The 72089-nt window shown below is 25.6% G+C and overlaps 3 protein-coding genes across 3 annotated transcripts; all 3 read left to right on the top strand.

The window, feature by feature from the left end:
• Nucleotides 1-26728: 26728 nt before the first annotated feature.
• LOC114126995 (uncharacterized) lies at nt 26729-33546 on the top strand. The gene is made up of 6 exons (XM_050200645.1): nt 26729-27020; nt 28038-28131; nt 30017-30117; nt 32812-32947; nt 33050-33156; nt 33236-33546. Exons 1-6 carry the CDS (start codon nt 26895-26897, stop codon nt 33338-33340), a joined length of 669 nt encoding a protein of 222 aa, XP_050056602.1. The 5' UTR covers nt 26729-26894; the 3' UTR covers nt 33341-33546.
• A 7406-nt stretch (nt 33547-40952) lies between these two features.
• On the top strand, nt 40953-46916 carry LOC114126997 (uncharacterized). Its single transcript, XM_027991070.2, has 6 exons — nt 40953-41317; nt 43239-43374; nt 43654-43757; nt 46222-46354; nt 46464-46546; nt 46632-46916. Exons 1-6 carry the CDS (start codon nt 41243-41245, stop codon nt 46761-46763), a joined length of 663 nt encoding a protein of 220 aa, XP_027846871.2. The 5' UTR covers nt 40953-41242; the 3' UTR covers nt 46764-46916.
• Nucleotides 46917-67168: 20252 nt separating this feature from the next.
• Nucleotides 67169-68336, top strand: LOC114129757 (E3 ubiquitin-protein ligase sina-like). The gene has a single exon (XM_050200644.1). It carries the CDS (start codon nt 67203-67205, stop codon nt 67977-67979), a length of 777 nt encoding a protein of 258 aa, XP_050056601.1. The 5' UTR covers nt 67169-67202; the 3' UTR covers nt 67980-68336.
• Nucleotides 68337-72089: the final 3753 nt, after the last annotated feature.

Raw genomic sequence — 72089 nt, 5'->3', positions numbered from 1 at the left:
AATGTTCATTTTAGCTTTTATAATTTTAATTTTAATTTTCACATTTTATTATTATTTTAATAATTTAATTTGTCAGATGTGTGTAGTTACAACGATGTAACATTAAACACCAGAATGTTCAAAAAACTAATATTTACTTATCATATAATTAATAATACCTTTGATAATTCATAAATTATTAGATTGAAAAATGAACAAAATAAGGGAACTGCAGTTTATTTAATATTTGTATTATAAATAAGTACTTAGGACCCTAGTAGGTAGTAGGTACAATGGTACATGTTTTTATTTAGGGCAGTGGGGATCATACTTCTAAGTGTAGAATAAGGATTGGCAATGTAATTTGATGATGATAAAATTTTATTTTATTGCTGGTTTTTTTGTAGATGCTAATAACGAGTACCTATATAAAATTGAATAGTTACAGTCTTTAAAGGTTGCAATTTTTCGCATCATTATTAATTATTAATTATTTTTTTTTTGATACCTACTATATAGTTCTAAAATAAAAATTGTAGGTATAAATAATGTTTTTGAAAACACGAGTTACATCACTCAAGACACAAAACCGCTATGGTGCTCGTAACTGGTAACTATTAACTAGCAGGTAGCCCTGGTTACACGGGCTAGTATAAATAATACTAAAATTGCTAACTATTAACAGCTGAAATGTGTTAAATAATTAGTTATCTACATTTAATTTTGTATGTAAATAGCATCAAAAGAACTATCGATTAAGACAATAAAAAAAATTGCCTGATTAAAAAAATTAATACTCGTGTTTTCAATTTTCATGTATAAATAAATAGTTCAATCGTACTTTTCTAAAGAAATGATAATATTTACCTACGTACATATATATTTTTTGTATCGTACAGGACGAAATACTATTTGTACAGTTCTGATTATATGTTAAGTTTATGCTAATAATTGTACTTTTAAGTTAATTATTTTTAACGTATTTATATAGTAACAAAATCCCATAGTTGACAACCAATGTACAATTAAAAAAATAGTACCTATAAACATATGATTTGCCACATTTTGCTATACACAACTATAATTTGTTTTATAATTTATTGACCACTTATTAGTGAAATATATAAGTATTTATTTTATTGTTTAAAATTTGTATTTGATTAGTTATAAAATTTAAAATTTAACAATAGAATCTGCTTTAAATATAAAAAGCAAATTTTGTAGTATATAATAAATAAACCATTTTTTTTGGACACCGCGATTATAAATTAATTTTGAAGAATAAATTTTTAATTGGATACACTTAAAAATTTTTAATCTCTAGTTAAATGATATTTGTTCAAGCAGGACTTAAATTTTAAAGTTTAAATAGTTGAATACCTATCTAATATCCATACTGTGTAAATGAAAATTTGTATACACTTATTTAATTCTTGATATTTGAATAATGTAATATTATTTTGAAATTGTTATCGTTGTTCTTACAATCAAAAATATTTTGTTTCTAAAATTAAATATTTAAATTTTTTACGTTAAAAATCTCTCGTTTATTATTTAAATAAAAACGTTTGGATAAACATATCATTAATGTTGGTAAACTGTAATATTTTACTTTTTAAAAATATTCATTATCATTGCATAATAGATATATAAATGTGAATATTTATAGTATACATTTATATGATATATTAATGAAACTAGAAAATATGTTAGTCTTAAAAACGAATGAGAAAGGTTGAAATTTATTATTTCACGTTCGATTAAGAATATACACATTTTGTTTCAATTAAATACTTGAAGCAAATAGAAGAAAAATAAAGAAAAATATATCTCATAAAATCGAGCACACCTTATTATGGTGTATTATTAATAATTAATGCAGGTAATATTAAAACTAAAATTGTTTTTGTTTGTATTTTTTAATTAATTATTTGTCTAAATGAAAAAATAATGAAGTTTGATTACCCGAGGTACCCATTAGTTTTTAATTACTCCAAAAATATCGAATACATTGGTTATTATTTTTTTTTAAATCAGGATATAAAATGCTTTAATTAAATTTTTTTTTTAATTGAAGAAAAGTTGACCATTTAATAAAAACAATTTTTTTAAGATAATATAAATTATAATATAATTAAAATGTAATATAATATAATAATAATTATTTACATGAAGGAAGTAATTTTTGTAAAATTTAAAGAGTAGCTTAATTATTTTAAAACATTATTATAAATACATATAATATTATATTATATAGTATTTTTAAATTAAAATCAATAACTTAGGTAAGGTAAAAATAAAAATGAGAAAATTTACGATTTTAATTAGTAGTCATATATTTTATATTTTATACCTATATTTCAGATTCTGCCGAACATATTGATTTTATAATGATGTGTTATGTGTTTTATTTTATTTTGTATCTGAAGAGTGAAAACTCCTTTTATAGTAGAATCAATTTTTTTTCAAGCATTAAAATAAAAATGTAGACAAATCCTTAAAAATCACGAATATTTTCTAATTATTTTTTTGGGAAAAATTTGTATGGTTTCAATTTTTATAACGTAAGCTTGAAAATTAAATAAAATACTTCCCATATAATGTTTTGCAAAAATTAATTCAATTTAACGTTCAACTATTAACATAAAAATACATTTCTGTAATATCATAATAAATAAATAATAAATAATAAAATAAACTTAGAAATAATAAATGTAGACAGTAAATTTAAATTTAGCATATCAACCATATTGACTTTTTTTTTAAATTTTTGACGATATGCACTTGACGCCTATACACTAGACAACAGAGCGTTACCTGTTTTTTTTTTTTTAATTATAAGATAATTCATCTTGAATCGTAATTGAATTGTAATGTCGCATTTTACTTTTTAGTTAATATTTTAATTTTTTTTCTATAACTAAGTATTTACGTATTTAAAATACCATTAAAAACAACTTGCTTATCTTTATTAAACAGCTTAAATTGTAATAACCTTCGTTCCATAATAATTATTGCTTATTAATTTATGTCATATTTAATTAACTTATTATTGAATATGAAAATATTTTAGATATTTGTCATACTTATTAATCAATTTTACTTAAGATAAGTTTGTGGAACTTATAAGCTTTAAATTTTACAATTTATTTTTTTAACACAATTAAGAAAATTGAATTGAAAATTGTTTACAGACAACCTACTTAATCTATCAAAATCAATGTTTTCTTTACTCAAAATTAACCATCTCTTAAAAACAAATATTTTACATCCGTCATCACAGCTTCTTAAAAATATAATAAAAAAACAGTTTAGTCGAAACAATCATCAACGGCAACACTTTCTAGATAGGTACCTTAAAATTTCAAATTCTACGCTACGAAATTTTGAGTATTCCCAATAATTTATTGTGTGAACACATTTTTATTATTGGATCGTAACGACGAAAACAATCTTTTGATGATAAAATATTTTTAAAGTGTGCACCATTGTACAATATAGTAGTGTATACGGTATACTAATAAATCTATTTACTGATACACCATCGCGGCGCTTTCCACTGGTAATGATATTAGCAAAGCCATCGGATGGGCTGTCGATTGTAATTCAATGGTAGTGTTTTATAATGTTAACTGGACATAAATCGACATGAAGACGACGAGACGTGAGAGTTAGTGGTCGAACGCGATGAAATACGACCGTGTTCGATATTATTTGTTTTTTTCTTACACCATAATTCTAATAACCCTTCACCGATAAATGTATAAAAGATTTCGTTAGTGGATATATTGTTATATATTCTATCTATGAAAAACTACTGCACATACAGTTGTACGACCGTTGTCGTTTATTTTCACCACCGTCGATACCAACAGGATATTGTACCGGGAAAAACAGTGTATTGCTGGACGAGAAGTAAATTTTCGTGTAGTGGAAGGGAAGGTGTAGTGAATCAATCGAAGTTACAATATAGTTATATGTCCTATACAAAATACAAATGCATGCATCTAGCCGTGCCGCAGGAAGTCAACGTTTACGATGATTCGATTTGCGAGCCGAACAACGTAATTAAGGAACGGACGACCCGGAGGTCGGTCGGTATATTATATACAACGAGATAATATGGATATAGGTGTGATTCGAGTTCGAAGGAGATCGGTCGGGGTAATAAGTCGGGTTCGCAACCTTCTCGTCCCATTAGTGCTGTAAACACGGTCGTTAATTAATGACGTAGCTTCTCCTCTGCCCCGTGTCAACTCGTTCACACCCCCACACGTATCATCAACTCCCTTCATAATAATATAGCCTTGTTGTATATAGTTGTTGTGGCTAATTAAATTTTGAAACGTTTTGCACGCACGCAAACATCTGAAACTCCATTGTGGTACCTATATCAACCATACATCTACCCATATCTTACTCATACATATATATTATATACACTTGCCTGAAACCATAGTCCATAGTAAGGTGTACCATCTATAGTCTATACTCATGGTGTGACCAATGGTAAAAAATTCACGACATTATAATATAGGTACCTAAGACCTATGTACGTGTGTATATGTTGTTAGGGCGTAACCATGTTATATGAATATTTTAATCTTTGTATACGCTTTGGTGCATCAAAATGTTTTTTTTTTTTTTTAAACGAGAAATTAATAATTAAGGATAATTAAATTAAAGTCTAAAAACGTTGCTTTTAAGTGAAGATTTGTTTTAATTTGTGTTCTTAATATTGTGGCACTCCGCGCTAATTTGAAGTGAAACAAAACAGTTGAAAAATTGTTGTGATTTTTCTAGTCCACTAAATAATTTTATAAACAAAAGATAATATGGACCTCTATATAGAACCACGTAATTGCAATTCTATCTGAAAGACGAACTTAATATCTTGCACGTTGATAAGGTTTTACAGTTCTATATTATCGACAGGAATTCATTGTTATATAACAAAATACACATATTTTTATTCAACAGCCATTTTTATTAATAATAACGAAGAGCAAATAATCGAATATGACGTTTAAATGGTGAAACATATTTTTTAAGCTTAACAATATCGAGTATTTCGTCAATGTAATATGTCTTGTAATATATTCGATACTGATTTATTCTTATAACATTTTCTTTAAATGTAAATACATAATCTTTGCATTTCAGTAATATTCAAGTATAAAATATATCGTTTTAATAGACATTAGATATTCAGACTTGATTTTATCATAGCTTATTAGAGTACAGGGGTTTTTCTCTTACAGAATTTATGAATATAAAATTATTTGTAACGATATATTTTATGTGCATAGACATGCATTTCATCACAATGTGTAAAACAAGATTAATATATTATAGCTTTTAAGTAGGTAGTCGTGACATGGAATGGGCAGGAACATATTTTAAACCTTAGGGACCGAAACGAATATGCTTTATAATATGAAAATACTTACGTAATTGAAAATATTTATTCATATAATAAAAATATCTATATTTCTTATTAAAAAGCTTATCTATAGTCATTTGTTCATTTATAGTTACCTATTTTCTTTTAAAATATTGCTTATGTCTATATTTTATATAGATCATAAAAATAAATTAATAAAATAAACTTAATTCCATATCTATTTCAATATTTTTGATACTTATTGATAATAAAAAAAAAATCAATTTGTATATTTTGCAATTTTTGTGATTATTTAATGACTAATTGTTTTACTGTTTCGTAGGCATAAAAATATACGAGGTAACTAGTTTAAGGGTTACTTTATTTAATTTAAATTAACACTTTTTTATCGTAATATATCCAATGTATACACAGTATACACAGAGTTTTACTCATCTGATATACCCACGAGAATACTTAAACCCAGTATTATTTATGTCATCCATTTAATGAAGAATTTTAATTTTTAATTCTGTCAAAACATCATACTAATTAAGGTAATACACAAGAACTATACAAAACTAAAAAGCTTAGTATTTCTTAATAGATAGATACTTTTTCTATAACATTTTTACACCAAATTAAAACTTTTCATCATAAAAAGAAGCAAATATTATATCATAATCAATATATTCTATGTATTAAAGTCTTAAACGTTGTTATTTTCAAAGTCATATTTTCATTACACTAGTTTCACCAAAAAAAATTTCACTTAACATACCTACTATAGTCACTTATACCTAACTTTAAAGTTTGTAGGTTTATACAATATGTATTATGTATTATATTTTTGTATCAGATATCATAATATTACTATAATATATCGATGACTTTTTTCCATCAACTTCTCTTCTATTTCATTTACTTTCGTATGTAGATAACTATAAATATTTGGCTCTTTGCTCAAATCGAATATTATAAGGTCACGGATATTATTTTTCCTTTTATACGGCTCCACTCGATTTGGATAAAATGTTGATGTCTTTGGACCTTCAGCCATGCATGAATATCGAAAAAGAAACCTATTGATGAATATTATGACACATGAGATACATGTCGCGTACTTATAATATTTTAAATATAATATATCTGCAGTTTTAAGTTCATATTATTCCTCTCTTAAAAAATTTTCATGTTCTAAGTAAAATTATTTTTTTTAAGAATACAATAATATATGTATATATATATATAAATATACATATTAAATATTTACATAATATTATAATATCCTTTAATGTACAGTGGAGTTTTTTTTAATATATTTATAGTAAACACTAAACAATACTGTGAAATTTTATAATTCAAAGAATATTGATATGATATAATATGAGATATTATTTTTTTTATTTCGTACATGCATAGTTAGTAAATTATATTAATACTTAAAGTTAACTCTAATTATTTATACCGGTCAACGGGTGTTTTTAGTTTTTACAAATTAAAATTGGGTATAAATAAATTTTTCGTTTTTATAATAATTATTAAATATAATCTAATTTTTAATCCATATCTATCTATGATAATACGCGGTTACTTATAAACATTTTAATCGATTTACCAGCTGAACTTAATGCATTTTATACAAATAATTATATTAGAGTTGAGTGTTTTGTAAATTTGTAAGTATGAACAAGCCGGATAATGTTCATGAATTATTTGCTTAATATTTCAAAAGGATGCCAGCTGTTTTTTTTTTCATTTTGTAACTGAAGTTAAATATTTTCGTTTAGTATTTTAATATGTATGCTTACAAGCGATAAGACATTTTTCCAAATGCCTGGAGGCATTTTCATTTCTCAAGTTAAACAAAAGCCAAAACTGGAAATATATCATTTCATAGCAATAGTTACTTTCCTCAGTATTTAAAGACCGTTTACATTTCAGTACAAAGTAGGTATGCGCATTTTTTAAACAATTTAAAACCATTCAGGTTTAAGAACTATATATCTGCTGTTAAAAGACTAAATTAAATTATATAAATGATGAACCTTCTTATTGTTAACTAAAATCTAGAACTCTTGACGCAAAAAAAAAAAAAAATTAAAAGTAAAAATGAGAAATTTCATTGAAATGTTATTTGTACTTAATTTGTTAAAAATAATTTTTAATTAAAATTCAGGAACTTGGTAAATCGTAATATATAAAATAAATAAATTCCATAATAACCTAAATTCATACAAAAGAAAATCGTTGTATTATGTTTAAAGTAATTTATCCAATTTTGTCAAAATTTGAACCCTATTAAGGGACAATAAAAAGAAATTGGGATTTTATATTTTTAATTTGTTGCAAAAAAATTTATGACAATATTTCTGTTACATTTTCAAGCTGATTTTCGAAATTTTATCATAACATAAATAAAAAAAAAAAAATTGAAAATTGAAACATTTCAAGTTCCCATAAATAATTTACTAACAAGTATAAATATATAAATATTTTTTAAATATTTCTGTACCTATTTAAAAGTCAATCATAATTTATAAGGTAATAATGGAAAATTTCTAAGAATAATATTTTATGAATTACATCAAAAAAATTAAAATTTAAAGTTTATTTTATTTTAAATACGTAATAAAAATATAAATACAAATTATAACCAATACATTTATTTTTATTTATCACTTCATTTAAATTTTGAAATTCAATTATTTTACTCTATGTGACTATGTACTGTTACTTATAGTTGCAATTGTTATAAATTATAACTTATAGTGCTTCATATACTGTACGAACATTTTCTCGTGCATGATTAGCTTTATACTTATACTTATTTAACTAGTGACAGTCAATCATAAATCATGGATACATTTCATTAAAAAATTAATTTACAACCAAATTATAGAAAAATCTGTTCAATTTTTTTTCTTTATGATTAATCAGTCTTTGATCTTTGATTCAGGTCCTGGACGTTCTGGCGCTTCAAAAGTATTATTTCACTTATGATTTTGAAAGTAAACAATAAAGTTATATCAATTGAAATTAATAAATAATATGTACAATGAAAGGTAGTAAATGACTTATCGGATGAAAAATAAATCAGTTAGGTATGTTTTTTTACTAATTAAAATCTAAAATAATAATAGGTATACATATTCTAATTTATGGAGTATTTTGCATTTGTATACCTACTAATATTAATTGTTTATTTCAATATTTGTATTGCTTGCTTATTATATCATTTAAAAAACTAAAAGTTACAGCAGACGCAATAACACTTTTATTAAAATAATTTTTTACACTTATTATAAAATAAATTTCTCCATCATTTTCTATACCCGTAGGTAATTATTTCTCTGTTTGAGAATGTTTTGTAAGAATAAAAAAAAAACAGTGTGAATAAATAATGAAAAAAAGAAGGCTTTTGTGAATACTGGATAGTAATCTCATTCGTTTTTTTGGTCATTTAAATATATATTGCTTTAGAAGATTTGAAATGCTTTTGGTTTAGTGATTTTGTTCGTTTTCTGTTGTACAGTTTACGAACGTCATTGGAAATCGACTGGTTTTTTTTTTTTTTTTAATCCAAATCGGAAACAAATAATAAAATAAAAACCCAAAGTTAATAAATTCAGTAGAATTTATGTGGAAGTCTAACTTTGTACTAATACATAAATAAATGATATTACATAAATAATAAATGACTTCTAATATGTATAATAGTTATGTATACCTACATTTTATTAAAAAAAAAAAAAATTATAATAATAATAATAAATGCATATTATAAATGATTTTGACATAGTTGAGATAGCTAGATAGCACCTACATTTATGAAAAAATTTCATATAGGCGTCTATATTATAAATAATATATTGTATGTTTAAATTATTCTTTAATAGATATGTAATATCAAAATAAAATAATTAGAATGAAATTCATATTATAAAATATTATTTATAATATTAAATTTTAAACGAGTGCTTGATTGTTATGATTTCCACTTCCACCAATCAACATTTTTAATGGCTTAAGTTTGTCTAAACATTAAATGCATATTAATAATTAAACTGATTAAATAATAATAAAAAAATTTTAAAACTATTCTTATGAAGTTATAAACATTCATTTTATTTTGTACCTAAGTTGAAATTTTCAGAAAAATATTCTATACTAACCGACCAACGTATGGATGAAAACATAAAGAGTGAAATAAATAATAAAATAATTACACGTAATTACAATATTTCCAAAAAAAACCCAACAAGTAATTTTCGAACTTAAAACGTATTCGCTGTTAAAATATTTACTATACATATATGATTATCATTTTCCGATGTAAATTGAAAGTACACGAAAATGAACTGTGATGGCGACATTATGATATTATTATAACAGCTCTAAGGTGTCATATAATAGAATTTGTAATAGTGGCTCTGGAATTCAGATTAAACTTAACTTAACCCTTAGCATCCCTAAAATTTGCACATTTTCGCAAATTGATTCGTAAACATATTATAATGTCTATATGTAAAACACGGATTACTGATTCTCATATTTAATTAAAGAGATGGACAATTTTTTACATGCCTATTTATCCGAACGTAATATTATATATATAATAACGAGTATTTAAGCAAAATGTCCCGGAGTTGATTGATGAGCGGACACGTATGTATTATAGTAGCTATAACGTTTACACGAAAATAATCTATCATTTTATTTGACATTTCCGATGAGGAGCTTAAACGCCCGTCGTTTTTAATACTGTTTAATGGTTGGATTATCAAAATTAGTAAACGGTGTCTAACCGAGTAAATGATAAGGCAGCGCGATCAGCTCGAAGTGCTTTTCTGAACTTTTTGCTAATCTTGTCATTAACAAAACGGTTATCATAATATAATATATGTATATAATGTATATATCCTTAAAGTCGGTACTAAAACTAGTGATAACTGATAAAGGTATTTTCTTAATTATTGTGAACATTGTATGTACATTGTAAATTTTACAAAATATGCTCTTTGTATCAAAATAATTTTATATACGTAAATTGCACGAATGCATAATTTATATATTACTTATAAAATTATCTTAAAATATAATATTATTTTGGTTAAGTATTTAATACTTACGTATTCATAAAGAAATTAATATATAATAATTAAATGTATTATAATTATTTTGGCGAAACGTGCAAGTACTGCAAATACTTAGGTATTAAAAAATATATTAAAATGTGAGTAAATTAATTTACATCAAATAATATTGAATATTAGAATGTGACACAACATTTTTCTTAAAAATCGCCGGTATACTAGACATTACTGACTAATAATACCAGTTAAAATTTACTAAGGGCATTGAACGCGTGTAGGTGTGTACAGTGTGTATAACATCTTCGAACAACTTAAGTTAAGTAATCATTTCTGATTGGTTTTTTTAATCGTATATTACCTTCGTCCTTCATTGTGTTCGTTAATTTTTATTATAACAGTGTAAGAGTACATAGTTGAACGTTTTGTTTGTAAGGGCGTTCGAAATATTATATACCACTTTTATACGATAGAGATATAATATGATTATAAAAATGTATCGTAAATTAATCGAAAAAACATAATTAATTGATTATTATTGAATTATAAATTATAAATGTTATATCTATTATTGAAAATAATATAGTGATCAAGTCAAAATTTTAAAATTCTCAAATAATTGTTTTTCATTAATTTTTATGTGAATTAGATATATACATTTCTCGGTCGGCATCCATATTAAAGAATTAAATTGGTTATTAATAATGGATTATTTAAGTATTATTTAGGTATTATAATCATCCACATTTCATACCTATAATATTACACTATAACTATGGTCTATGAAAATGAAGGATCACCAAAAAAAAATCTATGTTGATGCTAAAACTAATTTAGGGAGAGGGTATATAATAATATACAGTAGTGTTCCCTTGAACTTCAAAGATATAATTTAGATAGGTATACCTATAATTTATTTTGCGGGACTAATGACTATGATTTTACGTCGTATCCACTATTAATATAATAGTTAAAAATTATACATTTATATTATATTTTATATTTTACGTCGAATCCAATGATTCGTACTACGATTCAAATAACATTTAAAATGAAAACCAAATACTCTGAAAAGCTGGTTGAGAGTATTACTCCATCGCGATTCACAAACGTCGCTGTCGTCGTCAAATCTTTGACGATTTAACGAATATAAAAGAATCTCGCTCATCAGTCATCCATGAAATCATTTACTTTTATGGCATGCAGATGATAAATAGCATTCATTTTTCGCATGATTTATATTTAATTAATATCGGTATCGCTGAATAGTTTATCGAAGAAACGACTGTAAGTATTTAACATTAAAAAGAAAAGAAATATTCGGTATTTAAGTCGACTGTTTTCAGCCGATAATCGAGAAAACGCCGTTGAGTTTTGATTTAATATGCATTAGTATTTATAATCCTGTAAACTAAATTACGATATTAATAACTATCTAAAATATGCACTGTTCTATAACAGTACGCACGACGCCTTCGAGGCGTATTGTCTTTGACTTAAAACTTTCTGAGAACTGACAAAAAAAAAAAAAAAGCTTAATAAATAATTTCAGTGTATAGCAATAAATTATAATATTATGCTTTTATAGAAGCTAAATAAAGCTATAGTAATATTATTATTATTATCTAAGATAAAATATTTATACTTCCTAGTAAAATACTTGGATTTCTTTTCCTAATTATACTAAAATATAAAATTATTAATTTAAAGATAAATATAAATTGAAATGTCAAGAGTGGTGTTGAAAAAAATGAGAGGAGTTTGAAATTATATACCATTAGTATAATAATATGATTTTACTTTTCTAAAGTGTAATATAATAACAGTGAACAGTGTACCACTACGATTCGATGTTGACAAATAACACAAAAGATTAACTATATGGTACAACTATACTAACTATATACATCCTGCTTACGATTTATTTTTTTTAGACATATATTTATGACGGTGCTGGTCCGGGAACTCGTGGTAGGTAACAATAATACTAAACGGCCAGTCGTTCGTCATCGATCATCTGCTACCACAGTGCTCTGAACTATATTATTATATACACTACAGAAGCACAAAGCCCGTCTCCTTTTGAAGTCTCGACAAAGGCCCTATTGTTGTGCACTGCAGTAAGGTTAGGTTATAGGTAAGACACAACCCGCGCCTTATTTATATAATAATATACGCCATGTTATTAATAATCCAGGCAGCTACCCCGACTATAATCTCGAAACATGGAGCGGACTTCAGCTGCGCATATGACAGCATTGAAACAAATAATTATTGTACATGAAATCGTCTTAAAAAGATTTTTGTACTGATATAGGCACGTTCGAAACGGTCCCTTAATCCTTTGTCCGGCGCTAGCCCACTACAATAATAATATATAGGTACCTATCTGATGCCCGTAAATCGGTGTCGGACGACAACTGCAGGTGAATAACTGGTATAGTGTCATATATCTAAAGAAACACGTACGAGATGTGTGTGTGTGTGTGTGTGTGTGTGTTTCGGTCCGAGCCTGCTGTTGCCGAGTTAGTCGTACGGCCGTCGGAAAAGTTTTGAGAAATTGTTCAGATTTGCTGCAAAACCGTAAATCATCAACGGTCCACCGACTCACCACCCTCTCATACTCGGGTCACAAAAGGCTGGTGGTGGTAGTAGTGTAGGAATAAAGTCGTGTGCGATGTGGGCGAGATTGCGGCGGCGGTCTTTGGGTATACTGCACAATATTATAGTATATAAAGGAGGCAGACCGGAAGGTCAGAAGTTTTCATTGTCATCCGGTCTTCTTCGCCACCAACCATTCCCGCAACCATTTTCCGTTGTTAGATTACGCACACGCGTGTATTCGGAACATTCCGAAAGAAAGAGTTAAAGGTCGGGTAAATGGGACCGGCGTTTGCAGCACGCGCGACAGTGCGCGGGTCCCGGCACAATGGAAATCGTCGGCGTCGCCATTGTGTATTTTAATAGTGAACTCGTGTATAAAATACACACGTAAATGTATACGAACAATTCTCCAAGGAACACTTCGAGTAACGAGAGTGCTTTTCCCAGTGTTGGAACTATTTACGTCAAAGACGATAAAACGCTAAAATGTCTGAGCTTTATAAAATGTAGAGATTTTATTGATGTATTAATAACCGATGACGGTCACTGATGGCACAACGATTATTTAAATGTTAAATAAACAATAATTATTATTATATATTTTAATTATTATAATGTGCTAAATAAAATAAAAAATATTTGTTATTATTATTCGGTTCTTTATAATTTTTTTTTTTTTTTTTTTTTTTTTTTTAATTACGATTCAACAAAATATGGTGGTTTGTATATAAATATATTTATGCAATACACGAGTATATCGTATATTTTGTGTAAGCGCATAAAACTGCATGCTCTTCTAACTTACGTTAGAAATCATTTTCATTTTTTCACTGCAGAAACTTTCATTATTCTTTAGAAATCTAAAATACAATATTTTTTCTTTTTTATAACGATTTAATTTTCACCCTATTTTATTTCATTACAATGAAAACTTTTGATTTTTAAATGGAAATTCCTGTTTTTTTTTACTTTTAAAAAATGTATATATTATACATTGTTTTTTTTTTCATGAGGTTAGCGGTCTATATTTTGTTTTAATATTTTTCACGGTATAATCCTTTTTACTTTTAGGAATTCTTTTAATTTCTCCGCAATAGCTATTTTACATTTTCTTTATCAACCAAACAACACACTAAAATAATTCATTATTGCTTTATATAGTCCAAAAGAAAGTTATGCATTTATAGAGATGAATAATGTTATATATACATAATCTATGAACTATGTAGCTTAATGAATGTTAAGTGTATATTTTATACTTTGTTAAAATAAACAAATTGACGTCTACAAACTGCTAAATATTTAGTATGTTTAAACTAGTTAATTATTCTAACTTCCCACATGGTCTTTTTCGTAACGAGAATTTGTATTAATATACTGAAATCATGTCGTTACATTGTCATGCAAGTACATAATATCTAGTATGAATAATATTATAATAATATTATACGACGATGTTTTAATTTGGTTATAAAGATATTATTCTGAGAATAAACAAACAAAAAAAAAAAAAAACGAATATTATATCTACCTTCAAATCCCTATAGGATCGAACTTACTATGCTTCTGTTTTCTATTTCGGTACCTATACTTGTATTGTTATGAACCTAAAATTATGTTTTTATTTATTTTAATTGCATTTTTAGTAGTTTCAAAATAATAACTGCAGTACCTACTAAAGTACTCGTATACTCACTATATTTATAATCCCAAAATATACTATAGAAACCTTTATCTTTGGAAATCGAGCAATACAATCATTGTCTACCACGGTATATATACGATGTTTAAAAGTTAACAAATTTATGTAAATATAATATTAAGCAATCTTGCATTAATTCGATACGTTTTAATAATATTCATAAGAATTCACATCGCCGTAAAAATCGTATAAAACAATATTATATAACAACACGCGTGTTATAATAGCTGGAAATCGTGTATTATAATATTGTGATGATATGAACTATTGTATAGTTTATCAAATATTAAGGAGCCAGCCGGTCGGTTTTTGGGCCACTCACATACTCGCAAGTGTTATAATATACCTATACTCATTTTATTATTATAGTTGTATCGTGTGCATTGATACAGTGCAGGGCAGGGACGTTCAATATATTATTTTTCTACGATTTATTGACAAGTCTAAAATGCAATTCGCATAAACACTCAAACGCATATATCCACGCACACATTTATTTTATTTTAAACACAATACACTCAACATTACGAACACCCGGTAAAACGGATGTGGGATATAAATAATAGTAGATTATCGTATAAACTATTTACCGACAAACGCATAAAATCCAAACGGTGGTGTACGAAAAAATGCAATTGATAAGTATTTACACGTATATAGGTATTACGATACGCACGCGCACACACATTTATAAATATACATTCAGAGCTATAAAATCGAAACCGATCGAGAGTCACATTCGCCTGCAAACGTATCCTACGCTATAAAAAATAATAATGATAATATTATATAGGTATCACTGATACACGTATACACCAGTCGCTACTGCTCTCCAATATTATTGTTAGGTATTATTATTTTTATTTTTTATCATCACAAAAACAGAAAAATATATATTCTAAATTTCTAAAATCAATAGTAAAACGTGTATCATCTGAAAATTGCAAAGTTTATGTACGCTCACAAAATAATATAGTAAAACAACGACGTTTAATATATTTTATACTTTATGTTTATCAATTTATTTAATTAAACAAAAATAAGTGAAAAACTATTATTCTACTTACAGGTTTTATTTAAAAATATTTCAGCGTTTTTAATATTGACTACATTACAGAGGTGAAGTTGCAAAACAGTGTATATATTTTTCTTATTTACTATTTGTACATGATATTTATTGTTATATTTTTATAACTTTTATAACTAATTTGACCTTACTTAATTTTTAAAAAGCCTTAGTTGATTTTTAAGCTTAGATTAATAACTTAATAATTTCCCTGCATAACATACTAAGACAACAATGGGTTGAAAATCTTCAAAATGGACGATGAAAGTAATTAAATTTGGTTTAGCACTTCGATGAGCATTACAAATAGAAACTATAAATTTTGGTGTGAACAAACAAGTTTAACTGGGGTAGTTCTTAAAGTTTTAGTCACTGGAGTATGAAATAACTTAAGGAGTAGATTGTAAGTTGTTTCGTTTTTTTAAATTGTCATTATTATAATAATGTGTATTTGTTGAAAATAGATTCGAATTTGGTACAAGATTTACTTCAGATAGGCAAATAGATCTTTCTTATAGAATAGCTGCTTTACTCAAAATCACCACAAAATTGCCTTTACTGTGTAACCTTTTAATAAATCCTAATCTCCTACAATCTTCAAATAGGGTAAAAAGAATCCCTGCACTATATAAAACAAATAACTTTTCACAAGACTGTAAGAACGAAAAATGTGTTACGTAAGATCCATTAACAGCATTAACTCACCCGAATACAAGATAAATATTTACACCTTTTAAACTCTATTATATTATAATTTAAAGCTTATAAAATACAGTTAATTTTTTATATTATTGTCTAAGAAATTATTAAGATAACTTGTTGATGAATTAAAAAAACAATCAATTAACTTATAATAAGCAAATTAAGTTGAGATAAATTCACAAATTAAAATATGACAGATTTTAAAATAAAACGCATATTATTAGGTAAATGTATAAATAATGCTTAGGAAAAATGTATAATGGAATTTATGAATTATTATTATTTAATTAATATTATGTTGTATTCACTTTCCGAATTAATTGATTTTATAATATATACAATATACAATATACATACATACATACATACATACATAAATATATATATTATAAAATCAATGGTGAAATTTCTCATCAATCTTTTTATGAATTGTAAAAGATATAAGATAACGAACTAAAGTCATCCATATTTTAAATTTTAACAAAAATACATAATATGGACCACAATACCTGTATTTTACACTTAAAGTAGTTATTATTTTATTACAAGACAAATTATTGTACGTCATTTTTATTATACTTGATTGTATCGCTTAATAAATAAAAACGTAATTATAGATTTATTACATAGTATTATTTATCATTTTGTATCAAATGTATTATTTGTTTTAAATGATACTGTTAATAAAAATAATTAATTAATATAATATAATATCGTATATATTATATACAATAAAATGATCACTTAAAGATGATTGATAAATAACTATGGACTTAAATAGAAATAAAAATAAATTAAATTAAATTGAATATGCATGTTAATACAAATCTAATATAAATACAATTTACTAGATTGTATTCAAACAGTGATAAAAAAAAAAATCATCAAGAATAATTTATATTCTTTACTGTCAACTTATGTTGTATTACTAGGGACATAATGTAAATCAATATAATATTTGAATTTTGAACGTACAGTTTATATATTATTTGCATATTACATAAATAGAACTGAACAATTTTTAATATGTTAACTGTCACAAACTCATCACCAAAGATCAATTATATCTCATAATCATTTAATCATCATTTTAGATTCTGAGCTGAGCTAGAATTTATTGATTTTATTATGATGTGTTTTCTAATGTGTATGAGTATGAGTAACCATGGTAAATCGTTGATAAAATGTTTACATTTTCAATAATTACAGTGATATTATAAAATTGGATCTAGTTTGTACTTTGAAGAATTAAACTTAAAAATTCTCTAGTAGTTTTTGTTTATAATTGGTAAAAACAAACAAAAAATTAAGTAAAACAGGAATTTTTACGTTAATTCTATTTTTGACAAAATCGATTTTGTTTTTTTTTGACGTGACTCAAAAATCAATTTCCACAGATACTTGAAAATTTTAGCAAATGTTTGTATTAGGTATCGCTTTTATTTACAATAACGTTTTCAATAGTTTGTTCGCCTTTTTTGAGTTATTTATAGACATTAGACATGGGAAATCTTTAAGTTTTTTTTAGTCTTTTTTCTATAAAGTCAAAATTCTTGAAAATTTTATAATCCCCTTAAAAGTTATTCTTATAGCTGAATAAAAATATTAAAAATACATAGACACAAGTTTTTTTTTATATACGAGTACATATAATATAAGATTCTCCATAAGTAAAAAAAAAATGAAAAAATGAAAATGAAAAAAAATATGAACTATCTACGGAAACCGTAAAATCATAAAAGACAATAATTTTTGTAAACATTTTAAGTTTCAATTTTCTGCACTAAATCTTACTTATTTAAACGATAAATAACTATATTATGTTAATTATATTGTTATAATTTAAAAAAACATTCCTGAAACTTAACACTTTTACTTATATTATATTATTGCGAATTTTTCTATATGGAATTTATTTATTTTAAGATATTATCTATTTATATTGTTAACATATATTCTTTTCTATTTAATTATTTTATGGTAATTACAGAAAAATTGTATTACGTTTTGTATTATAAAAGTTGATATAATATGGCATAAATAGGTATACATAATATTATTAAATATTAATAATAGAATAAATGCAATATTTTTTGTTAAAAATTATATCTACCCACCGTAATATATTAACAGAAAAATATGACTTTAATATATTATTATAATATATACAAGTCTGAAATTTTGTCAGAACCATCTTTGCTCAAAATCGTCTTTCGTATACAATATTATTTAATTCAAATTTAACACACCCATAACAGTGACCCACTCGACACCTAATATACAGAAAAGTGTTACTCGCTTGCCTACCTTTGTTCTATATTTTATTCATAAAAACACATAAATTATTGTTTTTTTTTAGCTTCTAGTAATATGATAGTCAAATAATTATTTTCCATTTCTACATTTTAATAGATGGCATAGAAGAGAGAACCGATATATTTGATTTAAAATAATTAATTATTATTATGTCTATAAAAACATTTTTTTTTTAATTTACTATACATTTTGAAGTTCATTAAAGTGAACTATTTTTTTTTTTTAAATTTAAATAATTTTGTTGTAATGGAGTGTTATAAAGATCTTTTATAATTACTTATAACTTATAGTTATTATTAGTCTTATTAAAAATAAGATAAAGCTTAATGTTATATTATTGTTCATAAAAAAATATAGTCAAATGTAATTAAATAGCTCATAATTATTTATCTTATAATAATAAGACACACAAAGCTAAAAATATAGCTATTATCTAAATTATTATGCATATTTTTTTTTTTAAATTTACGACGTGAATGAATTTTATTGTCTGGACATCTAGTCTATGAAAAAATTGATATAAAATAAATTAAAATACGTTAAATGAAATAAATCAGAAACAACTTGTTAAAATAAAAAACATCAACATTAAAAAAAAAACTCTTCTAAATAATATTATTTAAAGTAAAAAATAGGGATTTTCATTTAAAATTAGAAGTTTTTGTCACAATAAAATACTACTTACACAGTACCTAAATGGCTAAATAAAAATCAATAGTAGCTATTCAAAAATATGGTCTGTAAGTATATTTAAAATTCCTAAAAATATATTCAACTGCATTATTAAAAAAAAAAAAAAAACTATTGGATAAACATTCTTGGTAAATCACTCTACTACGTATAAAATCAAGTACAGGATGGAGTACTAAAGTAACAAATTTTCAAAGTTAAATTGTATGATTAAAAAAAAAAAAAACATTAAAATATAGCATAAATTATTATTATTTTTTGATAAAATATATAATATGTCAATTATTTTTAATAACAAACTATATATGCACTATCTTTTTTATATTGGATCATATACTGTTTGAAATGAACATAAAACAAACGCTAAAGAGTTGAACAGTCACAAAACTGTATCATTATTTTTATAAAACAATTAATTTTAATTAAAAAAGCACGTTGTATCGTTGATTAATACTTTATGTTTACTAAATAGTTTTTTTTTTACCTAATAATATGTAGACATGCAGTGAACAATGAGTTATCTTGAACCATTATCAAGAAAACCTATTTTTAAAATCAACTGTTACACTGTCCTAGTGTAATACCCTATACTGTTGTACGTATATATTTTATTTTTAGTAATTGAACGAAGCGAATTTAAATGAAAAACTAATACGTCAAACGGCTTGGTTCTGGGTCATGTTTTTCTTTATTCGTGTTACAAACCCAATTGATTGGATGCCATCGTGCTAAATGATGTTGGTTGACATACCGCTTGTAAATACATCGTTTTTAATATAAAACTACATAATCGAATTTAGAATGTCTATGCTGTCAAATTAAAACTGCAACTCACGCTCTTGACGAATAATTTATTTATAACATAAAAATTGTTTTTGAACACAGTAAGTTACCTCTTATATCCAAGCTATTCTCTACTATAAAACATATACATATATAATAAATATGTATATATATCTTTTTTTTTTTGTAGAAATAAAACGAAAACCCTTGGTTTGAATCCACAATTTAGATGTGCCAGAGAAGAAACGCAACTAAATTTTAAACTTATCGTATCACTAACTACAGTAAAGAATTACTATTAATGTTAAAAATGAATTTCAAACATATTCAATTTTGCATTAGCTCAAATATTAGTTATTTATTATAATACTGCATCTCATATGGAACACAATCACTACGGAATGTCATTAAAATATTAATTTTTATAATAAAAATCATGTCGCGATAGAATACGTTTCAATAGCTAGATTTTAGCTTCCACTCTCGTGACATCATGTTATTAGCACACGTGTTAATCTTACAATAATTATTTTTTTATTAGTTCGTTTTTGTCAAATTATAAGTATTTTTATCACCTACAATAAAATGCCTTGAGCTGGTATAATTAATTAAAAATCCGGTGCTTAGAACGATCACTGTATTATATTATAATAATGCTCATTAAAAGATTTAAATAGAGATTTCGTTGGTGAATGTATAAATAATATTTAACTTGAGTAATCTGACCAATGGGCAATGACACTTTTAAGACACAATTTAAGCCGAAGAATATAGGTAATATACAAAATGTAATACACAGTATAGAAGTTTGTTGATACGAAACTATTTTCACCTATTTTTATTTTAGTAAAGTGCATAATATTATGATAAAAATCGTCAGTATTTAATATTTTGATTGTATTAGAATTGTTCACATATTTCGATAAATAATATTCTTAAACTCTATTTGTTAAAAACACAATATGTAGTCAATAACCTATTATGCCAATCATATTATTATCACAAAATGCGGGCATACAGTGGTCTTGCGTAGTTTTTTAATCTATACAATATTTTCTAAAAACATAGAAAATATAAGTGCGCGGGCGTTGCGGCGATGTGATTTTGCACTTTGTAAATGAACAAAAACGTGCACATAAACTAACCTCAGAAATAAAAAAAAAAAATTCTATAAAATAGTTCGTTAACTTCAAACGAAGCGTGTTTGAAAAAACATGCGTGGTACAATAGAGTGGCGTTTGTAATTTTATTGTGTTACGATAATAACGCGTTTATAATATTATAATGCTCATTGCTCATGGGTATTAAATATAGAACGATAAACACGCGAATATTTTCGCACAATGATTTGCGCATCACAATTTAAATAATAACCGTGGTAAGAGGATTTTTATATTCTAAAAGTTTTCAATATTAACCAACAATAAATTTCATCACCCTAGTATGTAAATAACGATATATAATTAAATCTATAATCATTAGTTTATCATTCGTCGCAATTGAGTTAAGTTTTTTTTTTAACTTGCATTCTTACGTATATCATCAAAATATTATGTATTTAATAATATAATATTATACATATTCAAATACAGATTATAATATTTTCAATTTAGTTTGGAGCAGAATTTATATAAATAGAAAATATGACTTTTGTCCATAAGGACGTTCGTATATAATTTATGCCGTTTTTCACTGCAGCTTGAAACTTAACGCTTCGCCCATTGTGCAACATTTTATTTTTTTATGATGAAGTGTTAATTTTTCAGTACTATTACCTATAGCAGTTAAGGCTATTTATTATATTTTATATTTGTGTTCTCTAATATCATTTATATTTTTAACCGTAATTATTTTGTTGTTTATTCCCTGTAACACAGATGGAAAATCGTATGTATAGGTAAAACACAAATTTAAAATTCTGTATATTATATTATTGTATTTATTATTTATAGTAAAAGTATTATTTTACAAAACATTCAAGTTTAAAATTATTTTTTATTCATCTAATTTAATTTGATCATTTAATTATATAGATTATAAATAAATATTTTAAGTGAGTTATCTATGATCTTATCCAAATAAATTTTCCCTGAATCATATTATGTCTTAAATTTTATATGCATATCGATGTATATGTAAATACTTGTTTACAATATATTTACTAATTAATAATTTATATAATAATATAATATAATATAATAAATTCATCACCTTCGATATTATAAAAGTAAACGAATAATGTATTAAATATTCTGTACGCCTTTTGAATTTCTTACATGAATTTTAACTTAAAAAGCTCTTAAATAATAATAAAGGTAAATGAAATTTGTCGTAACTCAAAAATCTAAGAAAAAAAATAATTTTTATAAACGAACTTCTTCATTTTTGTTTTCATTGTGGCATCAAATGACATGTTTTAATGAAAATAAAATAAAATTGAACCATTGAAGCTCTTACTATTACTACAGAGTACAGGTATTTATGGATACGCCTATAAAAGGTCCATACTCTGCAAACAAATAAATCTCCTTTGAATAGATACAACCTATATAGAACCTTCAACATGACACTAATTATCATCAAACATTTGTTATTCAGTTTAAAAAAAATGAAAATGTATTAACATAATTAACTTTGGTTACAAAAAAAAAAAACTAATTTAATTATCAATATAATTAATTTAAGAATGTTTTTATCAGTTATGTCATCATTAGGTAAATCACGAAAATGTATAATATGATGATTATGTAAAAACTAAATATTGAATAAAACCATACTATCTAACAACGAAGAAAATTATTGTATTAAAAATGTACAATTAAAAATTACAATTGCTTGTAGTATGATCTTTTAATGTCATTTGTGTATTATTTTTAGTTAAAAATATAATAGTTTAAATTAATATTTGACTAAAAAAAATAGTCAAATTATTATGATTTAAATCGGAATATATTTTAAAATATAATTTATATAAAAAAGTGAAAAGTGAATGCAAAGTTATTTTCTATTTTTTTTTTATATACCGATTTAACTGGAAACTTGTTAAATTCAGCTCTACCCATCTATATTATTATTATGACTCACGCATTACGAGACGAGTCAAAAATAAAAAATAATAGTATAGATCATATGGTTTTAATATTATGATTAAATAGTGTAGTTTTATTTTTCTATTGATAACTAGGATATACTGTTTTATATTAAGGTTATATTATGTGATTTTATTGTAATGTTTTTATAATTTTAACATTTGAGGTCACCCACATGCACATGTGTTATTTTTGTCTTACAAACATAAAATATTATGAATTTTCGTTTAGTAGAAGCGAGTTATGATTACCTATAGAAAATATTAAAAATCAAAATGCTTATAACTCGCTTAAAAATTGAAATGCCGTATAGAACTAACACGAAAAACAGATAATGATCTAACCTTTAAGTTTGATCATTGGTTAGTTCACTATAATATTAAAGTTAACAACATGTCAACATATTATAATACATAACATTAGCTTTATCTTGTGTACGTGCGTTACTTATTTTCAAGTGAAAGAAATAAAACCCAATCTGTATAATATATTAATATGTACACTGTTAAGTGGTATATAAGACGATAAAAAATACCTTTAGGTAATATTTTTTGTGCTGTTATACTTGATGAAGTGGAACACACGATTTAAAAGGAAAAATATAAAATTTTAATGAATGGTAAACTTTGTAGCTACTAAAAAAATATATAAATGACTTAATCCTTAAGCATGAATATGGTTCAATGGTCATCATTCAGATGACTTGGATATTTATTAAAACTTCGTGTCTTAAAAAACTGTATCGATAAGTAACTATTGGTTTTACTTGATACTATGAATGAAATGAACAAGTATAGAATAAAATATACAAGAATATATTTATTTTTAATTTAAAATGATTTATTTTAATCAATTATAATACTCCGGTACACCGGCAAATTTTATTGCAAGGAATACATATTAAAATAAATAAATCTATTTTTATTGTGTTTTTTTCTTTTAATAATATATTATGAAATTGACAATTGACTGTATATTTTTAATAATTATATAAATGGTTTTTAAACCTACTTATATTTTTCTTATGTATAATAAGATTAATTAATATATATATATAATATAATAAGCTTGTTGCTTTGAAGTTTAAAATGTGTACATTCAACCATAATACCACTTATAAAAACATTTGAAATTTCTAATTCAATTTACGTACGCGTATCGTGGTCTTCAGTAACTGATTATTTAAATTATAATAATGTTAAATGGACTTTAACGCTCGCGTAATTATAATATAATATACATTAATTATTATAAATAACAGTTTTTGGTTCACTGAAATTGTCTTTTCAATGAAATTTCATTTTTAAATGGAAGTTAATTTATAACATCGATTTTTATGTAAATTCAATAATATATTATTTTTATTTAATTGTTCGACAATATAATGATATAATGAGATTCACTGGACAGGTCCGTGTAGGGACAGACGATTTTTTTTTCGTTTTTAGAAGAATAAAAAAATTAACAGATATTGAATGTTTTTACCATCACGTACTTAACATTTTAAATTTAATGTATACTATTCTGCCATTAACGTAATATTTTTTGCAACATCTTGGTGTATTTATAAACAAAATATAATTGATATTATAGCTAACAAAAAATAATCTTAATGATAAAATATGGTGTTCCTCAAAAGTTTAATATGGATATTCATATACTATTTATCAACATTTATAGTATTTTAAATTTTATTAAACTTCTAGTATATCTTATAAACAAATTATTAATTTAATAATTACCTTCTACTATAATAATAATATATACATTAGTTTAAAAATATATATTTCAAATGAATACAGTTAAGCTTTACAATATAAATATTATTTTTACCGAAGTACTTAATTAGAAAATTTCATAAATTACCACTTGAACACTTTTATTCGATTTCTGATCAATATACGTTATTTAGAGTAATGAATAATGATTAATAAGGTGAAATATCTAATAACTATATTGGTAAGTAGCTAATTTCTTAATGACTCTAAAATTTATTTTTCTAATAATATTACTCATATTTTACAATAATTTCTATTCCAATCAGATTTTAATAAAACTACAAATACTTATAATCTATATAAAGTAAAAAAAAAAAAAATTAGACCCCACTTCAAAAAAAACTAATCATAATACTATCATTGCACTTCATTTATTATTATATTACATATCATATTAACATTAATAATTAACAGGAAATGCTGTTTGAAATGACGTAAGTATTAAATAATAATATAATAAATAACTTGTTATTATTTTTTTCTGGCGATATTTTATATCATTTATCTTCTTATATTCTGGAAAATAAAGAACAATAAAACAATAAAAACTACGTTTTTGGGATAAAATAAAAATATACAAATGTTTATTTTTATTTAACGATCATCAACATTTATCATGTCATATATTTGTCATAAATATATATATTTGTTATAAGTAGAAATTCACTTATGACTTATCTATACAGTATCAATATCAGATAATATAACATGATAACCCTACACTGCAATGGTATTTATACTTTAGGTATACATTTAATTCATAACAATTAAATGGTTTTTTGTATATACATATATTTTATTTATATAATCGTAATTTTAAAGGCGTTAGATCTTTAATCTTCTTGTAGGTAACTATACACTGTCACAATATTTATTTTTAAATGTACAGTGCGGTAATATGTACGTGAAAAAAAATTAATGAGACCTATAGATTATTCTACATAATATAATGATATGTATATAACTATAATGCGATATGATTAAGATATAACATATTAATCACTATATTCCCATACCGAAATGCTGTGTACTTTAATTCACACGATAATTTACCGGGCTTTCAATGTTTATTATAATTAATAATTAAGTTATTAAAAATTGAATTTTTAGGTATATTAAGTGTAGTTTAAGAAATCAAATTAAATATTAGATTGTATTGTAGAATTAAAGTAAACAATTTCAAAAATTTTTGAATAACTGCATTATTGAAAAAGGAAAGGAAGGTGGGCACTTGACATAATTGGTAATGGTGATTCATTCTGTGTGTACACTCGTATATTATATATTATATTATTTATAAGGACATTGGTAATGTGCTTCTAGAATTTCTTCGGCCGTCGCCCGTTTATCATATTTCTCTTTTTTCTATTATCAGCAATTCATAATAATTTATTATATTGTTATCCATATCAAACCGCAGGCATATATCTGACGTAAGTACATTACGTGCGTAAAAACAATTATCGAAGGTTTACTCGCATATTTCAGTCTGTAGATAATATCATTTCGATTTCGTTAGCGCACAACTGTCGCCTATAATCATAGTACTGAGATAAACATAAACAAAATATCATATATCGTTAGGTCGCGGTCGCTGCAGTCATTTTACGTGACGCCGTGTCGATCGCGAGCACGTCCACCGCAACGAACACTTCCATTATTGAAACCCTGGCGTCCCGCGAGTCTCAGACAATAATAATATCGTACAAATGATTGTAAATTTGAAATACTTCAAAAAACAATGGACAGACTTACCCGCGTTCGGAATCTCGTCTTATAAGGTGGAGAACTCGGATCCTCGTAGGACCTTGTACACGTTGACGGCTTTACAGTTGGTGAGTAGGTATTTTATTATTTAGGTAAATGCTAAGTATTCGCCCTCGATCGCCAGGACAAGAATAACACTATAGTTACAATAAGTGTTATGATCGATACAAAGGCGATATATTTTTTAGAAAAATGTCAATATTGGTTGTCGCTTTTCATTTTTAATTTTTTTTTTTTTTTTAATTTGTATTCTTACAGAAGATAAATTTATTTCATAAATAATTTAAAAATAGCCACTTTAAATGAATAATATAATAGTATACGTGTATTAAAATATTGATAAACAAGTCGGTAAGATTTTTTTAGCTGTTTTTTATTTGTATTAGTTTTTTGATAGCAATATAAAAATGATAACATCATTTGTTGAATTTTTAATGTCAAATGACTTTAATATTGAATAACACTTATGTACCTATTCTTATTTTTAACTGCTTGTTGAAATACGTATTCGTGTAAAACGAGATTATTATTATAATAATAATTAGAATCATTATTCAGTATTGACATATTGTATAATTATATACATATTATATAATACTCAGTCTACAGTTCAATAAAATATATGTATTATGAAAATGGGATAAACAAAACAATATCATTGTGATAGGTATTTATGTAATAATAACTTTTGTACTTGATAGATATATTTTTGTTTTGCACGTGATAAAACTTAAAATAAATAATTATGTACACGATACATACATGATAATCAGATAATATAATACTTATTATCATTTATGTAAGCAGTATAATAATATAATAATATTTACTATTTAGTAATGACTTTTTGGTCGTTTTAGGATTCTCAATTGATATTGATTGAGATAAATGTTTACAATATTAATAAAAATATTATGTATTCAATTAATTGTATACCAGTAATAAAATATATTTTAATTTGTTATTTTAAAAAATGATAATAAGTATATTTATTTTTAATGCTCCGGAGAGACTCTAACCCTTATTTTGGCTCTATAGTTGATGGGTTTGCTGACTTGCAATTTGTGTGTTTGTTTTTATTTTAGTGGTTTCAATGGTTTTCAATTATACTGTTGATCACCAGCTGCTTATTAGAATGGTACGTTGAAAAGGGTGGCAAGATAAGTCATTCGTGGGTCGGTGAGTAATTTAAAATCGTCACGTTTATTATTATTATCGTGTACGCAAATATATTTGACTATTGTATTGTAGTCATACAATATAATATTATTATTGTCATTAGTTTTTATTTTAAGCTTTTTGTTTGGACTCCGGAAAATTCTCCCGAACTTGTTTCAGGTACATTTTTAATAAATAATAAGTGTTTCAAAAAACCCAAACCGTTCACAATAAAGAATACCTAAGCACATACGTTCGGTAAACATCGTATAATCTTGTTAGATTAGTTCGGTAAATTTATCGTATGTAATTAACCGGTTGATTATTTTTTAAATACTGCTGTTAAAATTTAATAACTCCTCATTTTAATATTTTTTCGAGCGTATAATAACACTAATAACTAACTATAAATATATTTATATTTAGGTAACCTTTAAAACTATCTAGGTACATAAATATTACACATAAAATATACTATAGTCTTTTTAAAAATTGTAAAAAAGTAAGCACTGTAATTAACGCGGTCAATATTATAATATCGTTACTTATTCAAATTCAAATTTTATAGAATACATATTATATATGTATATTTTTTTATTGTAAATTATCTTATCTATATTTTGTATTGTTATCATTCACGATGGGAATTATAAATTTTATCGGTTTAAGCAATTTCAGGAATAGGCTAAGTAAGTAAAATTATGTCTATATATATAAAAAAATAATTTCAAAAATGTACCGATTTTGCTTGTACCTACATTTATTAAAATTTTACTAGCAATTTTATCTGTAAATTCCACATAATATCTATATAGACTCGTGCATAATGACGTGCATACACTATACATATACTGTATATTCTGTGGTAAGTGTACTTTAACCAATATGTTGTATTTATTAATTATTAAAAAAAAAAAAAAAACTCGGTTGAAAAAAACCGTTCGAGTGATTTTTCCACAATATATTATTATAATTTAGCGTTGAAATATTATTTACGAATATAATAATATATAACCTGCCATACCGTAATAATTTGAAAAATTATTACAATGATGATGTACTTATATGATGGTTAAAGTATTTAATTATGAATGATTAATTTATCTTCTTAAATGTATAGAAGTATAGCGTCTCACGAGATGACTTTTATTAAACATGAAGTGCGATATTATGATTTTTCATCATTATTGCGTCTTAAAAACGTCGACTGAAAATAAACTCAATCAAAGGGAATGCATTATTAACTACGCGTATATACGTATTTTAATTGAATTTACTTCTACGTTTACAGTATACATTTATAAATTTAAAATACACGTAGCGGAATATTACACAGAGGTATACTTTTGACTTCAGACTGAAAACTAAGTTTCCAAAGCATAAAAAAATAAATAATATGTTCTGAGAAATAAGTCGGTTTCAATGTAGTGGCGTGTGCGGTAATATTTTCGTGAGAGAAGGATGTATGAGATACGCGGTGAAACCAAATAAAATATTATTGTTTTCATCAGATAATATTCAGATTTTCGGTCGACGATTTTTCGCATTATAATATTATTATCATCATCATTATCTGCACGATTGTGTTAATACACTAATGAATACTGACGCCGTTCGGTATATAATATAATAGTGTACTCTAATTTCCTGGATTTAATCGTCAAAATAATACAATATACTATTTATACATACGTTCAACGCGTATAATATGACGCGTCGAGCGCACGAATATCAATGCTACGTTTATAATAATACGTAAATCATTTTATTATTTAACGTTATAATATACGTAGGTACGTTAATAAATAACTTGACAGACAGAAATTTCGGATTGCCGCGTAACGTCTGAATGCCTGTGCGTGTATTATAATATTATTATTATACTAATAATATGTGTGTTTCACAGGTTTCGGACAGTTTTACTTCAATGCCTCTCTGCTATTCCAAATATGTGACGTCATACTGTCGATGTACGCGAGTTACCATTTGCGAAATGCCACTATCCGAGTAAGCACCAAACACATACAATTATGCACTATCGTCGCTTATTAGCAATTATTGTTCATTTTCTTATAAGTATACTATCGTACAATGTGAAGGTTTCCGACGCCCGTGGGTCGTGACGATATCACTGTTAGTCCAACATAATATAGAATTTGTAAAATTTTAAGATATTATATTTTAGGTAGGTATGATACAAATCGTTCAGTACGTCTTTTAGAAATACGATTAGATAGGACACGGGTATCCTTCGTATGCCTTCGCTGTAGGTAGGTATTTGGTGTGAATAATTTTATTTGGTATTATTATTATAACTATGTGTATAAATACTAAATATGGTGTTGTTATAAAACATAGTAATATTCTATGACATTGATTAATACGATATTATAACGTATCTGTTAAACACCTGCAGCTGCGTTGAGTTTTCAGTTTACACCAAGCGTATTTATTATAATATAGTAATATTCGGCAACAATACTCACAGGTACGATTTATTACATAATATATATATTTCGATGGTCGTTGCCGAACGTGTATGCAGTGGTGTCCCAAAACGATCAAAACTGTAGTAATACACTTTTGCGTGTGTGTGAACTTACCACTATGTGTTGAACACCATATCTATACCGAATAACGCGTATACTTACGAATTACGATATTATAATATTATATTATTATTTACTATATTAATTTCATAACAACGCGAAATAGATGAGTGATTCAGAGATAAAACATTTATTTTTCTAAACATTTAAGAACATATTATAATATACAACAGTGAAACCTCTGTTGGCTCTGTGTAGTGAACAGCCGCGAGGAATTGAGAAATTACAAAACGCCCGCAATAAACTATTAAGTACAAAAAAAAAAAAAAATAATAATCGGTAATACATACGAGTACACGCATTAAAATCGGTATTATTTATTAATTTTATTTAAATTAATGATATCATTGTATTATATTATTATCGTACTAAATGTACTGCAATATATTTATTATTGATTATACGTATGTTTATATTTATATATTATAATATATTAAAAAGTGGGTATTTTTGTATTATAATATTATATTTACCTGATGTACAATTAAGAAAATCAGTTTTTTTTTTTATTTTGAGTAATTTTTTTCTGTTCTCAATCGATTTAAATTGACCATAATTAGCATCTTCCTTACTTTTAAAAAATACATTTTTAAATTATTTATTTTAATGTATATAAGATAGATTTATAGAACAATATTTTTCGATATTATGTAGATACGTTTTATATTATGTCCATTTATGCGAAGTCGTTTTTTATTTTGGTACTAGTTTGTAACTCCATGTCCACTACATGTTAGGATTATCCGCTACCCGTTTTAAAATGTATAATCGATTGCTGCGTAGGTTTCCATTTAAACATTGAATCAAAATACAAAATCTATATCAAAGTCCGTAAACGTATATAGGTAAATGGAGGGCAAACGTAAAAAATAATACTTTATACCTAAGTACTTTGAGTGGTTAGGTGATTAGAGATAAGTATACTACAATAATATGTATATATCATTATTTTGTCCATAAAAAAGGATTGTTACCGAGTTTACATAATATAATATGTATATTATATTCCTGTAACTGAAACTATTTTACTATCTATACTGTGCAGAATAACAGTAATACACCTTGCTGGATCAAAAAAAATCTGTATATGAGCCAAGTTTACAAACGCATTCTATATTATTATTATGTTGTTGTTTTATTTTTTCCTACAAAATTCAATATCGTGTTTTATGTTAAATTTATTAAAAAAAAAAAACTATTTTTAAAGTTTATTATAAATAAAATGAAAATTGAAATTATTTAAAAATTATTAGTTTGAATTTTGTGTTAGGTAAATCAAAATTTTCAAAAAAATTATCCACTAAACAGTTTAAAGAAAAAGGAAAAATAAAAGTTTGTATCATTGTAAGATAGTTAAATAGTAAAATAGTAATTCAAAAACTTGAAAATATAGTATTTAAGTATTTCAAACATCAGAATTTTAATCATTTTATTAAACAAAAAATGGTAATTCGCATGATTTGTGAATCACCTGCTCGTATAATATTTTTCGTTATATTTTAAATTTATTTTTACATTTATCTAGTTTTATCGTTTGGTATACAATATAAATAACACCTAGTGAATATTATTTTATCTGTGTAAAACGGATCTCTAGTGTATTAAGTACATTAGTGATTGTATTCGACTGTTATACTATATAGACATATAGTACTGCACAATCCCATAACAAAAATCTCGAACCTTATACCTAATAATTTAAAATTCAACATCCATTTTTTACGAATTATGTAGTATCTATATACCGCACTACATATTTTGTATCTAGTTAATATTTTGTTATTGTCATTTTATGATTTTATGCTTTATCCGAAATGACAGACTGAATTAATTCCGACTCGCTTTTACGTGAGAATAACAAAATTTCTGCTATCACGTAATCTTTGTATAATTTGAGTGCAATATAGTTTGAGATAAACCACATACCAAACATCAACTGAATCAAAATTTTGTTTTTCATCGATATCGCATTATTCCCAAAAAATATTTCGATCGAAAATCGTTTTTTTTTTTTTTTTAAATATTATAATTATTTATAACTATAACATCATAATTGTATTATGTGAACGTTGTTTTTAATAATTTTTTTCAGTATAGTAACATACAAGATGTTAGAATATGGATAATAGTCAACAATCTTTACCTTTTGTCAGCGATAACGTGTTTTATATTTGTTTTGTCCAAAGTCGGGAGTCTCGTAATTTGTATAAAATCGATAACCATAATGAGTAAGTATATAAGTATAACATTATACTTATGCAAATAATATAAGATTTTTTTTCCGATATTTGTTTAATGTAACCTCATCACTTATTCACTCGTCATTTTAGTATTTGCCAATTACAAGATATACATCGTCCATCAGATTTACAAGGACGAAAAATCGTCGTACATTATTTTGGAACAAGGTCCGCCGATGTTATCTGATTCACCACAAGTAAGTAGTCTCCACATTTTTTCATGTCGAATGCGAAAAATTATAGAATTAACAGTATTTTGTCTTTTTTTCAACATAGCCTTTCAAAGGAGACAATCTATCACTTCAAAATTATCTCGTTGAAGTTGAAGAGGAATCGGAAAAAATGTCCAACTTTGAACCACTGCTCTACACAGCAAATTAATAATCGTATATAACACCTAATACGGTTGTCAAAATAACAAAAATAATGATATTAAAATAATGTTTCAATGTCTATATGGTTTTAATAATAGATAATATAAATTAGATTTATTTCTGATCATCAATTTTGATAACGATTTTATACTTTAAGTCTTATATTTTGTAACATGTAAATATAAAATAAATAATAGCATATATTTAAATATACTCGTTAGGTATACTGGTTATAGTAAACACTTTGAAGTCTCCCGATCCTGCATACTCAACTGTTCGTTGATGGAAAACGTATCAATTGGTCCAGTGAATCACAATGATTAAATATCTATATGTTACCCTAAATCAAAAACTTATTTACAATCCACGTATCGTTAGTAAAGATCAATACGGTTACCAAAGTCTAAGGATTTTATATCCTTTTTTTTAAAATGGCATACTCGCATACAAAATTCAGTTCAAAATGACCACCAATACTGAGTTAAAAACAGATTCACAGATTCAAAGTCCTTTCATACTTTCGTCATCACTATAATATAATTTATGAAGCTACATCAAAAATTCATATAAGGGTAGTCCTATTACTCGTGTATTATTATTAATGATGACGCATATTAAGTGTATTATACATTGAAATCTAAAGGCAAGACAATTAAAAAAAAAAAAAAATTATAGTAAAATTTATGACATTTGATTTTTAATAAAACAAAAAATAAAATAAATAACCATGCATTTTTAATTATCTACCATTGGAATCACACAGTCCAAAGTCTTCTAAGATGAGAGGGAAAATTCAATAATAAAATATTTCTCAGATAAATCACAATATTTTAAAACCGTTCACTCGAACCCATTGTACTAAATCGTTCAAATACATTGTATCAATTGTATTAAAATTCATCCAAACGCTAATTGCCTCAATGCGTATCGTGTGAATGTGTTTATGTAATTATGTGTGCGTTTTTTGTGGCAATGGACAATAATTATGATGGTAAGTGATAATAATATAAATAATATATGTGACTGAGGTAACTATACGCACCTATATATCATTTGAATAGTATCAACGATTTTTGGAACTGACCCTTAACTAAATTAAAATGTTCGAATTTCATTCGAGATCAAAATAGGTAATATTTTAATACCATTCGATCCGAACATTCCATAAAACTTATTAATTTTAGACGACATGATGTATCGATAAATTTAGTAGTACACTAGAGAACTAATTAAGGAATAAACATAAAATGTTGGGGAATAATAACTATGTACATATAATAATATTAAAATCTTTTATTTTTTCCAACTATATTGGTGTGTGATATGAGAAATAAATTATATCTTGTTTAGACTTTTTAAGTGTATAATATTTTAGTATACTTTATTATTCATCTTTGTGTACTCGATAGTCGTTGTGTCGCTGTCGCGGTCGTCTAGAAATTTAGATACAAACTGTTTGTGAACGAAGCCGTTAGTCTGTGCTTATATTATATTATAGATAATCTGCACTCTATAACGTCTTATTAGTAATAAATATCATTATCATGATTGTTTCTGAGATGAAAATGATTTGTTTCGAAACGATATAAAAATAAGGTAAACTGTTTTCTTTTATTAAAAAAAAAAAACGACACCTGAGACAGCAGCTGTCAATAATTGACTTGTTTGGTAACCATTCGTAATCCCATCTATTGGTTTCATTACATTAACCTGCCATTTCCCTAAAATTTTATTTTTAGGTTGAGAATTAGTCTCTGTTAGATGTATTCTTCAAAATTAGTTTATTTTATTTTTTTTATCAAGAACCATTTAAAAATAAATTTATAAACAATAATATTTAAATATGCACGAAACCGTGCTGTATTCAAATTACATACAATGGGGGCAATGTAAATATTAGTATTAGGAAGATTATAATATTATAATATTATTTTATTATTATAATTTTTTTTATTATATTGCTAATAATATTTCAAATTACCTATTTCATATTTTTTCTTCGAACACTTCTATTTTGATTTACATAACAAATAAAATAGCTCCGTAGAAACTTCATAGCACTTTATGATAATTATTTAATGGTAATATGATATACCTAATGAAAATATACATTTTTAAAATTTTTTTTTATTATTGGGTTAATAAAGCTTCACCTTCTGAGGTCATTAGCCTGTAATAATTACAAAATATTGGTCTTAAAACTATAGGGATACATTATGTTTGACTGTAGAGGGAGTTAGTGAAATATATGTATATAGGTGTAGGTATATATATTTTTTACATTATTTTATGTTATGTTATAATATGAATTATTAAAATAAAAATAAATATCCTAAAGAAAAAAAATCAAACATTTTATCAAATCATTATTATTATTTTTTTTATGTTAAGACTTTGATAGCTATTGGCCAGGTGGCTTATTTATTTATTTATTTTTTTATTATAATATGTTTTTCTATTAATTTTCATAATTATATATTATCTATACTCCTATACTTATATTAAGCTGAAATATTTTGTTTTGTACAAGTTTATATGTTTGGTGAATAATATCACTTTTGTATAGTATTTAGGACCAAGCAGTTATGAATGTTTTAAGGTATGAGATATTTTTGCCGAGCTTCTTGTGTGTCCCTGCACTCCATGGAAAAATGTTTGATAGATGTGGGATAGCCACATATTTGACATATTCTTGGTGGTTTTTTTTACATGATGAATATATGCATGTAGAATTTTATTTTTATTTTTAGTATTATATTATTTTATACCTATATTATAGTTGTGTTAATTTATTTAATTTTATGAAAGCCTATTAATATATTTTTAGATGTTTTATATACAGAAATTCAGAAAAGTACATTGAAACTTTTATAAAAAAAAAATAATATAGGTTTCCGTTAATAAAAAAGCGGGTAAGTGAGTACCGCTCTGCTGTACATTAGATGTCGCGTGGATTTATTAGGTATATATTATAGGAGTGTTAAACTTGAATCTAATGATAGGTATCATTGTATACGAAAAACGATTCTGAACGATGATGATTTGTCAGCCTAGGATATAATTTCCGATGGTTAATTTTTACCATAATAATTTTTTTTTTAAAAATATTTCGTTTTAGTATAAAAATGTTAAATATATACATTTTGAATAGCTAGTAGTATATATCAGGACAGCTAAAGCCTAAAAGAAATATGAATACAGCGTATCGCTGTAAAATTATCGAATTGTTGCGGTCTTCTTCTTTATTTTGAACACACTTGGCTGAAATAAGTAATAATGTTTTTTTTACTGATCTTTGTGAAAAATTATTAAAAAATATAATCGAATATTCTCTATAAATAATGCTGATAACCAAAAACGCGATGGAGTCAACACAAAATACACAAAAAACCGTTTTTTCATAAAAAAAAAAACTAAAAAAACCACAACTAGCAGACATTTTGAAATAATTGGTACCAAACTTTTCAACAAAATACCACCTTATATAACAAACCACCCAATAAATTTATTTAAAAAAAGCATTCTACAACGGCTATTGGATTTCCCTTACGAATTAAATTTATAATATTATCACTGTATTTATTTCAATTGTTTAATCATTATAAACTAACTCAATTTGTATGCACCTTAGATATTCATGCTATAGATTATTTCATTTTGTAATTTTTTTTTTCTCTCTAACTTCTTGTAATTTTTTCATAATTTATATTTTAACCTCACACGAGTCATCTCAGAAGAGCCCAGTAATCATATCTATATGAAATTAAATAAATAAATAAATGGCTTATACTGAATTAAATTTTGTATACCTACGCAATACTACTTGTAATCATTTTTAAATAAACTATAATAATATATTGTGATACTCGAGTTCCTTAATAGGTCATTGATACTTGGAATACTAAGAAAAAGGTAATTAATTTTTTACTATGAATTTAATTTAAAAATAAACAATATGTATTTTCTTGGTTTTTGGATATTCACAGGTATTCGAACTTACCTTACGGCTTACACTCATTTCAGTAAGACACATCAAATAAAAAGAAAATTAATCTATCGACAATTATAAAAAGTACCTTAGTTAATATTAAATATTTTTTTATGACATTGTTATTTTTACTACATTTTATTTATTACATACCATTAAACACTTGAAATAAACATTGATAAGACAATTACTATGGAACAACAATATAAATCAGAGAGATTAATTTTTGATGATCATTTTAGAACACTTAAAAAATGACTACCAAAAAAAAAAAAAAAAAACAAATGACAAATTTATAAGCTGAAAACAAAACTTGTAAACTCTTAAAATCAATATGGGCATACTGGATAAAGAACTATTGAAGTCGGCTAAAAAAAATCGAAACTAAATAAAATTAAAGTATTTCAAGACATTGCACTCTACAAAATCACAAACCTTCCACCCTTTGTCTCTTCACAAAGACTTTGGCATTAAATTGATTGAGGATAAAGTTGCACTATTTTACAAAAAGGTTTTTTTTTCTAGACCATAAAACCACCACAACCCAATCATAAAATTACTTACATATCCTCTCGATTCCTAGAAATTCTTATCGCAGACTTAAAAAAAAGTGGTACGTGGTATTTTCTGTAATCTTTTAATTTAGAACTAAGTAATACTAATTCTACGGCTTCTTATTCCATACTTTATGATTGTCATGTCCCATTATGAAGTAATATACTTATTGTGCAAAAGTCTATATCAATGGTTGTATAATTAGTTAGGTTAGTCTATAGGTTTATTATATGTTATGTATTGTATATTATACTTACTATGTCAAGTCAGAAATATTTTATATAAATGTGCCACTTTTTAAAAAAAAAAAAAAAACAAACAAACATTGGTCCAATGATTAGAGTCGTGGTTGACATATTATTATATTTGGGTATAAGTATAGTATAATAGTATGTTATGCCTACATTGTACATATAATGTATATAATGTTAATGAAATATATAAGCATTCTATATTTTTCTGTATGATACAATATAAAAAAATAAATATTAAATATAAATATTTTATACGTTACTGTCAATATAAAAAAGGTAAATAAAAAAATATCGTTCTGCTGTAAAACATTTATTGAGTAGAATACAAAATAATTTGTAATTTTCGAGATTTTGAAAAATTTTTTCAAAATTCTAACATTCATTCATTCTTACTTATAAAAAAATATTCGATATTTTTTAATTGATAAATGGATAATTTATTAAAAACCTAGTACCTACTACATTTTTAACCATTATTACCCATTCATACTTTTTTATCGGTATTTATAAAAAAAAATCGAAATTTTGAAAGGAGTTAAAATATTTTGAAAGTTGTATGTTGTATAGAAAATAATAGTATCAACATTCGGTGAAAATTTCGAATTTCTATGGTTATTTTTTTTTAACCAAAAGAAAATAAAGAGAACAATATTGTGACGAGTGGCTTAGCATAAAAAAAAATACTCAGAAAAGTACTGTAAAATGTTTTTTTTACCTAGATTAAGATTTCAATTGCTCTATTTAAGATCTAAATTTTTTAACATTTTTTTACTATTAAATAAAAAACTACCAATGAAAAATATGTGTAAAAATAACTTAAATTATTTTTTTTTAAAAAAAGAAGAAAAATATATTTTATTCAATATTCAAATATTTCACACATTTAAAATTTCATATTCTTATTAATAAAGAAAAACAATTACAATAAAAATGTGAATTATCGAAATATATTTCGATATGTATGTAATATATTGTATTATATTCATTGTCACTGTACAATACAAATACATTTCATAATATTACATCAGATGCTTATACATTGTAGTATGTAGGTGCCATATATTAAGTACTTAGATCGAATTATATTCATAACAAATGTTGTTTTACATAAACGTTTTTTTTACACCTTCGTTCAAAGATAGATCACTGGATATTTGCACCTCACGTGCTTAAAAAATCATCACCATTATATGAATAGAATATTTATCACGGCATGTTTACTTCTAATATTATAATAATATACACGTACAATGACTATAAGACTGCAATATTATAGCGAGTATATATTATATTGCATAATATTACAAAATTTACTATTTAGTAATAATTAATATCAGTAAACGGAACGTCGATGTGACATCAATAGTCGCAATATCATAATTTTATACAGAACCAATTAACCGATTAACCGTTAATAGTGCTCGACTGCTCGACACTATGATATAATAATACATTAGATGTATGATCTCATCTGTAGAATGTGTATAGACACTGTCAGATCATAGTGAGTGTAGCCAAAATCTTCTTTATATTTTATACGATATTATAAATATCTGTATATAATACACCGATGACTGTTGACATTTACGATTTTAGTGTATACACTTCAAGCGTGTTGTAAACTGCAAGATATTTTCGATGGTATTATAAGACGTTATTGCTCTATCACGTTATTTCGGAACTTTTAATCGGTGTTTAAGACGTACGTTAGACTATTATTGGTGTTATCGCACGAGATAGCTGTAAGCTCGATAAGTATGCATCAATCCGATTTTATAACGTTTTACTGCTGGATATTTATCTTCATTGTTATAGCATACTAAACCTAGCACAAAGGTGATAGGTATTTAACATTTTAAAATATCAAAATAATTTATTGTAATTGTATGGTTCTCATTCGTATAATATCAGCATTCACTAAATAACTATCGAGCATATCAACACTTACTACTAAAGTGATCATACACCTTGAAACATATAGGTATATTTATATATAAATAAGGTGCGCCTCGTGATTCTCGACGCAGGCGGCAAAAAACCACGCGAAGATAATATAATTCCTTTTATTTTATTGTTGTAATGTCATTACGATAATATTATCATAGGTAAATATTGTAGTAATTATTGTTGGTCTCTAACTCGCGTATGCGCATATATAAACGTTATATAATGTACTTCTATACAGAGTGATTTCATAATCATTATTTTATGACACACTAACATTTTTTGTTATAATAAACAGTAATCATTATTATATTTTAAACGATCTTGTTGCAGACTTTCAAAAAAAAAAATAGAAACGTTTTTGCAGTCTTTTAATATTGTCAAAGATTCTAATTGCTATAGTTTATAAACTATTATAATATAAGTTAGGTACCAATCAGATTAGCACCCGACTCGGAAAAATATATAAAATATAAAATTGGGTGGCATTAAAATTAGTTCCAAAGTAATATCAAATATTATAAAAAAAAAAAAATATTAACTATTTTATATGAGACACAAAATTAAACTTAAATAAAATTAAAATAATAAACATACAAATTATAAATCAAAATTTATTCATAACAATATACTTAATAATATAATATTATAACATTCATAACATATTAATATACATAATCGTAACAGAAAATTTGCGCTCGAATCGTATCATATTCAATTCAAATTTGAGTGGTTATACATGACGTAACGCTGTGCAACACACTGTATAATATTATACTTTCATACATAATACTCGTACCTATATTACATACATGAACAGCCTGTTCGTCCACACTCGATGCATATAATAATATAGATATAGATACACACTCATGACGAAATAGTCAGAGTACGTCCTGTTATTATCATAGTGCAAAATAATATCGTCTGCAGCGGTTATTGTTTTTTCTGTTTGAAACTTACTGTTCACAACCGACGTCCGACTGTGAATCGCATGCTTACATGTATCTAAGATAAATATAACAATATTATTTCATCCATAAAGCCGTGTACCGTTCCATTATCTAAAAGACCAGGGTATCTCCTCAGGTCTCTCCTATACAACAGTAGTTGTATTGTATCATAATATTGCTCACATACAATAATACTAAGTGTAACCACCACCGCGATGGCCGAAACCCTGTGTTTCTTTGGACTGACGACCGTCCGTATGGGCACACGCATTGTGGCTTATCTACAATTTGTGAGTATAATGATGTTATTATCACGAGTCAGTAGTCACTATATAGGTATAGCAGATTGTTATTATTAGTTTAGATTGTGTGCGAGGCGATGAATGTATTGATTTTACACTGATGTACTTTGTGTGTGTGTGCACATATTTTGAGACACTTTTTGGGGCATTAAAAATGCTTTCATTTACAACTTTGAGACTAAACTGATTACCGCACATTTGGAATTAAATTTTTTTTTTTATTTTGCTAAATATTGATAAAAACTATTTGTTTTATCAAAAAGCTCAACATTTTTTGATACTTAAATATTTAAAAACAAGCATAATCATTTTTTATAAGCATTTGAAGTTCAATTATTCACCAAGTTCGTCGAAATCAAGAAAATTTACTAGTTATTGAATATTTGATATTTATTTTAGTTATAAAATGTTCAATTTTTATAGTTTTAAGGATTGGAAATGTAATTCTATGTTCGTTATTAATACCTACCTACATAATAATACTCGTGTTATTCTTTATTATTTTGGTTTATGTTATATAGGTACTCGATACTTACTGTACGCAAAACTGCTTTCCTGATTTTTTTTCTTGTTTTACTATTATAATGATGTAGTACAATATAATATTGGGTATATTAAATCACTGCTTCATTGATACATCAGTTGATCGATCTGATTGTGTCGTATTAGATGTGGACACCAATATAATATGTCCATTGTGTATTTTATAGTTTATACGAATACAAGACACAAAAATAAACAGTTTTAGTTTGATTGTATGATTAATTCTAAAAAAAATGTTTTAAGTGCTATACACCTCTTAGTTAGTTATGACTCATAACATATGAGGAATTGATAAAACCACGTGACATCGGACCGAGCTTACCATAATTTCCTATCTAACCCGAGGAAGAGTTACCCACTTCACACAATTATATATCTAGGAACCTATTTTAAAATTATATTATCGATTTTAGATTCTGAGTGTATTGGTTTTACAATGATGTTAATTTATTTTTCATTTTTATTCTGGAAACACTTTTTCTCCTCCTAAACTTCCTCAAAAGTATCAAGTGTAGCATCTTTTCTAAAAGGTAATGTTCTTGAACTGGTACTTTAAAGAGGTCATTTTTCGATTTTCGAAACGGTTAAATGAGAAAAAACCTACGATTTCACCTATTTATTTATTTTACTATATAACAAATTATAGATTGTCGATAATGTAATGCTATCCACCGAGTTTCACTCAGAATCGTTTTTCTTAGTAATGGTATACTGTTGCTCACAGATAAAAATTAAATAACCTTATGTACCTATCCCACCTTTTTTTTGTTTTAATTTTTTTGTATATTTTTTCGTTGCAGACAATAAAAAATTAGACATAAGGGAGTAAGGACAATTTTTATGTTTATTTCAATAATAATTGGACAATTTTAAAAGTAATTGTTGTTAAATTAATAAGCTTTTATTAAACACGTGTTTTAATGTGTATTTCTTGTACAATCTTTAGTATTTACTATTTTAAGTATCAACAAATAAACACACACATTGAATTCCTTATTCCACTATTATTTTCAAAACGAAAATATGCAAAAATTCGATTAATAAAAAATCAATAGTATAATTTTTTAATAAACCTCTACTATACACACATAAAAAAATGTGTACATGATATTACGCGCGTGTTTTAGATTTTTTGATATTTCCTAAATTGATAATTTTTAGTCATCAGATTTTAGTTAGATCAATTTAGTCTATTTGCAATAATTTAAATAATGATTAAGAAAAAAATATTATGCTGAGTAATCATGATGTGTTAATTTATTGTACTTCTCTAACAGATTTTTAACAAAAATGCATCATTCTGTGAACATAAAAACTATTAATATCAAATTATATACCTGTTTATATGGTTTTTTATTGTTCATAGTGGTCACAATTATTTGTTGCCGTGCTCGTGATTTCAAAATATTTTTATCATTGGTCAGACACGGATGAAAGTACGACCGGTGGTGGCGCAAACAATAGTTCATCCGACAATCAAACATCATCGTACACAGGAATGAGTAATTTAATATATTTACAATTACAATATAATTTAATTTTTGCTCTTGCTTTGTTTTCGAATATTATTTATCGTCAGAAGGAGGGGAAAATATGTTTACAAATGATTTTATAATTATAGCATCAATACTAAGGGTTTATCGCATGACAATTTTGTTCAACAATGTATACATTGTAAATGTACTCGTACACTGTATATATATATATATATTATTAGCCACCTTATATATATATTTATATTCACTATTAAGTATTCGTGTCATTATATTTTACTTTTACAGATTATTATAGCGAACTGGATTTCGATGATTCGATATTTTCAAAGCTGTCGAGCACAGTACTCATTATATACACTAGTTACTATTTGAAAATAGCCACGTACACTGTAAGTAAAGAAGCATTTTATGAGTGACTATTTAAAAAAAAAATAGTTGTTAAGTATAAGTTATGTGTTGTTAATAATATAGTGTAGGTACCTATTCGTAAAAATAAATTATTATTAGATAATTTTGTATATTTGGTTGAAAACAGCTAGAATGTTAAATTTCAATATAAACAATATTTTACGTGATTTTGAAATTAATACACATCGATCAGCTAAAAGCCATTCAATTCAGTATGAAAAAGAGCTTATTAAACTAAGTATCAAACTTATTTCTAATTTTAATATTAATAAATATTGTTTATACATTGAACTCAATTTCAAAATATTGTATTCGGTCTTATAAAAGTTAGATTGAAACAATAACTTTACTATTTCATCGAATATACGAATATATGACTAAATAGTATAATAATATTGTTGAACTGGTATAACATTTTAATATAGTATATTCGTATCGGAACTTTTTATATACAAAAAAACTATCATATAAAATTCTTGTACAGGCGTATATTAATATTAAAGTTTATTTTCTCATATTTTTTTTCTTCTAAACAAACGCGTATTTCCATTCAAAATTATTATGAAACGCGTCTCATAATATTATAATAATACTACTATAATATAATGTTTAATCGCTCGGAAAGTCAGCTTTCTGGAAACTCGCACCTGCCTTGCCGCGAATCACATCAAAGTAACTACGATGTCTACTGTACGGACCTGTTTTACAAAATATACCTAAAGGTAACACCGTTCGCCTTTTGTCATTATTTTGTCAAATGGCAATAATTATTTTATAATAATATTATTCTTTAACCGTTCGTACACAAAATATACCTACATATAACTAATGTGGTACAAAATGCTCTGTATTTACGAGCGATTAGTTTTCCGAAATTATTAAATTCTCCCCAAAACATATTTTTAAAATAAATGCGCACACATACAAATAAGAAAAACTATTTATTGATAAATTAATTATAAGTATTATTAAATTTTAATTAGAACAAATTTTTATAGAGCAGAAAAATGTTTTTTTATATTTGTAAATTCTATGGCCACCTACTAAACGATATCTGTGTATTATGTGTTGCCGTGTTAGTGGTCTATACCACAAATAGCTGGTGTATTACAATTTCAAGAGAGCTAATATTTTTAACATATATCTAACTATCTGAGATATATGGCATAACCCCACATCCTATAACCATCTAAAAACTAATGTTATTTTATACTGATCATTTTTTTTTATTATTATTGCAACATATATAATAATATCGTTGCATTAGATAGTTACAAAAAATATACATATAATTTAATAAAGATGTATTTATTTATATGTTATATTATAGTCTAATAAGAGTAATAAGTACTATTTTATTAGTTAAAATGTTTTGTTAAAGAATGTCGACTTGGTCTAGAAATCACAGCAAATTAACTAGCAATATATTATATCTATAAATGAATATAGAAAACCATACTGATCAATATTATAAAGATGTATGTTTTTATTTTCATTTAATATGCAAAGTTTTTTAAAATAAAATAAAATTCTTTAACTTGACTATAATGATTCCTAGAATGACTTCATGGCATTCAAAATGTCATAGGTAAAATATAAATGTATAATATAACAGACAGAATAAAACTGAATTTTTGTATCACATACCACATGATTTATATATTATTTACGTACTACGCAGCGTTTTTAAATCTACAATAACTTCAGCTACTAGTATATTATGCTACTAGTTTTCTGTACAAGTAAATTATTTTCGATAACGTAATAACATTCAACTAATTTGTTTCAATATTATTAGACAGCATAGGTGGATACTTAGCACTTGAATTTGTTCATGAATCAATTTCGTTCAATGATAACAAATATTACTATAATATCATACTATAAGGATTTAATCATTGTATTGTTATATCAACGTTTTATGTTAAAAATCATAGACATTTTTATTATTTATTATAAAAGCATAATATTACAAATACATAATATATTATTATTCTATCCGGATCTGTGGAGGTAGTTAAATGACAGTTTTGTCAAAAATATTTGTTATTAGGTAGATATATTTTTGTGGTGGTTTAATGTGAAATTAAACTATAGTAGTATAGTATTATGTAAGAATTTATTGAACAACCTGAATAGCATTATAATATAAAATATAAATTAATAAGAATTAATTAAGTTTTAAACAAATGATATAATATAATGGATTTGGTCTTCAGTTTGAATATAATTAAACTCCAATAATGTAGGTAGTATAGCCAGTAGGTACTATACTAGTATGTAGGTACCTGTAATATGCATTAATACTTGTAATACAAATACACAGGATAAGTTAGTATGAATATAGTATAATGTAATATGTTTTTTTATATTGTTCTTTTAATTATATGATAAAATATTATGCAGGTATACTTAGATGTCACTAATATAAATGTATATTTCTAGCACAATTTAATGTATTTGAATTTTTGGATGATATTAAATAGCCTTTATTTCTTCACATCAATAGCATTTATAATTTTCGCTTCGTTAAGAATTGGAAGTTTTTTAATATTTACCTCAGGATTAATTGTAGTCTGTGAGTATACTTACATGATAATGTTTATATTAATCAAAAAAAGAACATTCTAATATAATATAATTATATTAACAATTAATTAAAAATTTTTTATTATTTATTTACCTAGTAATAAAAAGTTATGAATTATACATCGTCTATCAATTTTACACGGATGAGTTATTATCAGGCACAGTCAACAATAACCAAAACGTAAAAATATAGTGCATTTGAAAACGATAATTTTTATTAATTGTATGATGGATCATCAAAAATTTTATTTTATTTTTCTGTGTAGCCACCGAGCAATGGAGATCAGTCGTTACCTCAAAATCATACAACTGTGGAAATCGGAACAGAAGTAAACAGTACAATTAATGATCAACGGCCCACTTTGGAAGTAAAAAACATCACTAATAACACCAATTAAAAATACGAAGATAAATCGCTTAAATGTTTAAACTTTTAGAACTCGTGATATAATATATATTTAAATATATATGTAATATGATGACCAAAGACAAAGTAATCAAAATTATTATATTATATTATATTTATTAATTATAATATTATATTTTGTAAACTGCTTGCTTTTTTTTATTATCAGGTTAGCTTCTATACAGTCATAAACTACCATAAAATCAGTATCATATTATGTTACATATTTTATAAGTTATGATTAGGATAAAAACTGATAGTGATTTTTGAATAATATTTAAAAAAAAAATCATTACAAGAACATTAAATAAATACGACCATTATTCATTATAATTTATAATCATAACTACTGTGAACTACATGCACTAAAAACGTATTAAATATACGTATCTATTTATTCACTTAAAACAAGCAAAATATGCACAAAAATGTAATTAAAATATTAAAAATGCCCATTTGAAAATACATAAAAATGTTTTATAAATAATTATATAATAAGGAGTAAGGACGAATATACATTAATTATTTTATTATTCAAAAATAAGAAAAATAAATTTTAAAACGGTAAAATAAAGCATTTCAACACAATACACAATTATTTAAAAAAGATTTTGTGTTTGATTTGACAAATATATATTATATAAATAAAATACATGTAGGTACCTAAAATCCAGTCATGTGTAGACATGTAAAAACAATATGTGTACGTTTTTATTATTCGAACAGCTCAAGAATTATAGTACCTAAATAATATAGGTTTGAGTTGAATAAAAATCAATAAAGTAGGCATGCAAATCTGGAGATTTCGAAAACTCTAAACTATTACCTGGACATGAATTTATCATTTATTTTATTATACTTGACGAAACGTTTGAATTAGATGATTTACTAATCTTCAGAAAAAAGACTATTACATGAGCGTAAACACGGGGTGGAATATGGGGGATGGGTCCCCCATGACCATTTTTTATAAATGTACTTTATACATTATCCCGATAATAGAAAAAAATAAAATAGTAGTATAATAATAATATATATATATTATGTATTTATATTTATTATTTATAAATAATTAGGTATTCAAAATTATTACAAATAATTAGTTTTAAAAAATTTTCATACACTAGTTTTGTATTTTTTTAATCGATGCTGTACAATCTTGATGAATAGGTACGAATAATTATAAGTATCGACTTCAAGATACACAAATATATTTATTATTTATTATAATATGTATTTAAAAGAATTTTTTAAATCTATACAAATAATATAAAAATAAGCAGATTAGATAAATTAACAGAAATAAATATGCGTGATATACATATTGTGCAAGAGAAAACAGCTCACTGGTAACAACTTTGAGATATCAATAAAATAAATAATTACGTTAATGTTATGTTTGACCAGTTTCATTGGTCGTCACGATTTTCCAAAAATCCCATTCGAAGTAAATATTTTCAAAAACCTTAATAATATTAATAAACTTTTCGTGTAACTTGAAAATACAAGTGTGCTAATTTAGACAGGAATTTCTGTTGAACTATTTCGAAAATATTTATAATATAAAGATGTATATAGATTTAAAACTTCAAGAAAGCGTGTAATATTTCCAGAGTCGATTGCACGTACCGCTGACTTGTGTAAAATATTTTACCGAATTGTTTTTCCGTTTTATTTTATTTTAGCTCACTGTGATAATATGCCGAATGATGTCAAGATTCCATGATGGAAAACTTAAGGGGAAAAAAGTAATCTATTACAATTCTAACTTTTCTTTCACCATACAATTTATATTACATTGGTAAACGTGGCTTTTATTATTGTTTGAAACATTGACGTCGGGATTTATAATTATATAGGTAATTAGAATCGATCTACAGAACAGTACTATCAGAAACAATTAGGAAAAACCGCTCTCATTATTTTATTGTTTAGGAAATGTATGACACACGTTCTATATAATATATTATAATTTCAGCATCTTATTTGATTTTTTTTTTTTATCAACTATATATTATTAAAATTATTTTTTCAAATATTTAAGATAACTATTCATTACACAGGCAAGGATCACAACAGATTTGTAGTCCTGATTAAAAAAAAAAAACCAAATGCTCACTACTAAAAGCGAAAGATGCTATATAGATTATATTTTTTCAATATTTCTAATACGATACACGGACAATTTTGTTTTTAAATTTTTCGTATTTATGAGTTGCAAGTTTGAATAACTCATATTATGTGAATATAATATTTAAAAAATAAAAATTATATTGCATAGTCTAAGTTTTTTTTTTGATATTATGGTGGACATTTTATTTTTTCATGTTTAATCATTAACTGGAATCCGTTACTTTAAATTTGTATTTAAATATATTTACATTTTTTTAAATTTAAATTTATTCTAAAATGTCATTAATATTTCATTTAAAAATCCCTTAACATCTTAATGTATTACGTCCTCTAGATCCTAATAATTAAAGTATTAACTACAATTATTAAGTAGTTAAATTTCAGCTTGTGACTTTTGTATTTCATTTGTTTATAATATTTAAGGTTTTACAAAGTACGTATAATACATTAGGATTACTTAAATACATTATATAAATGTGTTCATCTAGAAATGTCGAAAAAAAAATCTAATCTTCTAAATAAGGATTGTCGTTAAATATATACTTCACCAAAAGCATCGTTGAGTGAACACCGGAAAGGGTCTAAGTATAACGTATAGTGTTAAAGTTTTAACGGCAGGAACGAAAAGGATAATAATTGCAGCCATTTTTGCAGCCGATTCTATAATAGAGACTGAATTATTTTTCCTCAATCAGAAAAATGCAATCTTCGTCGTTCTCTTTGGCTTTTCAGTGACTATTTCTGCACTAATCAAACATATAAATCATTATTTTTTTACCGGATCGTAAATTCAGATTGCTTTTCAAAAATGACGACTAGCAGTAATAAAAATAATAATAATAATACGTATGTAACGTCGAACGTAGTTTTAACAGCTGTTACAATCTGACCGTCATTAGTGAACTATATTCGTGTATATATAAAACTGAAACAGCAGGATAACACATTTTACATGGTAGTTATATAATATATTATTATAATACATCCACCAATGTCCACTATATTGTCCTTCTCGTACAATTGCCAGTAAAAATTGCACGGCGTAACATGTTTTACCTACGTATATTTTGTTTTCTGTCATTTATTTTTAAGTTTCACAAATCGTGATCAAAATAAATGGTCAAATGTTCTACAAACATAACACAGGGTTATTCATAAATTATGCTTACCCCTTTTTTTCTTAAATACCGTACTAGTAATTGTTCAAAATCTGATTTTTGGAAAATTAAAAAAATTAAAAGATTTTCGATATTTATTTTGTATTACTTAAGGAGTGTCCAGTGAAGCATTTGTTATTCATATGATAAATGATTGTTAACCACCCTGTTCAACTATAAATTATTTAGAGAATAATTTTTCTGAAAATATTAACAACCCGAAATTCGAAAGAGTAGTTTTTAAGTTATTTAACATTGTAGTATATTAGAATAATACAACTGATAACTAATTTATATAATATGATGACTATGGGGACTTGAACATTTTGATTGTTAATATTAATGATTAATCTAACGATATTTATTATTTTAAAAATGGTATTATAAGTATAATATTTACTAGATGCCATATTAACTAACTATTTTATAATGTAGTAAAATTATTTTTTAAAGATTTTGAATTAGGTACATCACAATTAAAAAATTTATGTAACCACTTAACTAAACAGGTTTTAGTAAAAAAGGTAATTCTCATTTTAAAACAAAAATTTGTATCACCACAGGACACTTCTTAATTGTGTAGTATAAAACTCTCAAGAATTTGAAAATATGGTCTATAACCCCATATTAAAAAATTTCAAAAATCATACTATGAACTAAACGTAAAATTAAAAGAAAATAAGGTTGTGAATTTGTGATCTTGTTTAGTTAATCACATTATTTATAATTTATCCTTTCACCACTTTAAGTGTAATTTTTTTTGTATTCTTTTAACGTTTAAACCACTGTACTACGACAATATACACCTAATTTTGGTTTCAATCAATATCGACCTTATTGACAATCCTAGTAGAAACGTTCAATACAGTCCAATCGTCATTTTATACCGTCCAATTGCAATTGACGTTAACCAACATAAAATAATACTGCAGCGCTTTATTCGTAGGCCACAGTGGTTCCAAATTGAATTCAAACCGCACAGCAATAAAATTATATGATTTTCGCCTTTAACAATGGCTGTGCCATATTATTATTATTTTAATATAAAATATGTTATGTGCTAATGGGCTTGTTCTGTGTAATTCACATGACAGCTGTGTTTTCGCTGCAATTAATGGTATTTTTAAAACCTGAAATTTGCGGAACAAAACAAATTGTACTCTTGTACTGATTTTCATATTTCAATTATTTAATATCGTTTAAGTTCAACTGTACTATTCGAATAAATAGTTTAAAAGTAAAAAAAAAAAAGTAAAAATTTATACTTGTACGTTATTTATTATGAATAAAAATGTCATTAAGTATAAAGTTGGAAATAACAGCTGTAGTATAATTTAAAACGTAATTCGCTATATTAGTTAGGTACAATAACAATAATAATGTTTCCATGGCGATCGATTAATTGATTTTAAAATTAAGTTAAAAAATATTTATTTTAATGATTTAACAACACAATGCCATGACCAAGATGAACATATCTTTCACGACAAAGCCGTAATAAAACTAGGATTTGAAACGTTTTTTTTTATTCTATTTCTATGATTTTGTATTTATATACTACTACCAGCCCATGTAACTAGCTGTAAGTGAGTGAGTACCCTAGCTTCTAGGTCGGAGACACGGCTTTAAAAAAAATATCGTATAATTATATTATTACATGAATTATAAACATTAAACAATTACTTATAAATCTATTTGCTTTTATACATAATTATTAATTTTTATTTGATTTAATTGAAAATAGATTTTTTGTCTGGCTTCAAAATATCTGTGTTCAATATATTAACTATTATTTTCATCGTTGTAAAATGAATTATTCTCTACTGTACAAGTACTACCATAAAATATGATAACAAATGCCATGTTCAAAGCTGTAATATTCAACTGATTCTAATATAGGTTATTATGGTTACATATTAATATAATAAGAAACATAAATTGTATTCTAAGATATTGACAACAAGTTCCTTTATAACGATGTACTCGTAGTACATTTACGAAATATTCAAAACATGTAATCTTATCTCATCATTTTCTTGACAAATGTACTGATTTTGCAATGATCTGAAATTCTGTGGAAACAAATCGCCACTTCTATACAATATAGAAACTATAGTTGAATGACATTTCCAAAGTAGATTTGTAACATCATTTTACATATTATTTCAGAATGTATATTGGTATTATTTGCTTGTCAAACGAGAAATTTGAGTTATTATTATCTCGAAAATATTCTGTCTTGTAAATTACATTATTTACATTGTATATTTTGATAACAAATATCAAAACTAATAAGATTTATTTACTTTTTACTGTTATTTTTTGTATAACTAAATTTAAAGTTTAATATAATATCGTAGTAGGTAGGTATTATAATTTATTATGGCGAAAATGCTTTGTGAAGTGAAATCTTTCTTAAAAATCTTAATTATATTGACCCATCCAATATAATATCAGGTGTTCCATATTATTTATCAACAAATTACAAATATTCAACACTGAATTACACTTTTTCAGATAAATAAATGGAAATAAGTTGTACGTAGAATGTAAAGTAAACATATTTAAATATTTAAATCTACTTTTATTATCAAGTATCAATCCAATTAGTATGAAATTAAATTTAATCAATTTAGTATAATTTAGTGTATATTTATATTTATTTAATATTTAAACTATATAATTCTATTAAAATTTGATGCGTTTTAATTCCTTCTATAAAGTACAAAACTAAGCACTGTATATAATTTTAGTCGCTATATGTAGGCATCTCATAATAAATTTACTTTCGCCACTTTAAAAATACGTATTTTTTCCCTGTGAAAATGACATCACGAAATTTTTTGAAATAATTATATAAATCTCATTGTATTCTTTTGCTCCAGTATTTTGTAATGTATAAAAGTCGGATTACTTGTTAAACGCTATTCTTCATTTGTTACTCACCCTTCATAATTAATGCACATCATGATTCCCGAGCACGCTCACTCACATTCAAGTTTTGATTTTTGAAACTTTTAGATACACCTAATTAAAATTCATATTTTTAAGAACTTCAGTTACCTAACATATTAACTTTTTAATGAGAATCTCCTTTTTCCTTTTTAATTGTTAATCATACGATTTTTTTGAAAATTTATATATCTAAATCGAAGTTTGGATAAGTATTTTTTAAATTACCTTATTTTCCATACTAAGTATAGTATAATACCATGGTAATACATTTGGGCAATTTGAAGGGTTACAATGTTTTAAACATTTTAAGGGTTTATATTAATTTATTAACATTTTATTATTCATAAACATTTCTAAGAATAATAACTACTAAATTATTCAATATTATGTTTCACATATATACATTTTTTTGTGCAAACTGTTTTTAAAGACTTTTATTATTGGTTTATATTAATCTTAATAAAACTCAGAAATTATTTGAATTTTTTAGATCAACATTTTTGTATAAAAAAAAAAACTATTTCTTTATCATTTTAAAAAGTATGTATCACTAATCTCATCACAAGATATAAAATATTTTTAAAAACACTAAATAATTGAAATTATAATCTTGTGATTTACTTGGAAATTCCATTAAATTAATTATTAAATAAAAATGGAAGGATGAGCATTCTTGGCGAATTACTCTATATATACCAATTATGGGTATATTATAGTAGAGGATTCATGATAGAATTTGTTCTTTTATTATGCCTTAACTTGTTTTAATGTCATAATTTATATATTACCTACTTTTATTTTTCATTATTTTTTATTTTTCTGTAGAGTCATACAATATGCAAATAAATACTGAATACCAATTAATTTCTTTAATAAATTTATAAAGTACTATTCAAAGAATAAGCTAGTTATTTATTCGTGTATAAATTGTAGTCACAGCAACCATTATAATGTAATTCCAAAAACTGCCCACTCTGCAGCTGATAAGATTTGAACCTCAATATTGATTTTTATTCTAGATATTATAATATTATAGAAAACAAATTATTCGTTTTCTGTTTAATTTATATTTTTAACAATAAAAATCAATTACGAAGAAGTATAATTTATTTTTTTCGCTCGTGCCGACTACCAGTTTGACGGCGTTTGTACAATCTGAAATCTCGTAGATCGTCTCTCGATCACGTCCGAGGATGAAATGAAACTTTTGCGTCTAACTGTATAAATATATACTATATTGGTATAGTACACTATATTTCACGTGATAATACGGCACATAAAATATATCGAAAGACGTAGAAATCCCACAGCACGCTCACTCACAAAGTCACACATGCGTGAACCCTAAACGAATACGGATACAAACTGTGACTTAATATTCACTATTCAATCGTATAATAGTAAACATAAAATATATATATATATGTATATGCATGTATACGAAAGGTTTCCGGATTTTCGCATAGATACTATGAATAGTCTCATCTTACTACTCGTATGTTATGATTGACCGGAAACGAAAACTTAATTTTTCGCTTATCGAAATATTCAGAAAAAATACTCCGTCTTGGAATATGAAATTTTTTTCGTATGCTGTCATTCAAAAATGTAAAATACATAAAAAATAACTAACGATAAGAAATTGCGAATCGTGTAATATTTTCAAAAACATTGGTTTGTAGTAAGCTCAAATTATGTAAAGGAGAATGTTTTCAAACACTTCGATATTTTTGTCAGATGATGGGGGTTTCTATTAAAAATAATAGCCCAGTATAATATATTGCATTATTCCGGATCGTTTCTCATTGCTCTTGTAGTGCCGTGTTATGATGAATCGGTCTTGTCTGCTCCTGCAATATACTGTACAACAACAACAAATTTACAATCGTTATACATAACTTCGAAACGTTCACAAAAGTGTTACCTCTCGCCTGACAGTTTTTATTAAGCGTTTTTACGGTAAAACGGTTACTGTCTATATGTACTACGGCGTTCTATGTATATATTGATAGGTATACCCGCGGGAGTGAACCTTCCTAATGATAAATCGGATCGAGTATGTACGGTATTGTCAGTATTGTTAGCGCATAATAAAACGACACGTGGATAATTGCCTACAGAGCTTGGTAAGGGATAGAGTATAATGTGAAAGGGATTTATCGTAAATAATTTTTCGCTTGTCGATGTAAACATAATAATATTATTTGAAGTCTGAGGTTAGGATTTGTACGGGTTAGCATATTTTTTCTTTTAGTCCAAATACATAGATTGTAAATCATGTAAACAATTATTGTATTCATACCGAATTGAACATAATAATGTTGTTTTTGCGTATTAAGTTGTACCTACATACTATTAACTAAATGTTATTTTAGATTTTTTGAAAATGTATTTAAAAAAACAAACGTAAAATTATATTTATCTAATGAAGATCTGTAATTATTGTTTTGAATTTTATATAATATAATATTTATAAACTGCTATAATCGGCAAAAATCAAAATATAAAATTAAAATTAAAAATAAAATTGGCTGTGTAGATACACAAATGTACAAAATTCAGTTATATTAATTAAGTATTATTCACTAATTATTATTGTTTTTTGTTATTAACTGACATTTTCGCATTCAGATTGTTAATGATAAATTTAAGCGAATTTCAAATTTAATTACTTAGGTAGTGTATCCTGTATTATTATTGTAATAATATTGAAATCAAAACTGTTGAAAATACATAGTATTTTCTGTATTTATATGAATAATGTTTAACACAGTGGTCTCAGACACGCAGCCGGCGAGCCCTTTTGACGTGGCCCGCAATGAATATTTATTTCATCAAAAATTTTGATTTTGATTTTATTTATTTTAGATTTAATATTAAAATGAGTAAAAACAAATAAATTGTTTTGTTCGCTAACTTTTAACGTAAATATATATAGTCCGTTAATAATTTGAGTTTGAGACTACTCGTTTAACACTTAAATTATACTATTTCGTATGAGTGCCAAATGGGCGATTTTGTTTTCAGGATCTAACGTATTTATAAAAAAATTATATAATTAATACAACAACATTTTATTATTAATATATACGTTTTATGTATATAAAATATTAGGTAAATTACCTGGTGCCGATAAATTATGTTACAAACACATTTTCATCACTATTTTGATCACAATGTTAAAATAATACTTACCCAGTGGCTCTATAAGTTATTTTTTGAACATTATAATTTATAATTAATTTTAAACAAATATATTTATATCATTGAAGTATTAATAGATACATTTCATTGGCAAAAGGACAGATGGGTGATGCTCTCATATCAATAACAAAATATCTAAGTTATTTTCAAATGTATAACACATTACGTCAAAAAATAAAATAACCATACAATTTACGTGTATGTATTATAATAGGTATAGGTACCGTATTATTACACATAACCACCACGGTGCTCTATTATACCGGCTAAATGCTATTATTTTTTAATTCGATATTTGTCTAATACATTTCAACAATAGAATTTTGAAATATGCTTTGGTTTTTATACGGTCGGAAGCTCCTTTTAAAACCCTTTCATATGATGCGGGTAAAGTTAGCTTTTTGTATTCATTCATACTATAATGTTGGGTATCAGATTCAAGCTTCAACCGTCGATCAATCACTATATTATATACAACATAGGTATTATTATAATGCACGTGTATGATGGTTTTAAACGTACCAGTAAATTAAAACGGCAGTTTAACCGTAGGTAGAATAAATATCGATCAAATTCGTTGTACAATATATTTCGTAATAATATATTACATCATAGTATCTTATATTATATATAATTGCAGTATTTATTATTTACGGTAAAACGTACATGTTTAAATGATAAAAAAATATATTTCTTGTAAAAACATTACTATATAACACTTGTAAATATCTAAATACAAATTTAGTATTTTATTTCGATTTTTATTATAATATATTTAATATTTGTTCACATTTTAATATATATATATATATATATATATATATGTATGTATTATATAAATGAATAATAATTATAAAATTAGGCTTTAATAATGCTCTGGATGAAAATTGCGTCCCATCAGGTCTTTCCGATATATTATATTATATTTAACGGGTGATTTTGCTAACATATTATTACTATATAATATACGACCGGCGACGGTCCTTTCCCCATTCTATTATACCGGCTGCAGTAAACGACCTTTTAGTTGCTCGTAAACAAACGGCATTTACCTTTCGCTGTCGCATCGATCGGAACCGGAAATCACAGCGGTCGTCCAATAAAATTTTTTATTATATTGTATCAAACGACTGCGAATCCACTAAATGCAATTTGTTTTGCTGTTGTTTAAAAAACCACGATAGAAATCGTAAACGCTGTCCGTTTAACACACGAAAGTGCAAGTTGGTGCAATTCAATGAGCTTAATTTTCCAACTGAGCGGTAGCCGATAGAGAAACCTTTTCAATACAGACAAACCGATCACAGAACTTTGTAGTAGTCAGCTGTAGAACCACGTAATATAATATTATATAATGATGTCACCGATCCGAACGCCATCTATTCATTTTTCTTATTGCAAAAAAGATAAAGGTGACAAGAGCAGAAATTAGATCTAAAATCTTGGAATGAGAGAGAATATTATAACAGTTTCGCACCACACTTAGAACTTGCGTTAAAGATCGTTTGTAACTATTAAATACATTTTTGTACTTGCAGGTTAACTAAATTAATTACTCCTTTATTAGGTTATAGCAATAATCACAAAACTAAAAACATATAATCACAAAATATATGCACGTAGGATTTTAGTTTTTAGATTTCATATTATTATCCTAGTACGGTCATAGGCAGAGATTTGATCAAATTTGAGGGGGGGCTTAAATGTTGCTTTGCAAAGTAAGACGTGGGGGCTTCGCCCCCACACCCCCACTCTATTATCTATCATGCCTTCACTCTTCAGTACGCATCAACTACTAAATTACTAAATTACAAAACTACTAAATAATAATTACTAACTATATAATATTATGCACTTTAAAAATTATTAATTTATATAATATAATACTATACTATAAATAAAAACTGAAGATTTACTTGATAATGATCAATAAAAAAATTGACTTTCTTCAAATTTTAGTATTTTTATGGTATAATAATTATTATATTGACATTTATTTTGACAACATTTCGGGAAAAAAAAATATTTTGTAAAGTTCCAAGATTTTGTCAATCGTTGTAAAATAAGTACCTTTTTTAATATTATATACTATGAAAAATGTTTGATAATTTTGGGGGGCTTTCGATATTTTTGGGGGGGCTAAGCCCCCCCAAGCACCCCCCAATCTCCGCCTATGGTAACGGTCCCTGCAGTGCACTTGGTTTTCAGTTAAAAATGACACCTTTGATAATATGATTTGAACTTTATTTGATACTTAGCGTAATGATATTCAAAACTTTTAAAAATTAATATTTTATAATTTATTTTCAAATAATGAAAAGCAACATTAAAACGAGTATTATTTATATATATAAATAAAGTAGAAAAAGCAAATTAGACATATTTTATCTGCCAGTGATGGCTAGTTTATTATTAAGATAGAGACCATAATTCACTATAACCAATCTGAACCCAAAATAACGTGTTAAAATATTTACAAAGTCAAACTGTAAATTTAAATTTAATAAAACAAAATGCGATAATAGACGTACAAATACGCGTTGAGCGCAATAATAAATGAATAGTTTTTACTTCTTACAAAATAGGTACAGGTCTAAAATGCATCAAACAGATAACTATTTTAATATATTTTTACCAATGGTAATTTTTTGTAACCAATAACAACGTTATACAAACTAAATATAATCGTTTTTAAAAGTCAAAAAAAATCACAATGTGAGCCCCTCTTTATAAAGTGAATTTTGCCAAATCCTATCTTAATTATTGGTACTATGAAACGAAAGTACTGTTAAAATTCTTATGTTTGGTAACGCTCAACGTGGGAGTCGTTCAAAGGCAACAAGTCGTTCCTTTTATACCTTTATGTACGTCTTTGTCAATTATTTTAAAAATGAATAGCTCGGTTGTTAATCAATTTATAGAACCGGAAATAATCCCAAAACCTTCTCTACGATATACTCATATTTTATTCAAAAATACCCCGTGTACCGATCAGACAAGTAGTTCCTGAAATAATTGGTATCGAAAACTCTCTCATTTTTACATTTATATATATATATACATGGATAGATATATCTACAAGTTACAGTATTAATATTGTTTAATAATAAAATATAATAAATAATTTACAATAATTAAGATTTTAGAACTATTTGTTTCCTATATTTATAAATTGTTCAAAGATTTTTTTAGAATTAATTTAAAACCTAGTACCTATTACCTATACATAGTAAATACCTATTTATTTTTATATACATATATTTATATAAATTTGTTTCAGATAAATTGTAAATCAAAATAAATTTAGTTAACACAGTGAAATAAAATAAAATAAATCACTACAAAATCTATAAGTTAATATCATAACTAAAAAGTAGGATTTTACCTTTTACATCACTCTAGTCTTTCATATTTTTACTTAAGGACATATAATATTATATTGATAATAGTTAACAGATCCAAGGTACGTAGCATATGATACAATGACATGCGTATGAGTGCAGCAGAAGGTTCGTGTGCTACATTTGCAACATTTTTTAGGGGGTTAATAATTGATCGATCCAAGCTGACGGTGAACAATTATAAATACTAGATAGACTCTAAAACTAACTACAATAAATTTTAACCAAAATATTTTTTGTAATTTAATGTTTTTAAAAACAGTGAATAAATGTTAGGACGAATATTTACATTTAAAAATTTTAAATAAATTAATAATTATATTATTATAACTATTACATGTAGGAATAATGAAACAATCTATTTGGATATCATACAATTTATTAATAATTCTGGCTGTTCAATATTTATTTGGTTGATTATAAAAAAATAACTGATTTTTGTATATACTGCATCTGGAATATTAAAGTCTACACATGCTTATTATATGATATGGTAAGAATTTATTGATAAATAATAATATATTATATTCTAATAGCCTATAGGTATAAAATACTAATAAATATAATAATATATATGCATAAAATATTTCGTTTGAGAAGTTTTTAAAATAAAATTATACTTTGACTTTTCATCCGACTTTTTTAATATTTGTTGAGACTTTTTTCAACTTTTTGTAAATCATTTTACAGTTTTCTATTTTCTTAATAAATAATAATCATACAACTTATACTTTAATAATTTTTGAGTTCCAAATAGTTTAAACTTTCAACTAAAAAAAAAGCGCATCTACTTTTAGTATATCTTTTGTCTTATAGTTTATTTATTACTATGGTTTGAAATTTATGAATGTAAACAAAGACGCAACAAACTGTAATCAGATTAAGTAATACCACCCATTTAAAAGGATATCATTAATTTTGATATCTTTAGACACTTACTAAAATAAATCAAGTTTCACAACTTTATTTTTACAATAGGTAGGTACATTTTAAAACTATTTTAATCAAGTCCTGTGATTGTGACGTCTAAAATATCGACTTAAGCGCATTGTGTCATTGTGAAATATACTTATACCTACGTAAAATATCTTGTTGATTAATTTAGAAAATCACATGAATTTATTGTGTAGTATAATATATAATATATATATATATCTCATTTAATCAATTCAAGAAGGCCCAATGATATTATTTGATTTAGGTAAATTTAGTTAGTTAAAGATGTATAATAATGATTAAAATATAACAGGTAAATATTGTAATAATGTAAAATATTAAACAAAATTAAAATAATTATGTTATATTTCATTAAATATAATTTTTTTTCCTATATTTCACAAAATAATTATACCCTTATATGCATAAATTAAAATGGCAAGGGTAACGGAACTGAGCAAAGGAATTATATTGCCTTATGTACAGGCGGTATTCATCAATCTTTTAAATCTTTATTAACAAAATATTATTTATTTGATACGTATTTAATCATGATTTAATCATTAAATGTAAATAGTTTATGAAATAAATTATTATTAGTATTATTAGGTATACTAATAATATTAATTAATTTACGCAGAGGATATTTCAGGTAAAAAAAAATTATGTACATTTAAAGTGATACATTTTTATTTTTGACTTTTTAGATTAACTAAAAGTCCAATATATAAAATTGTTTCTATAATTACATGGTAAATCGGGACTCAAGTATAATTTTAGCAAGTGCTAAGTATGTACTTATGCTAGCAGCTGCTGCAAGCTGATTAACTGCAAGGCTTAGGCTGCCACATATGCCCTCATTTTTTTGAATAATCCAGGATGAATGTAGGTATCTATGGGTAAGTTTAGGAACTATAACCTTGAATTAAACTTACTGTCTTTATAAAAAAAAACTGTATAAATATAAGTGACAGTAAAACATTTATCATTTTCTATAAAATATTGTTTAAAAAGTTATATGTTGATTATTATAAGCGAACGGGCTCAAACATATATTTTTTTTTAATTGGTAATAAAATAAGGTCACTTAGAACTGCCATATTATAATATACTTTAGCTAAAACTAACATGGTCTATGCCTTGATAAATGCTTTTAAATTTAAAGAAATACTTTTAATGGTAGACATGTCATAATAATTATTTTCTTTTTCTCTGTTATAATATTTAAAAGTATAACTTTCTATTTTATCATTATTATTATATAAAATAAAATACTACTAAATATACGAGTACTATGATATTTTAAGAACTAGCTAGTTCTTTTTCAATAACTAATGGCTAAAGCACCAAATGGAGCAACCTAATTTGTGTTTGAGCTTATAATATGTTTTAATACTATTAATTGTTTTATTATCTTTATATTTAATATTGTTCTTATTCATTTTCTTTTTTGTTATATTCTTCATTTTCTTAATTATTTACGACTTTGTGTCACAAACTCTCACTTTTCTGCACAAGTTTTGATTTTGAAAAGAGAACCAAAGATCAATTAATTTATGCTTTATAACATGTTTGTAAATTTAATTTATAATTTTTTATCAATAAATACTATTATTATTAAAACAAAAAATAAATAATAATAACATATTGTATCACTTAAATAAACATCATCCTCCTCACCCAAAAAAAAGTTTCATATTATTCAAATATTTGTAAAATACAAGATCTGTCATTTATCAATCTAAATTTATTTTTTTCCTAACGAGTTTTTCTCCAAATTTTGTGTGACCCTAACACATTATATGTATATGTTTTTTGTCCTTAAAATACGGAAATAATTTGTCATTGGCTACACAGTCGAAAAGCTGATATTTATTTATATTTGATTGTTATATTACGTCAAGTGTAATAACTCTATAATGAAATATTTTTTAAATTATAACTATTAAATAATTTTTATTTTTAAAAGTACAAAAATTTTCTTGGACAGTTAGTTGGGTGTAAGCTACTCAAATTTATCATACCATACTATGTACAATCAATTATATACATAGAAGACATAAAAGATATAGGTACTACCTTTAATATTATTATCACTTATTATAATACTGTTTGGCTGTTTTACAGCTGTTTTTATTTATTTTTAATAATATGATGGAATAGATACGGAAATATTTGAAAATAGAGCACCTGCGGCTCCTTATAACAATATGTATTGCGGTTGACACTTGATACTGACGAAAACGCACGTGCCACGTTTGTCTTGTATTTTGGTTATACGTGTATAATATATATGTATATATATATAATACTGTTGTCACAGAATTTAAAATCCATTAACGATTAATTTATTTTAAAACGTCTCAGATGGTATAAACGTATAATAATGTGTAGGGTGTATCGATCTATGACTATATACTCGTATACATATTATAATAAATTGTTATCATCATCTTATTACCTTATTATTGTCCCGAAAAAATCATGACTTCATCCTTCGTTATGAGCTCGTGATATCTTTGTCAAAAAATTGTAAAACTATATTTTTATATGATTTAAATTAAGTATTAGCGACAGCATTTAAATATTTTTATTTATTCAGTTGACTGTGTTATCTTTTAATTGAAAGTAAATATAATTGTATTTAACATTTAATCATAAAATATAGTTTTACTGTTTTATTTTCACAAACAATGATATAAGTACCTATATACCTAATAAGTAATAATTATGTTATAGATAGTGTATAATATTATGTGATCTACTTAATATTGACGTAAACAGAGAGATTATAGTACAAAATACATGACGTATAATTATATTATAATAATACGATTTGCGTAGATTTATCATAGTATTATATTATTATTATTTATTTTAAGCATAGGTACCTAACAATCTATAATAATATTATGACGTGTGCAGTGTGCATGGTTATTTCGTGTGTTTTGAGTTATATGGATAGACAGTGACCATTCACGAATTAATTAATGTCATACACAACACAGAATGATATTGTATTATATTTTAAAGGTGTACCTGTAATCACGTCTCTACATTGAAAATTTAAATTATCGACTACACTCCTATAGCTATTGTTCAATTCTATATAGCGTGGCGGTAAAACGCGCGCGATAACAATATATATTATTATTCTATGTCACGGTACTCGTACATTGGTATCATCGTATGATATTATTTTATGTTCGCCAATATATTACACACGTGGTTGTTGATTTTCAATTAATATTAAAATTACATTTATTTTAAATTGTTTGGCACGATGGACATGTTTTGTGCATAAAACGGAACACGGTCATCAGTCATAATATTATATATTTCGAAGTTTCGAACTGACTACAAACGCAATTATCTATATATTTTATAGAAATAAATGTTTCTTTCGTTATCCTCTATTGACTCAAAAACCACTGAACCGTTTTCAATAAGAGTTATTAAATCAATAGATTTGTTAAGGCTCGGGAAGGGTGTTTAGTGTTTGCAGCTTCGTTTTTTAACACGCGTATAGGTCGCAATAAGGTGGATCATACATAGATTTTTTTTATTCGCGAAAATCCAAATACCTATCTTTTATTTGGATAACAGATTATAAAGAGTTGCCAACCAAAACTAAAATTTGTAGTAGATTAAGTTAAGCAATGTTATTAATTTTAAAAATTTGAATATTTTTTTTTCAATGATGTTTGGACTTAGAACTTTTTAGAGGTTGTCATCTATTTCGAGATAATTATTTATGATATCATTATAATTATTTACAATAATTTTTTGATAAGTTTTCATACATCTATCGATTTTGATGAGCAAATAAAACGAGTCAATCTCTTTAGGTTTTTATAAAATGATACAGTACCTATATAATATTCTACCAATGATAGAAACGCGCGGTTATAATTTAATTTGCCTCATGAGATTGGGACTTACACAACCCAAAGGTATAAACATGAGTACTATACTTAAGAAAACTAGCAGGTATTTTTTATATTAACGTTGTTTTTACGATCGACTTTTACTCTATGGCTAATAGAAATCGAAGCTTCTTTTTTAGAAGTATGTACCTACATAAAACAATAATTTAAATACTCGTGACTTGTATACTTTGAGTTTTGCCTACCGTACATCAACCCATACCTTTATTTATTTTAAATTAATCTTTTTATAAATATTATCAATGCACATAAAATTTATGGTTTTAACAAAACAATATACCCTCTCTTATTATTTCTAACTTATCTACCCGATTACCCGAGTATGTCTATAGGATATACATTTCAGTAAGGATAGTATAAAAATCAAAACTGTTAACGGACTAGCAATTAATAGCACAACCAGGGTTTCACTCGATACCTCCATAGTTATACATTTTTAAACTATACTTAATATCTCCTACTACTTACATACCAAAAACATTAAATTGAACGTCTAAACTGCAGCAAGCTGTAGAGGTCCATATTAAAATAATCACTAATGGGAGATTCTCACAACTTATCATGTAATGTGTATAAATTCAATTTCTTAGTAACTAAATGCTGGTATATAACGTACTCATATAAACATATTAGTGTCACTTAACTATATAGTCGAATTTATTCAACTTAATAAGCACACTGCACACGACCACATCTCACACCCTAACAATTTCGTTACTAGATCTTATAATGTTTATTCGTGTGCACAATATATCTGAAACGTGATGTAAATGCATTAAAATTATCAAATAGGTATTAAGAATTAATAGAAATCTAAATTTTCACTAATTGCAATTTATTGAGAAAATCTGAAACATAATATGATATATGTAATTATGTAATATCAAAATTAAAATAATGAAGGTTATTTTTAAATTAATATACTAAATTTATTTCAACCATAAAACCCAACTATAATTATTAATAACTACAATAAATCATAATTTTTATCGCACTGCATCCAGCGAAGTATTAAGTAAACTTAAAATAAAAAAAAGTTTGCTAATGGGTGTCACTTTGTTATACAAGTAAGTTTTGAGTGAGTCACTTTAATGGGTATGTTAAATTTGGAAATGAGAAATCTTATGATTAATTTTTAAATTGTATACATTAAATGGAACATTTTTGTGAATTTTTACTACAAAATATTTTGAAACAAGATTATAGAAATTTTATCGAAATTTTTAATTTAAACGCTTATAAAAGATACTTAAACGGCTTCACGCAATACCCTGAAATTTTGCTATTAAGAATCATTATTTAGAACTGCCCAATAAGTTGTTATGATTTTAGATCAAACAAATATAATGCTTACCGAATAAGATATCAGTAATATCAAAAAACTACCAAATTTATGATCACATTTAATATACAGGTTTTACTTCATACGTTTCATAATATATCAATTATGAAAATTACAGTATGGAAATATTCAGTCATAAAATATAAATAATTAATTTTTAACAAATTAATAAATTATAGTATTTCAACTATTTTTCTAAATAACTACTTCAAATATAATATTATTAACTCAGCGTTAATTAATTAATATCTATTTTTACTAAGTTTCTCCAAATAAATTATACAAACAATATTAAAAATAAATCAGAAAGTTAAAATACATTTATGTGTAGAACAGTGTTATTAAATAAAGCAAAATTACTTTTAAATCAGTGGATTAATACTACAACGAGGGGAGAATTAAATACCCTAACCTAAATATTAGATCAATAACAAGTAACTAACTAAGTATAATATATCAGAGTATAATATTCGGATTGTGCAAAATTAAGTAAGGCGCTAGAAAATAGGAGAATAATATTGTTGATGTAATATTTGTGTAAAAGCAGTTCATATGTTTAAATAAAATATAATGTTCAGACTTCTTTTAATGCCATAATCTTTGGTTACTTTTCATCAACGTTTACCTCACAAAAACAAAACTATGATGTACTTAATAGTAGTATAAATCGTATATTAAAATCATTAAAAATATTAACTATTTTGATTGTTTTTTTTAAAATTGTGTATTGTTACATATTGTTATGAATAAAAATGTATTTTTTATTACAAATGCAAAACGATACTGAGCGAGAGCGATCTATTAGTACGTCATATTTTATGATGTAGGTATGTATTAATATGTACCTATGTATTATAATATAATATATATTTATTTATTTCACTACTAAAGTAATACAGTAGGTTTTATTTTTTCCCGAAAACATTTCATTAATTGTATTATTAATATTCAATGAGCATTTATTTGAAGTTAGAATATAAAAATTGCGAATATTTTTAAGTTATTTTTTTATCTAGTCAAAAACTGTTGAAATATTCAATTTGTAGAGCTAATAAGGGTCTAGAATTTAATACGAGTTTCCTTATAAGTATTTCTTACTAAAATTCAAAAATGTAAACAGTATATTTTTAGTTTCAATATAAAAGTCATTGATAAGATATATGTATATAAGCATGTATAATAAAATATTATACATATCGTGGTTGATTTGAATTTTAATTATAATAATGACAATACGTTTTTGTTATTAATCTTATATATGTATATATATATTGTCTGTAATACACAGAACAAACAAATCAATTTTTTAAACGTGTCTTGTTGCCGCTTTGTCTGTAACGTAGCCGTGATTTTGTAATGACAACTTTGGAGGAGCAGGCGATTTTAACTTCGACGGATGCTGTGGCGGTAGAGTCGTCGTCGACGTCACCGAGATCAACAACTCAAAATAATTCGCAAACAACAACAGCTGCAGACGGGTCGACGTTGTTGTCGTCGGTGGAGGTGATTTCCGTTTCGATGCAGACGTCCGATTCGGACGAAATCGTGACCATCTCCCGGCAGATCCGTCGTGCGCTGGAATGTCCAATATGCCTGACGCTAGTGTCGGTCATAGCGTGCTACTGCCCCGACGGGCACGCGATGTGCGAACCGTGCATGCTGACGCTGCTAAACACGAACAGCGCCCGAGAAAATCCCTGCCCGCTGTGCCGGACGTTGATGTTGCAGTCGTTGGGCACGTCGACTACGGTCGTCAAACTGACCGAGTCGTCTACTCTGGTGAAGGTGACGTGCTCCAACTGGCAGCACGGGTGCACCGAACTTATTTCCGTCCGGTGCGTCAGCAATCACGAGTCCGAATGTCCGCACGTGCCGACCATCCTGCAGTGCCAGGTGACCATGTGCCAGTGGCTGGGCATGTACGAACAGTTGTTCGAGCACGTGTCAAGCTCGCATTCTGGACTGTGGCAAATGATATTATTAAAACATCGAAACTATATATTTATTATATTTACTACCTATACTCCCCCTTCCCGTATAACTGCCAAGGCGATGATACAGACCCGTCGAAATGCACCATCTCACTCCTCTAGTTTACACGAATATTGCGTAAAACACGCTATTGACGTGTGAAAAAGGTTTTTCGTTTTTTCTCATCGACATAATATTAATAAAAAACAAATACCTAATTATTTTAATTATTTTAAACACACACTCTCGTGTTTTCAGCAAAACCATCTGAAAGTGAACGATTTAAAAGACATAATAAAGAATCAACGCCGGACATACCTGGCCCAGTCGACGTACGGCATGATCTGGGTGATGATATCCCGGATCTCTCGGTCCCGCATCCAGGCGGCACTGTTCATGGTGAACAACCATCGAAGCGAAAAGAATGACGTCGACAAGGTGCCGCCGGACGCACGGTATCGTATCACGTGTTTCGACGAAAACGACCGCTTAAGGACCAAGCAGGACGAGAGTGATTAACTGGAGCACGTTATTGCAGCCAGGGTGCCAGAAAATTTTTACCGGAATGTACACGACGTTCCAAGTCACGACGATTGATCGCATGGTGATAAATTGGTTTCAATGCCCGATGAACAATCGAAATCGTACTCCAACTACACGTTAAATCGTGAAAAGTTTCGTTTTTATTTATTTAAATTTTTTAAATTATTTACTTTTATATTAGTTTTTCCTGTCTTTTTTATCGTGTTCGTAAAAAACGCGCACACGCGTCGAGTATTCTTCCGTTACCGTTGCTCAAACACCGGAGTATCAGACCTGTAGTTGATTTTTTTTACTATACGTTTGACGTGTGTACGTCCTCGTCTTCGATCGTGCAAATCGCCGCCACCGACGCTCGCGAGTCCTGTGTGGCTGAGCGTAAGTGGCTCTTTGTCGCCGTCAATGCGTTTGAAACTAGTTTCTACGTTATTATTTATTATGGCCATATGGTATATGCCATATGTGGTCAATCTAGTGGCGTAATTACCGTCAGAAGGATATGAATAACTTATCTATCCACCGTGACATTTTTTTTTTTAAGAAATGCATACTGCACAGGTAATATTTTGTAGTATTGTGCCTATTTTTTTTAGCATAGTACACAATTGAGCATAGAAAATTCATAATCTAATGTAATTTAATGTTAATATAAGGCGTTATCCTAACATTCTATTACAGACGGCTATATTAATACAAATTTTGATAAATACAATTTTCTACTAAAATAACGTTAACAAGATGTGCATTAAATTATCTTAATAAAATAAATTTATGATTAGTTTAATATTAAATTGGGAATTTCAGGATGATTACATTATTTCTTTTGTTAGATATTATATTATGATATTATAGTAATACAATAATCTATTAATAGAAACTTCCTTCAGTGTATGCACGATGCTCAAAAACAGTAGATTCGATCTTAAAATTGCATAGGTATTAATTAAACAATATACATTGTACATATTATTATTATATTTAAGGCTTTGTACAGCCTACATATTATAATATGCAGTATTGATGTATTTTTTGTTTCATAAGTTCGTGTTCATTAATTATTATTAATAACTCAATATTTATTAGTCCTTTTAATTTTTGTGATAGTTTGTCATTTTCTTTTGTGCGTGTGTGCAATAAACTTGTTACTTTTAAAAATTAAAATTATAATATTAATAATGCCAAAATTTGTGTTAATTATACAAAAAAGAAAAAAGATAGTTCTAATGAAGAAACCAAAAATATGAAGTTTAATAAAGTATTATTGTAAAAGGTAAGATTACAAAGAATCAATTGATACCTAATTTAATATTATTTATATACAAACCTATATCATCGAAAAATGTTAAAAAAAAATTTTATTTTAATAAGTAAATATACACTATCAATATGAAAATTACTTATGAATATAAACCAATTAAGCCATTTACCAAACTAATAAGCTGCTGTTGTTAGAGTTAGATATTCATATACTATAATGTATAACTTTCATGTGTAGGTATATAACTGTATTTTTTGTATTATACATTTTTGAGTAGTAAAAACATATTTTTTACATATAATGTATAAATACACCTCCTCCAACACCAATAGTCTTAATTACACCACTGGTCAGTTCAATATATCATCACCAAGCAAAGTCTAGACTAAAACATCAGTGCTAATATTATGTTCATTACATATTCTAAATTAGTAGATAAACTGTAGGAAACACAAATGACGCCTAGTGAAATATTTTGTCATCTAGTAGACTGTATTTTTAAAGACTGGATGATACACAACTTTTAAAAGAAAAATTTTTATACTAGGTATGTAAAAATAAAAATTAGGTTTGATGCATTTATTATTGTTGAGTATGAGAAAATGAGTTATAATCATACATTTTACAATTAATTTTTATAACGATAAGAGTAAGATTTCCATACGTGTATTACTAATAATAGCCATCATAGATAGATACGGCGATAATGATTCACTATTACATGGGTGAATTTATTCTCAGTATTGATAGGTACCTAGATATTCAACACGTCTTTACTTTGCACCGTAACGACGTAAGACCATAGTAATAACAAGGATTTGTGTATTTTTATATCTGATACTTAGTGCTTTACTAAGTATCAGAGTTTTAATAAAATAAAAATGTAGCATGCTACTAGATATTTTTTCTCTGCAACGAAAATTGTAGTATATAAATGTTATTGGATATTAACACTAAAAAGTAAAAACCATACTATTTCGCCTTGTATCTAGTATTGTTAGAGGTTTAATTTAATGTTTCAAATTCGACCAGCGTTAATCCAGAGGATCCAGGCTAGGTCTTAATTGGTTACTATAATCATTTAATTTTTTGAAGAAAATAAAATTAGGAAAACTATATAAGGTATTTATTATATATTATCATATTATATGGTATAATTAAATTTTGGAAGCCAAAAATGTTGAATGGAAACGGGAAAATTCAAATAACTAACGGGATTTGATGTAATGGAAAAAAATAGCATATAAGAATTAAAGATCATTTAAATAGTGATAATTGAATAGTAACACTCATAACGGATCATATAATATACAGAAAAAAACGTTGGTAATGCCACGTGGAATATAATATGTCATATTATAATAAATTGGTCGATTACGGACCGCATAGAAATATCGTGCTAAACAAGAGCTAAAGAAAAACAAATCATAAAAAATAAAATAAAATTGTACTCATTATACATTTGAATATAAAATTAATACACGCTCCTACATTTTGTTTCGTTGTCTGTTCGATTTTTGCTCACTTTGGAGTTCACATAAATATTGTTACATAATTTTACTCTTGCTACCTATGTGCGATTATCTTGGTATAAGCGGTATACCATTCTCAGGTCGTATATCATTACAATAACGATCAATCAGATAACGGCTGTATATACGCGCGTATGTACGCTTGGATACCTAAATAATAAATATAATTATTGTGTATTATATACATAGATAGTGGTTGTACACGTATATAACGTTTGTATTAGTTACCGTAGTTATATAAATTACTCGCTTCTCGTATGATTATTATTATCTCTCGTCCGGAGCGCTAAACACGCAATAGAGATATTGCTTATCCTTTTTGGTTTATTGTTGTATAGTACAATATAATAATATTATTATTATCAACTTAAACTATGATATATATATATATAAATAATTGTTATTCAAAAACAACAATATCATACACTTATGGAAGCTTAATATTAAAATACCTAATAAACTATAAATATATGTGCATACCGGACTATATTATGTTATATTTTAATTTATCAATTAAGAAAAAAAAATCAATAACCTTCAAAACATTATAAAACTTTCAATTCAAATTATAGACTCATTCAAACTTTAAATCCTTCAGCTGCTAAACTTGCAACTAATTCGTTTCCTGTAGGAGATCTGCCTCATCAGCTCTGAAGAAAACGATGTTGACGTCTGATGGATAGTTAAATTAATTAATTAACAAATTAGTTAAAAAATAAAAATTAATTAATAACGTTGAGATTTCATAACTGAATTACCACTCTGTTCACATGTCATTATTGTGTTTTATGTATATTGTATTATTATTTATTGTATATTATAAATTTATAAAGTTCACAGTTTTGTTTATTATTACTCAAAGCATTGACTGTAAATATATTCGTTTGTATAATAATAAGAAAAAATATCAAAATGATAAAAAAATTTAATTTAGCTTACGTC

The sequence above is a fragment of the Aphis gossypii genome, chromosome 2, assembly GCF_020184175.1.
Source record: "Aphis gossypii isolate Hap1 chromosome 2, ASM2018417v2, whole genome shotgun sequence".
Lineage (NCBI taxonomy): Eukaryota > Metazoa > Arthropoda > Insecta > Hemiptera > Aphididae > Aphis > Aphis gossypii.
The sequence above is the reverse complement of the archived record's forward strand: the minus strand, read 5'-3'. Positions and strand labels throughout refer to the sequence as shown.

What these genes read in the sequence shown, in the direction of transcription:
- LOC114126995 (XM_050200645.1), top strand. Translation starts at nt 26,895, where the DNA reads ATGATTGTAAATTTGAAATACTTCAAAAAACAATGGACAGACTTACCC. An exon ending in GATAAGTCATTCGTGGGTCG is followed by an intron (nt 28,132 to 30,016) that starts GTGAGTAATTTA and finishes TGTGTTTCACAG; the next exon opens with GTTTCGGACAGTTTTACTTC. An exon ending in TGCGAAATGCCACTATCCGA is followed by an intron (nt 30,118 to 32,811) that starts GTAAGCACCAAA and finishes AATTTTTTTCAG; the next exon opens with TATAGTAACATACAAGATGT.
- LOC114126997 (XM_027991070.2), top strand. Translation starts at nt 41,243, where the DNA reads ATGGCCGAAACCCTGTGTTTCTTTGGACTGACGACCGTCCGTATGGGC. An exon ending in TTGTGGCTTATCTACAATTT is followed by an intron (nt 41,318 to 43,238) that starts GTGAGTATAATG and finishes TATTGTTCATAG; the next exon opens with TGGTCACAATTATTTGTTGC. An exon ending in TGAAAATAGCCACGTACACT is followed by an intron (nt 43,758 to 46,221) that starts GTAAGTAAAGAA and finishes GTATATTTCTAG; the next exon opens with CACAATTTAATGTATTTGAA.
- LOC114129757 (XM_050200644.1), top strand. Translation starts at nt 67,203, where the DNA reads ATGACAACTTTGGAGGAGCAGGCGATTTTAACTTCGACGGATGCTGTG.